The sequence below is a fragment of the Solanum verrucosum genome, unplaced genomic scaffold, assembly GCF_900185275.1.
Source record: "Solanum verrucosum unplaced genomic scaffold, falcon-dt-bn FXZP01000274.1, whole genome shotgun sequence".
In the NCBI taxonomy this organism is placed as follows: domain Eukaryota; kingdom Viridiplantae; phylum Streptophyta; class Magnoliopsida; order Solanales; family Solanaceae; genus Solanum; species Solanum verrucosum.
In genome coordinates, this window is record NW_026020258.1 from 1364677 (window position 1) to 1436765 (window position 72089).

The following is a 72089-nucleotide window of genomic DNA, read 5'->3' on the forward strand; positions in this document are numbered from 1 at the left end:
CATCAACCTCATGCCCTTGTCCATTTACAAGAAGTTGGGTCTAGGGGACCCAAAGCCCACTGCAATGCGGTTACTAATGGCAGATCGAACTGTGAAGAGGCCTATAGGTGTACTCCATGACGTGCTAGTAAAAGTAGAGTCTTTCATCTTTTCGGCGGATTTTGTGATTCTTGACTGTGAGGTTGATTTTCAGGTTCCCATCATGCTTGAGAGACCATTTCTTGCCACAGGGTGTGCGTTGGTTGATATGGAAAAGGGGAAGATAAAGTTCAGACTGTCACGGCTTCATAGACACCTTAGGACACTTAAACTCTGTGCTCTGATACAAAGATTGTGACGACCCGAGCCAACACCCTGGACGTGGCCGGCACTCGAAAACCATTACTGGTCCCGAAGCAAACCCTCATCCTGGCTGACTACAAGCGAAAGACAAACTCAAGCATACAAAAGCTTAAAACTGAAATAAAAGTTCATAAAACTTAAATACAAACTTTAAGTCCAAAGAAAACTCTGTATAATAAAGTATATACAACTCGCCATAAAAATGCAACTTAAGACTTTAAAACATTTAATAAAATAAATGAATAATACAGACTTCTCAACTATATTGACTATCTATGAAGCCTCTAACTGATAACGTTGGAAGTCGGGACAAGACCCACGACATCCTGACTGAACTGAAAAATAATGAAATCCTCCGGAAGCAAGGAGGCTCACCATATCTAACTCGAACTCTTGGATGTATCAATGAAGCTCCCGCTGATGATCCTGAATACATGTGTCTGCATCATGAGAAGATGCAAGTCAAATGGCTCAGTACGTGGAATGTACGAGCATGTAAGAGAAATTCTAAAGCATAACATAAGCTTGAAACTTGAAAAAAAGGAAACATACTTACCTCTTTTCAATCTTACTCAACTCAAGGATAGTCAAAAATACTCAAACTTACTCAACTCAGAAGTATTCAAGGATAAGATACTCAACTCAGAGATATGATACTCGACTTAAAAGGTATGATACTCTACTCAAAGATTACATACTCAACTTCAAAGATATGATACTCGACTTGAAATACTACTCTGGATACTCAACTCATGAATACTTAGCTAAACTCATTTCATTATAAAGCAGTTTAAATCGAGTGCAATATAAAGAAAAAGGAAAACTGTTTAAAACATGATGTCAACTAATAATCATAAATTCATAAAAGACATACCATGCTCCCTCTTAAAGTCTACTTGTGCAATGCATGAATGAAGTCCCATACCCCCATTCATACTACGCAGAACCCCTTGAGGAACCATGCAAATACTGTTGTGGGAGTTTTTCTAACCGACAACCACCACTATGAACCTAAGTGGTGATACAACGTCTTTCCCATGCTGCCAGAACTGTCCTATACTTTGCCGTCATATAGATCGCTTAACTTAGTGGATCCACTAACGTTACCTATGTGATCATCTAAAAAGTATGACCCATTAATAGCCATGATGGCTACATGGTTTATGGAGACTTGAGTTAATATGAACTCGCATCCCCATATCGGTGCTCAATACTACTCCTAAAAATATACTTGGCTCAAATGTTTTAAAACAACTTCTTTCTTTGGTTTGAGATAATTACTCAAAACATAGCTTAAAAGCTCTCTTGGAATCGATGCTCCCTTTCTTGCTCAAAATTCTTTGGGAAATCTCAATTTCTTCTCATCTAAAATGTGAAAACATTTACTCTTGGGAATACTTAGTTCCCATATATCATTTTAAAGAAAATGAACTTTACTCTTACTCTTTACTCAACTTCAAAGCTTAAGTCTTAAAACAAAGTTTAAACATTTGTGAAAGACTTCTTAAAATATGGTTCATGTCGAATTATGGACATGAACGACTCAATGCAAGGTTTTCAATAACCACAGATCGAACTCAATACTTGGAACTCAAGAACTTCAATGATACTACTAATTTTAAGAATGCTCAACTCAGAGTTCATGCGAAATTATGAGCATGAACTACTCAACTTAATGACTCAAAGATACTTCTCATCTCAAGACTGTTCGACTTATAATGTTCATGAGGAATTATGAGCATGAAATATTCAACTCAAGGACTCAAGATACTTCTCAAAAGGGATTAGGAACTCAACACTTGAAAGCTTACAACTTGAAGATACCACTTCTTTGAAAGATGCTCAACTTACGAAGTTCATGCGGAAATGTGGGCCTAAAACAACTCAACTCGAGGGTCTACATCATAATATGGAAATCATGTATACGACTCTTCTCATTCTCTGACATACTACCTCAAAACTTAGTTTCAATCGATAGTTGATCTCAAAAGATTCACAATTTGAACTGAAAGGCTTTCTTTAACTCTACTCTTAACTCTCTCTTGAATGTGAATTATGAATTCAAAAGTTATAGTTCATGATATGAAAGATCTCGTGATGACAAGGTAGACTCATTAAAACATTCTTCTCACTCTCATACTCACTTGCTCGAGCCTTGAAACAAGTTACTAGAAATTGTAGAAGACTCCTCAAAAGACTCAAAGGGACTTTCCCAAAATGTTTGAAATAACTCCTAAGGCTTAACTCTCAACTCTACCTTGAATGTGATTTATGAATTCAAGGTTGTTATTTGTGATGGGAAAGGTCTCATGATGTTTAGGAATGATTTTAGATAGCTAAAATGAGAAAAGACTAAAAAACCAATATTTGAGAGTGGGTCCGCGATGCGTAGAGGCTTTTCAAATTTGGTTACAAAAATGATTTTGAGGCAGAACACTCTGTGTTAGCTCCGCGAGGCAAAAGTGAAATTTCAAATCTGGGCACTAGGCGCGCGACGCTCGACCACCTTCAAATTTCGTTCGATGAAATTTCTTCTTCTATTTCTAACCCCAATTCGCGTAAATTCGATTCTTTTTCTCAATCTCTCTTTAGATTTACATACCCAGCACATGTACACTAGAATCTAACTCTAACCTCTCTATAAATCGACACATTAACCTCAAGAACTCCTCAATCTCATCTCAATTCAAGAACGAAAGCAAATTCTTGCATACATAATAAGAATATCAAAGCTTCAACTTTTAAAACGAATTTAAAGCTGAAATTAACATGATTGGTGTGTGGGTGAAAAAACCCAACACTATGGATGCTTACATACCTGAATGAATCATCTTCTTGAAGAACTTAAAGGAAAATCTGGAAAGAAGAACCTTAGCCTCAGCTTTTCTTGAATTTCTTGAGCGTAGAATCTTTGGAGTGAATGAGAGGGTTTGATTTGTGAAAACTGATTTTCTACATGTTTAGGGAAATTTAGATGACCTTCTAAGGGTTTTTAGGACTAAAATACCCCTAAAGAAATAATTAAAATGAGCTGGAAGTCGGAATTATTTTCCACCAGGCAGTGAGGTCCGTGTTAACTACGCGTCGCGGAGCTGTTGCCAGGTTTGCGAGACGCTGGTAAATAGATCATAACTTTTTTACGCAGAGCTCAAAATGGAGCAAACTCGGTGGAGTTGGAAAGATAACTCAAAGGGATTCAATTTAGTATCTTATGGGTCTCCTAACTCTTTCTGTACTAAAAGTTATGGTCACTTGAAGTTGACCCAAAATTTAAGAAAACTAAGGAATGACTTGAATGCTTTTCTCTTTGATTCTTCTTGGAACTCAAGGTGCTACATCTACTGACCTTAACACTTTGGAAACTTTAAATTCCTTGCAAAAATATCACTCAGTACGAAAAATGGTTCCAGTCTCAGTTCAATTTTTTTTTTCTTGGGTGTTACACTGCTTTAAGATCTATTACCGTTATAGCAGACAACTCTTCATACACTGTTGGGAGTTTCAACGCCTTGTAGACATCAAACACTTCCACTTTTTCATGTGCCCGCATAGTAAGTTGACCGGCTACTACATGTATCATAGCACGCCCTATAGCCAAGAAAGGTCTTCCCAAGATGAATGGTACCTCAGGATCTGGCTCAAAGTTCAGCACCACAAAATCTGTCAAGAAGATCAAAGATCCCACTTGTACCAAGACATCCTCCACAACACCCTCTGGTCTAGCAACGGATCTATCTTCCAACTGCAAGATAATGGTAGTGGGTTTAGGACTACCCAACCCCAACTTTTTGTACAGCGATGTCGGTATCAAGTTTATACTCGCTTCAAGATCACACAAACCTCGCACATGGATGTTATGCCCTATAGTGATTAGAACCGTAAAGCTGCCCGAATCTTTCAGTTTGGTAGGCAACTTATCTTAAATTTGGGAGCTGCACTCTTCAGTAAGTGCTACAGTTTCATATTCAGTCAGCCTCCTCTTATTTGCCACTATTTCGTTCACATAATTTGCATACCTGGGTATACCCTGAAAACATCTACCAATGGCAAATTAATGTGAACTTGCTTTAAAAGAGAGAGAAACTTACCAAAAAATTCATCCTCCTTCTGCTTTTTAAACATCATAGGAAATGGTGGAGGTGGTTTCACTATTGGTTGCACTTTTTCCTCTTGTGCAACAGTCTCACTCTCCTTCGGTTCACTCTTTTTGCTAGCAGATTCAACATTCCGCTTCTTGGGGGCCAACTCCTCCAACTGTAACCCGCTGCATGCACCTACCTCATTCCCTTGCCTGGGATTAGGATTAGTGTTTCCCAGCAAACCTCCCTGGGGTCGTGAATTTTGGGCACTAGCAAATTTCCCAAATTGTTTCTCCAGGTTCTGGGTAGCTAACTGGTTATTTCTCACATCTACAGCTAACTGCACCTAATCAGCCATGATCTTATGCAACATCTCCTCCATGCTCATGTTACTTTGTTGATTATTGGGCTGCTCCTGTTGGGCTGTTGTTGATACCCATGTGCATTCCCCTGGAGTCTATATTAATTCTGGCCATGGGTCTAATTCTAATTTCCTCCCCAGGAAAAATTTGGATGATTCCGCCAATTGGGATTGTAGGAGTTCCCATAATTCTGATGACCCCCTCCACATTGTGCATCACCTAAAAATATTACAAAATCGAGGTTTTCTCCACATACCTCTGCATTGTTGTCTCCTCCTCCACAAATTTCATACCAAGTGGGTGGTTGTTGTACTGTATTTACCTGAGCAGGCTGTTGTCCCACCGATATGTTGCTGAAGTGAGTGTTCATAATGTTTTGCATTGCAGCTATTTGTGTAGTTAATGCAGTCACTGCATCTACCTCCAACATTCCAATAGTCTTCTGTACCACAGGTTTAGCTCCTCCTCCATTCCACTCGAGGTTACCTTGTGAAATCTGGTTTAGAAGGGTGAACAACTCAGCATAAGTCTTCACCAAATCCTATCCACTTGTAGCTGAATCAAGTAAAATCTTGGTGTTAGGTTCCAATCCTTCAATGAAGGCATGGACCAACACCTCGTTAGCCTGATAATGGTGCAGACAGCTCAACAACATCGATTTAAACTTGTCCTAAGCCTGGTACAAGTTCTCTCCTCCTTTTTGTCAGAAACTCAGTATGTTATTCCTTAGTTTAGCTGTTTTTCCAGATGGGAAAACCTAATAAGGAACTTTTGTGCAAGATCGTCCCATAAGGTTATGGAATTAGCGGGCTCAAAATTTAACCATCTTTTTTCTTCCCCAACAAAGAAAAGGGAAATAAAGTGAGCCTCACGTAATCTTTGTTTACTCCAATTGGAGTGTAAGTGTCACTGATTTCGAGGAAATTCTGCATATGAACTTGTGGATCCTCATGCGATAAACCAGTGAATTGTCCATTTGTGTGCAATAGTTGTACCATTCTCTGACTCAGTTCAAATCTTCCACTAGCTTCAAGTTTCTGAATGCATGAAGTCACACTGCTGGTGCATGGGATTGCCACGTCTCTCACTTTCATCTCAGCCATCAGTACAGGTTCTTCCCACTCAACTCTTTCTACAAGAGTTGTTGGTTCACTAGCAACCAGAGGGATGGGTAAGTGAGTCGTCTTTGCCTTCTCGGGTAATGAACAAATCTTTCTGGTTCAACTAGAGGCTCTACCAAGTCCTGATCGTCTTCCAATTTGAAAGTTCCACACAACCTGCAAAATGAGATCAAGTTGTCAACACTTGCTTTTTAACTTCAGAAATTAGACAAATCAAATGCTTTCTAATTCTAAAGTCCCCAGCTGCGGCGCCAAAAACTTGTTGCGTCCAATCGCACACGCAAGTGTACATGCTTATTCAATTATTAAAGTAGCTCTTATTAAGAGTCGGGTATCGTACCCACAAAGAGTTACAATTAGAATAATTTGAGTTTTCCAATACTTTCAATTAAACACAAGTGTTATCAAGATTAAATGAGTGATTGATTTTATAATCTACAATTTAACTAAAAGCTAAACAAAAGTGATTCAATTTCTAAAGGGTTCGAAGAATGATTGGGTAAAGTCTAGGGTTGTAGCTTACATTAGGAATCATGATTATTATATTGCTAAACGGATATTCATCAATTATCGAAACAAGGATCATAGGGTTAAATATATGATTATGGTCTTCCGACCTCTAATCGCCTACGATAAATTGAAACCTAACTACATCGTTGAGTGGGGATAGGTTGGACCAATTACCAAGAATTACGATTTCTTCCTCTCTAATGACCCAACAAGGTCTCTAGGTATATCCCTATCATAGATAGAAATTAACTCTAATTCTTAACAGAAAATGATGCTTCTCATACCCCACGTTCTATCCTCTTATTCCTCTTCCGAGTTCAATTCAGATAAGATGTTTATTTCAGTGGTGATCAAGCAAGAAATACGAAAAATACACTACAACATTTTAGGACTACGGCCACCCTAGAAAAGTGTTGTCTAAACTAGAAAAAAGTGTGCCCTTTGATAAAAGGCTACACTTTTTGAATTTCGACAACACTTTTTAGGGCTAGCCTAGACCCTAGAGAGGTGTAAACTTTGACTTTAGACAACACTTTGCAAATGTTGTCTTATTAGCTACGCTTAAAAGCGTAGCCTAAAAGGCAAAAAGGCCACGCTTTGCTGCTACGCTTAAAAGTGTTGCCTTATTATCTACACATTCAAGCGTAGCCTAAAAGGCCACGCTTTGCAGCTACGCTTAAAAGTGTTGCCTTATCAACTACACTTTCAAGCGTGGTCTTTTCTTCCATATTGCCCACGATTTTAAAGTGTTGCCTTTCCTATCTTTATTTATGACAACACTTTGAAGTGTAGTCCTTGCCCATGTGCATACCACAATTTACAGTCCTATGGCTACACTTTTAAGTGTGGCAATATTATTTTGGCTATAAAAGATTTATATGCCATAATTTCTAATTAAAAAACACCAATACTGTTTTGCAATAAATAAACTCAAGAATCAAATTAGCGAATAAGTAATTCAAATATATAGATTTGCAATAAACATCAAAAGATAGTATGTCTTGTGTACATGCACATACTTATAAAGCAATATTCTAAATATGTGTACACAATAATAGTTCAAAAAGTACTCTTACAATAGTTCAATATATTCTAGCAATGAATATATTTCACAAAATCAAATATAACATATTCAAACTTTTACAATAGTTCAAAAACTCTTCATCATCCACTTCAATGAGATCAAATTGACTTGTGGCGACCCTTCAAATTTGATCACCTCCATTTCCCTACACATTTAAAATAAAATTAAAAATTAAAACAAATTATGTACAAAAAATCAGATTGTAGCATATGAGCATGTGGAGCCTGATCATAGACATATGATTTCAGATGAATCTATAGAATTGGACATCAAAGTGATCCGTGGAGCTGATGAAGATAATCACAAGGATGGCGGCAACAAGTGTTGTGCAGCTGAAAGTTCTGATTCATTTTTGAGTTGTTCTGAAAGAGAGTCAATGACTACAAATCAGGATGCAAATAACCAAGATATTGAAGCGCGTAAGCTTTTAGCAGTTAAGCTAGTACGAGAAGCAATCAAGAGAATTCTTCTTCTAGAAGTTCAAGATCACTCATATAATCAATTAGCAACAAGTAGTGACTGTAAGTCATGAGCACTTCTATTGTTCTACATGTGATTGCTTAGTCTCCTCTCCTTATGTATTAAATTTTCTATGAATTATTGATATAAGTATTCACTATACAACAGTGTGTAACGAAGAGAACTCCAACGAGTCAGACACCAAGAATGAGGAATGTGATAAGGCATATAAGTGAGATGAAGGAAGTATTACCAGAGAAAACATTGACAGCCCTCATGAGAAACAGGAAAACGAAGAACGAGTCATGAAAAAAGCTGAGAAAAAAGGCATCGTCCTCTGACAAAAGCTAGATGAAGTAGCAAGCACTTCAAGTGACAAGGGATCAATTGAAATAGATGAGTCTGGTGATTCAAATGATGATTCTCAAAGAGGAGCATCTTCTACTATCTCAAACTTAGGAAACGATGGTGATGAAACATAGGAAAATAACATGCATCTCTCTGAATGTGAGGCCACAGAGACTATTACTGCATCTAGTGATAAGAACGAAAAGATAACAGAAGCATAAGACGAAGACGGAACATACAGAAAACAGGTGAAACAATAGAAGCACAACAGCATTTGGCATTTGATATCACAATACATTCTTTCAGATGATGTATCAAAAATAGGGAATGAACAACTCGATGAGATAAATAACAACAAAACACTAGCTAAAACAAATACAAACAACTCTCCTTAAGATTTCTTAGAAGAAAAGGTTGATATAAGCCACAATGGGAGAACTTTCAGCATAAATTATGATGTCAATCTCATAAGAGAAGTAATTAGTCAGATCCTAACAACACCGACTCGAGATGATTCATCCAATACACAGAGTGTCACTAATGGCATTCTTCAAGATGAAGAGACACCAAAAACTGATCATACAGATGGCAGAGAGTAAAATAGTACAAATTCACTCTACGAAAGCTTGAGACATCGTGACAATCAATTAGAAACAACGGATTTTGTTGCTAATAATACTATCACCGAGAGTAAATTTGAGCCACCAAAGTTCAAGAACTAGAGCAAGCTGAAGAAATTGATCCTCCTTAAGAGATCAATAAAGGTATTGGAAAGAGCTCGAAAAGTCAATCCATAACCCCTCAACTTTTCCCCTGAACCAGCTCCCTATACTATTATTCAATCGTTTGCTACTCGACTAAGACAAAAATCAGGCTAAAAATGATATACCTATTGGCCTTACGACTCCTATTATCCCTACCAAGCAAGGACTGCCGGATAGAGCCACAACTACACATACAAATCAGCAACCAATGGGAAGAAGAACTACAGGCTGAATCACCACACTATGGGAAGACCTGGTTCACCACAAGAGAAGACATGGAAAGACCAACAATATCAGCCTAAGGCACAGTCAGGTAAGACACTTAACTCTACTATTTCTACTCATAATAACTATAATAATCTTATTGTGCAGGAACAAACCAACATACAAGAAGAACAAGAAAACCATCTTCACAATTTGATACATCAATAAAGGAAATACATCACCAAACAAAACAAGGATGATTTGAATGAAGAACAACTAGACAAAGTTGAGGAAAATACAGTTGAGTGGTTCAGAAGAGAGAAAGATAGAGCAAAGCCTCAAGGAACCAACAACACCACAACCCATGGCAAGTGAAAACCTTCAGAGGTTTCTCAATATAAATTCCAGATTAATCATGCCAAAACTAGAGCTACTTTGAAAGATTCAAACATGAAGTTAGAAAGCTTGCAGATTAACTACATTAAAAAGCGAACTACCACAAGAAACTGAGAGGACTAATTAGCTAACTATCACAAATTTGCAATCACATAGGATATAGTTCTTTAGGATACTAATTTTCTAACTTATTGCTCTAAAAAAAGAACATTTGAAAAAATACAAAATACCTTTTGAAGAACTGGATCATGAGTTGACCCGAAAGAATGTGGAAGATTTTGGCCTTTTACAGCTTGTGCACTACTCGCATCAATAGGTGAAGTAATGTTAGATCGAACACACCTTGGCATATCTCGAACATTCAATCCAGGGATGTTTTGAGTCAATTGACTAACGAAATGTCACATTTCTTCTCTCATTTCATTCATTTCTTTTTTTAGAGAAGTGATTTCATTGGCTTGTTTCTGTTTTAGCTCGTTAGTTTCCCCATCTTTCTTCAAAGAACTTGTTGTCACTGATCTACCATAGCACCTAAGTCAACCAGGCTGCTCCTTTCCAAACACTGTCGTAAAAGCATCATATGATGTTTCCCCGAAATTTTGGTGATTCGAAGTTCAGCCTATTGAATAAAATTGACATCCATATTAAATGTAAGTACTTCTTTCTTTCCAGATTAAATGAGTTTATGATTCATTAAGTTTATTTAATTGACATCCCTTCCAAGCAAACTGTCCAGCGACTCAAGCATACTAAAATAAATTGTTGTTGCCATTTATTTCATACTATGACAATGCTTATAAAGTGTAGCCTATACCATTAAAGAGTACGCTTTACAAGTGTTGCCAATATTATCGATGCCAAAAGTTAATAATTTAGGCTACATTTTGGCGTTCCCAAAAATATTTTAGGCAACACTTTACAAGCGTTGTACAAATTTAGTGTGGCCGTAGGCCTAAAATGTTGTAGTGACAATAACATAAGAGTGATTCATATGATAGTTAATGTCAATCCATAAAACTTCAATAATTTACAATCATCCTATAGCCACAACCCTAGAACTAGGGAAATTAGCTACTCATATCAAGAATTTTGATTAAGCAATGTTCAAATAACATAAAGAGATTGAAATAAAAGAGTTTAGGAATGAACCCTAAAAACAGATGAAATAGGTCTCCAACTCGTCGTTCTTCAAAACCCTGAAAAACAATAATTAATAAAATAAAATATGAGTCTATTTATACTGAACCCAGAACGACCAAATTTGGCACTTTGAGGCACGACAAAGAGCGGTTGTTAAACTCTAGTTTGAGGACTTCTTCTCTTCTCCGCGATGTAGGGCTGTCACAGACCGTTCTGCCTCAAATGATAATTAGTGAGTAAGAATGAAATCCCTCTCCACAACGAGGAGAGGGTACGAACCTTCCTTGATCTTTTATTTTTTCCTTCTTCTTTCTTGCTTATTTTTAACTTGGATCCTCTCGTACTTCCCAATGTCCGTTTTAGTGCTTGTTCCTTCATTTAAACTCACCTACACAACTAATCATGTTGGTTAGTATAGATGCATTCAAAAGACTCGACACGACTATAAATTAACAGAAAATGATTCCGAACTTAGCCAAAATGTGGGTAGTATCTGGTTCCTAGGCATATAAAATATGCCTAAGATGACCCATATATCATTTTAAAGAAAATGAACTCAACTCTGATCTTTCTCAAATTTAAGTGCTCAAGTCTTAAAACAAGTTTAAAGTGATTGTAAAAGACTTCTCAAAATATGGTTCATGCTAAATTATGGGCGTGAACGACTCAATTCAAGGTTTTCAATAACTATACATATAATTCAATACTCAGAATTCAACAATTCCAAAACTCAAGAACTCGATGTTACTACTCATCTCGAGAATGCTCGACTCAGAGGGTTCATGCGGAATTATGGGCATGAAAAACTCAACTCAAGGACTTCATCATACTACTAATTTCAAAAATGCTCAACTCATAGGGTTAATGCGGAATTATTGGCATGAACAACTCAACTCAAGGACCTTCAATAAGTAACATGTAATAGCCCTCTAATTAGGAATATAATTTCAACGGGTTAGGAACTCAATACTCAAGGCTTAGAACTTGAAGATACTACTCCTCTCGAAGATACCCAACTTAGAGAGTTCATGCACAATTTATGTGCATGAATGACTCGACTCAAGGTCTACATAACAATATGGAACTCATGTATACGACTCTTTTCATTCTCACACTTACTTCCTCAAAACTTAGCTCAAATCGATAGTTTATCTCAAAGGGTTCACAATTGAACTCAACGACTTTCTTGAACTCTACTCTTAACTCTTTCTTGAATTTGAATTATGAATTGTTATGAATCATGACATGAAGGATCTCGATGATAATGTAGACTCATGAATACATTTTCCTCATTCTCATACTCACTTACTTGAGTCTGGAAACAAGTTATTAGAAATTGTAGAAGACTCCTCAAAAGGACTCAAGGAACTTTCTCAAAATGTTTGAAAGAACTCTCAAGACTTAACTCTTAACTCTACCTTGAATTTGAATTATGATTTCAAGGTTACGATTCATGTTATGAATGATTTCTAGATGTTTAGAAGTAGTTTAGAGTAGTTAGAATCAATAGTGATTGAAATAATCCTTTTAAAGAACTCAGACAGGCAAAACAATGGAAAAGGGGTGGGGGTGGTGACCCTCGCGCACTAAGTGACACAGGAAGACAGCCCTCTACCTATATACACTCTATGTTGGTGAAATCGTGCGGCGGCGCGCCAGCCCATTCCAAGAAAACCCCGATGAATTTCTTTGCTCGTTTTCTCACCCTAGTTCACCTAGATTCAAATGGTTTCTTCCTCACTCACTTAGATTCGAATACCCAACCTAAGTATACACTAATCTACTCAAAACAACCCTCAAATCACTAACTTTCAACTCAAGAATTCCTCAAAACCTCAACAAAAAAAGATTTAGAAGAACACTCATCAAGAACTTAAATTGCTCAATATTTACGGATAGATTCGCAAAAGAAATTCATGATTCATGTGTGGGTGAACGAACCCAACACTATGGAAGCATACATACCTCAAAGAATAAGGTTCTTGGCGAAATCTTGAATTTATTGAGCGAATGCTTGGAACTTTGAACTTTTTCTCCTCTTTTTCTCTTCTTGAACTTTCTTCTAAAACCCTAAGCGTAATTAGGAATTGTGAAAAATGAACCAAATAAGTTTAGACCCCTAAATATTACAATATTTCATTTTAATCTGATTGGATAAGGAAAAGACCAAAATACCCCTCATATTTTTGGGTAACTTTTCTTAAATGAACAGTCTGTATTCAAAAGGGCATATCTTCCTCATACAAGCTCGTAAATTAGAAAACTCGGTGGCGTTGGAAAGAGGACTTGGACATATTTCATTTGATATCTAATAGGTCTCCTTACTCATCCTGTATTGAAAGTTATGATCGTTTGAAGTTGACCCAAACTTAGAAGAACTTAGGAATGGCTTGAATGAATTATTTTTAATTCTTTATAGAGCTCAAGGTGATATATCTAGTGACCTGACCTTAACACTTAAGAAATTTTAAATTCCCTGGTAAAATCTTACTCACAACGAAAAATGGTTCTAGTCTTAGCTAAAAAAATTCGGGGTGTTACAGAAGAAGAAGCAGAAGTTCAGAATTTTCGTTGTTTTAAAATAAGAGGAAATCCCTCTATTTATAGAAAACAAAGGGTAATGTGCACAAATGTTTATTGTGCCTTATCGAAAAGGTCCCAACTCTTTGAAAAAGTCACAACCCTTCGGAAAGGTCACAATCTTTCATAAACTTCACAACCTTTCATTAAAGTCGCAACCTTTAATTAAAGTCGCAACTCTTCATAAAAGTCACAACTTTTCATAAAAGTCACAACTTTTCACGAAAGGGGAAGGCTAGTTTTGGAAATAAATAAATTAAAAAGGAATCCTTGTTTGAGGTTCTTTTGTCAATGTTCAATGTTCAGAAAATTTAACCGAAGATTTGAATAAATAAGTTTTGCACAAAATAATATTGCAGATTCTTTTGTCAATGTTCAATGTGGATCGTCATATATATCTTTTATTCACGCGAACCTATGAAGATAGTCAATAAAAAAATTTATTAGTTAAAAGCAATAATGTATATATTTATTTCAATTTGATGAGGTTCAATCATGCGATTACTTGTATCTCACTAATATTACCTTATAGACGATATTTGTTGTGTATTTTTCTAGTCATCTAACCAGATGTGTTTTGCATGTGTATTCCACGTTAATCTGTTTAGACATCATATGAACATAAGGAGAACAACTACATTTTATTTATTAGAACTATTTTTGTATATTAATTTTTATTTTATAAGTTATAATACAATAGATGACGTTCTTGTCTTGGCTCTCACATTTGACTTCTCAATTGACTGTGTACATAAATCAAAGATGGTTATTTGACTATCCATAGTTAACTGAGAAAGGTTTCCTTTTTTTTACCGGGAAAACTAAAAATAAAAATTAAAGAATATATTCTATTTGAGAAATCATATATATAATCACATGTTTATCTTACACCCAACAAAGATACAGTTGATACACTTGTAAACAATTTTAAATTTATTCAACCAAGCATGATTCTTTCAAGGAAAAATAACAACACCGCGTTATCACATATATAGGGCAGTATAATAATATGAAAAATTATTGATCAAAAGTTTTTAAGGAAAGATGAAAGATAGAAATAATTAATATAATAACTATGAGAATTCATAATATTATAACTAAATAATGTAAAAGAGAGTGAATAATGTTTATAATAATTAGTAATAACTAAGAGAATTTATAATGTTATAACTAAAGATTTAATGTGCAATAGCTGAATTTCTAATAGATTTTATACTTACATAAATAATAGGTCTTTTAATTAATGTTACTATTTTTTTGTAATTATTAGATTTTAATTTAGTGTAGGGACAAAATGAAAATGTTTATTTCATATTAATGAATATAAAATTATTATTTTAGTGATAAATTTTAAATGATTCATATATATTGACATATTTTCACATTTGTTGTGAGATTTTAAAAAAAAAAAGAACTCAAAACATTTTAAAATAATATATTTGAAGTTAGAAGATCTTGTTAAATTGATAATACATTCGTGACATATATAAATACCTAACCAAATATATTAGGTAGATAGATTTGCATTAATGAAAATATTATCTCAGAAAAATTAGCTATTTTAAATAATAAAAATTAAACTAATACAAACTTCAACTTGCGTTATTACAAATCATATGAACTTTTCTTCGTCGAAAATACTAAAATATTAAGAAATAGTAAATCAGTAAAAACTAAAGGACAATGATTATATAGTAATAACTATTTTGATGCAAACTTCTTGTAATCTAAATCACATAAGAAACATTTATGAATAAAGTCATTCTTTTGTCTTGAGCATAAAAAAGATCTTTACAAGTCTCTAACTCTTGAGAAGTTTAATAAATTTGGAATAAGATATTCAGAAGCATATATCTTCATCACAAGAAAAATTATAAACAAAAACAAATCAATTTAGACTACATCATGTTAACATCATATATTGGAACATTACATACTAATGTATATACTAAGCGAAAAAATAATGATTATATTATCAAAATTATTTTCCTCAAGTACTCGAGGTTAAGAAATATACCATCTTAGGATAGAACGACTAACTTCATCAGAATAGTGGTATCTTATACTATGCTAAACTTCGAACTCACTAAACGACAATAAATCACATGAAATTTTTAAAATGCAAGAAGAAGAGCTGAATATTGAAAAAATTGTGGTTGAAAAATGAGAGAGGTCCCCTCTATTTATAGTCAACAAAGGGTAATATGAACAAGTGTTTTTTGTGTCTTATATAAAAAGTCATGAAATTTTTGAGAAGTCACAACCCTTTGGAAAGGTTACAACTTATTGAAAAAGTCACAACTCCTTGGAAAAGTCACAACTCTTTAGAAAAGTCACAACTCATCGAAAAATCACAACCCTTTGAAAAAAGTCACAACTCATCGAAAAAGTCATAATCTAAGTTAGGGATATTATAGTAATTTAACATTCAAATTAGGAGTTCATGCTTTTAAGGTAACTAGTTTCACGGCACGTGCGTTGCAGGTGTGTATTATATCATAAGTATACGATATTGAAAATTAGAATTAATATTACTAAATTAAAGTTTTTAGTAAATAATTATAATTGAAAGAACATTGGACAAGTGTTTTAAAATGATTAATATAAATTGTCATAGAGTTAATTATTTTTTAGACCAAAATGATCAGATATCATTGAAACATTTCAAAATTCATTCAAAATTTAAATATATGGAGAAATCCATATTTCTTTAGTAGTATCATTTTTTAATTTACTCAATTTTGAAAATAAATTCAACCAACAAAATAGAAAAAAATTAATATATAAAAAATGTCACCAATATCCTTTCCTCTTGAGGTTATGACCATATATTATGAACACCATTTAAGTACAGTTTTTCTCTTGAATATTCATAATTGAAATTAATTATGTGCATGACACTAATAACGATTAACATAAATATTTTAATATTTCATTTCTATACATAATATATCTTTTACAAATTATTATTACTCAATTAATATTTGAGTAAGGTCATCATAGAGATGTAATTTTACGAAAAATGTACTTCTATAGTTTAATTCAACACTATTATAAGTAGAATGATAGAGACAAAACAATATAACATCAAAAATTAGTTCTAAAGAAAATCGGGTTATTACATGAAAATATTGTTATAACAAATGATGGTTAAATAGAGGTTTGAGGGTCAGTCTATTATTAAGGTTGGACGATTCTTTGTGTGTGTGTGTGTGTGTATATATATATATATTAGTAGCATAATTTAATGTTAATATATGAACAACATCACCTATGGTGAAAAATATTTCATTTCTTTAAGTTTCTACCGTATCTTTGCGAATTTGTTGTCTTCCTTTTTTTTGCCGCATACATATCATATAGTTGTTGTCTTATCAAAGTATCTAGTATCTTATAGAAGTTGTATCGTGATATAAAATATTAAACATTTTCAATAAAAAGAAATAGATGATTAAATTTAAAGTATTTTTTAAAAGAATCTTTAATGTGATTGAAGATCATTTTATGATCAATCACTATTTTCTTATATACTTTTATATAGCTAGGAAGGAGTGTATCGTGTGACATAACATTTTCTCATATTAAAATGAACACAAAATAACAGAAAATTCATACTCAATATAAATATAAAAAAGAAATAATATATGGAACAATTCATAGCCAATAAAGAAGGAAGAAAAAAATATATGTTCATGCTATATTCACCGTAGTGCTCCATTTGATTAAAATCACCAATACTTAACTTTCTCCTATCATTTTTACTTACGTATCAATTAAAAATTTTATTATTATCATCATCATTATAATATCATATTACAAGTAAAAGTGATAATTTATTCTTGAAATAGTGGACTTAACATCAAAACTAATAATTCGATGGACTACGCTAATGCCCGTTGTTTTAGCAAAATTAGGTAGAAACTTTTTTGTTTGAGGTAAAAGAATAAAAAATGGAAAAATAAATAAGAAATATCTTACCCCAATCATGTGTCGTTTTTGTATTTGTTTATTATAGTCTCTCCTACAATTTGATCTATTAATTTTACTAGAAAACCTAATTCACAATGTGCATATTCACCATTGTTCACTCATCATATGAATACTAACTATGAAATTCTCTCTCGAATGAAAATACATAAGAAATTAATTAAAGAAATGAAACAAGAAAAGGAAATGAAAATCCTTGTGCGCTATATGTAAAAGTGTTTTGTATGAAGCAAAGTTCATAGCTAATTGAACATTTCTCTGTTATCTTCTAAATTTCAATGCTATGAACTTTGGTGAAACATATCAATGAATTGGGGATGAACCATTTATGAAAATTTTAAAAGATCTAAAATTTTCATAGAAAATAAAATCCAGGAGTGAATGGTTGTGATTTATGACCAAATAAATATGAAGGGATGAAGGGCGAAATTTTTGTGACTGTTCATAGGAAATTAGTCTTTTTGTAATAAATAAAATATGTAGCTTAATTAAAAGGGTATTAATGTTCGTAAATGATATAAATAATATAGAAGTATGTATGTGGTGAAAATCATAAGAGAAAAATATGAGTGTTAATTGAAGAATAATTTTATACAATTTGTTCACCAACTCTTTCTTACGTGGTATCTCAAATTTCGTTGAATTTCGAACTTAATCAACAGTTCCAAATAACAATTGAGATTTTTTAACAAGAAGAAGAAGAGCAGAAAACCTTTAAAATTTGTAGTTTGAATGTGAGAGGAAACCCCTATATTTATAGCTAACAATTAGTAGTATGAATAACTGTCAATTGTGCCTTATAAAAAAAGTCACAACTTTTCGAAAAGTCATTGTTCATTAAAAAAGTCACAACCCTTTGAAAATATCACAACTCATCAAAAATGGCACAACACTTTGGAATGTCACAACCCTTTTAAAAAATCACAAACCTTAAAAAAAGTCACAACTCATCGGAAATGTCACAACCCGTCAAAAAAGTCACAACCCTTTGGAAAAGTCACGAATCATCAGAAAAGTAACAACCCTTTAATGTGAAAAGGTGTCTACTTGTAATATAATTAATTTAAATAAATAAATAAAATAAAATGGATATTTTTAATTGGGGTATTATAGTAATTCAACATTCAAGTTTGGCAGTTCATGCTTTTAAGGTAGTATAGAAGATATAGATATAGGTAGATAGATGATATGAATTGCTTTTATTTTTCTAATTGAAGAATGCAAGTTCTAGTAAATCTAGGTCAGAAAAGAGGAGCCAGTCATCTTACATTTAACCGAATTAAAAAAATTATTGCTATGGTGGAATGTCTACTTTTAATAATTTCATTAGATAAAGAAGCTTTTAAAATTTATACTCCCCAAAAGTATTACTTGTTTAGAAAGAAATTTAGATTTAGGATAAAACTTTATATCACACATACATTGAATTTAGTTAATCTGTAACACCTCACTTTTTGAAAGAACTAGAAAGACTTAGAATTGGAAAGAAACTGTTTTTGGAAATAATCAAATTTGGAAAGTTTGACAAAGTTAAGCTAAGTATGAGTTTTTGGTCGACTTCAAATGACCATAACTCCTAGCTCAGGATATGTTAGGTGTACTACTGGATACTGTAGTAACGATCGTTGAATTATCTTTCCAACGCCACCGAGTTTTCTCAATTTCGAGTTCGTATGAGGGAGATATGTCCATTCAAAGTTGGGTTGTCTAGACAAGGAAAGTCAAAACCGAATTTTAGAAGGGTATTATGGTCTTTTCACTACCCAATTAATTAAATTCGTTATTGGTAATTAAGTTGGGGACAAAACTGATTGGATTCAGTTTACGCTTCATAAAACTAAGTTAGGGTTTTCAGAGAAGAGAAAAGAAGAGGAGAAAAAAGGAGAAAAGAGGAGAGGATCAAGGCGTTCGTCGAGGTTCTTGAGTTTTGTCGTGGATTTTCACCATGGGTTTGATCCCTAAGAGGTATGTATGCTTCCATAGTATTGGGTTTGTTCACCCACATGCCAACATGTTATTTTCAGCTTAATTTCATTCTCAAAAGTTGAAGGATTTAAGTTCTTGGTAGGTTTTCTTGAAGCTCTTTCTAAATCTTATTTTGTTGGGTTTTTGATGATTTCTTGAGATGAAAGTGATTGTTTTGAGTGGATTAGTGTGTACTTAGGTTGGGTAATTTAATATAAGGAAAACTAGAGAAAAGAAATCGGTTAAAAGCGTTTAAGGTCAGAAAATGAGAGGAGAAGTTGGTCAGTTTTGCCAAGGGCAATGCTGGGGCGACGTGCCACCATTGCACCAGGAAGGCTAGGGAGTGCCCCCATTGCGCTAGGAAGGCTGGGGCGACGCACCAACAGTGCACCAGAAATGAACCCCAGTAACTTAGGGGTTGGCGCGGCGTGCCAGGAACGTGTCAGGGTCGCCTACCCCTACCCTTTTTCGAAACTGGAGCATGTATATTTGTTTAACTGACCTAACATGTTTAATTTATGAACTAAAAGAACTACACAACTATTGTTCTGAATCATTGAAAGGATCTACGCAAAACAATGCTAAAATCTTGATAATCTGATTAGGAACATTAATGTAACTAATTCATAATAATCTACTGAAATTCTAGAAACCCTAGGTCTAGATAATCTGAAGGGAATCAAGAATCTGATTAGATTCTAGGGACCTAATGGGTGAAAGGAACCCAGTAGTGAAATCCCACATACCTAGTGATGAATTCCACGGAGAAATCTTTCGATTTCTAGAAGGAAACTGATGAAAACCTATTGCGTTCTTAGACTAGGGCTTGGTCGACTCTTTCTCCTTTTTTCCATTCAACTTGATGAATATTTGGAGAATGAGTTGACTAGGGTAAGTTCTAATTATGTTGCTAGGTTTAAACTGACCAAAACTATGTAGTTTAGGGGTTACACAACGTAGTTTAGGGGTCCAATGCATAAGGAAAAGGACCAAAATGACACCTAACTTAAATCTGGCGAATCCCATCCACGGAAGGAACAACAGTCCGTCGTTGGACCTACCTACCGTCGTTTGGGTCCGTCGGTCAAGTCTGCCCGCAGGGCTTCACTAAAATGAGCATAACTTTTTACTCGGAGATGAGATTTTAGCAAACTCGGTGACGTTGGAAAGGGGATTCAATTATCTATCATTAGGTGGGTCATGGGCCACATAATTCCTTTTGTGCTAAGAGTGATGATCATCTGAAGTTGATCCATCAATAATTTCCCTCTAGCTGGCTGCTGATCCTCACCTACGGTCTGTAGGTCCAACCACGAACCATACTGGTCGACCGTGGGTGGAATTAGAGACTATTAAGACTTGGGCCTTAACGATGGAACCCCACCTACGATCCGTGGTCCCACCTACTATCCGTGGGTGGTTCCATTTGTAATAGCACCAGATTTTCTGAAAACTAGGATTTCTTCATTTTAAGATCCGAGGTGTTACAATATCTCCCCCTTGGGAGCATTCGTCCTCGAATGAAGTCTAAACTAGCTGGGTATGGAATCGCTACCACTATGTACTAAAAACTGATATCTGAATAAACTGAGTTCCAAGAATATGCAAATATGCTGAAAGTGCAAGAACAACTGAAGGAACATGATACTAAGACTGAATTTACGCAAGAGTAAACTGGGAGACTGGAGGGGAAACTATTATCTCAAGTTGAAACGGAATCAAAAGGAAATAGATGGGATAGTTGGCCTTCATGGCTGCTTCTGCTTCCCAAGTAGCTCCCACTACGGACTAACTCCTCTAAGTTTTTCAAATCTAATCACCCCCTTCATAGGTGATACCTTCAAGAAAGCCCAATCATCTATCCCAAACTCTAAGTTCTTTCTCCTTACATTTGCATAGGACTTCTGTCTTAAGTCTATTTCTGACGAGCTAAACCTTTTTTCCCTAGATTCATAAACTGAATCTGGCCCAATCAAGGTTGTTTCACCTACTCATCCACCTTAGAAACACATAAGAGACGATCTCCCCCTTGGGAGAAAACCTCTACTTTCTATTGATGAACTGCACCTTCCAACTGAAGTAGTATAGGATCACTATATATTTTTCCTTATCCTCCGCTACCAATGGAGATTCTGATCTATTCTGAACTGGTACACCACCCTCTGATGTGCTCATAAGGCGAGCTCCCAAGTGAGACAACACGTGAACATCCTTTGCTAGCTCTTTTCATTCTTCATCAACATGTGCTACACTACCCATAGATAGTCTACTAAGAGAATCTTTTACTACGTTGGCCTTACCAGGATGGTAATGCACATTCATAGCATAATCCTTGAGGAACTCAAGACATATCCTCTGGCGAAGATTCAACTCTCTCTGGGTGAACACATACTGGAGGATCTTATGGTCTGTGAACACATCTATGTGAACACCATACAAGTAATGTCTCAAAATCTTAAGTGCAAACACCACTGCTGCAACCTCAAGGTCATGAGTTGGATACTTCTTCTCATGCACCTTCAGCTGTGTAGAAGCATAATCTATAACTTTACCTCGCTGCATCAACACACAACCTAGGCCGACTCTAGATGCATCACAATAGATAACATAACCATCTGAACACTTTGGTAGAGTCAAAACGGGAGTTGTAGTCAACCTAGTTTTCAGTTCTGCGAAGCTCTTCTCATAATCATCTGACCACTGAAACTTAACCTTTTTCTGAGTAAACTTAGTCAATGGAGAGGCTATGGATGAAAATCCCTCCACGAACCTTCTGTAATAACTGGCCAAACCCAATAAACTTCTGATATCTATAGAAAAGGTAGGTTTGGGCCATTGTTTCACTGCTTCTATTTTCTCAGAATCCACTCGGATCCCTTCGCTGGACACAATATGACCAAGGAAAGAAATAGATTGCAACCAAAACTCACATTTACCAAACTTAGCAAATAACTGGCGATCTTTGAGGGTTTGCAGGACAACCCTCAAATGATTCACATGTTTTTCCTCATTCCTAGAGTAAATGAGGATATCATCAATAAAGATGATAATGAACAAGTCCAAATACTGCTTAAACACTTTGTTCATCAAATCCATGAAAGCTGCATGAGCATTGGTTAGTCCAAATGACATAACTACAAATTCATAATGATCATACCGAGTTCTGAAGGCTGTTTTCGGGATGTCACTATCTTTGACTCTAAGTTGATGATAATCGGATCTGAGGTCTATCTTCGAGAAATGACTAGCACCTTGAAGTTAGTCAAACAAGTCATCAATCCTGGGGATAGGGTACTTATTCTTGATTGTGACTTTGTTTAACTACCTATTGTCAATGCACATTCTGAGAAAACTATCTTTCTTTTTCACGGACAACACTGGTGCACCCCATGGGGAAATACTAGGTCTGATGAAGCCCTTATCTAGAAGGTCATTCAACTGCTCTTTCAATTTCTTAAGCTCGGCTGGGGCCATTCTGTAAGGAGGAATAGAAATATGTCGGGTATCTAAAAGGAGATCAATTCCAAATTCGATTTCCCTTTCAGGAGGAACTCCAAAAAGATCTTCTGGAAACACTTCTGGGAACTCATTAACTACAGGAACTGATTTAAGAGTTGGGGTTTTGGAGCTTGAATCCTTAACCTGAACTAGATGGTGGTGATAACCCTTAGAAATCATATTTATGGCCTTAAGGTAAGAAATGAATCGACTCATAGGCGCTAAGCTACTACCCTTCCATTCTAAGATTGGTTCGTCTAGAAACTGAAAACAAACAATCCTAGTTCTACAATCGATTGAGGCATAATAGGAATGTAAACAATCCATGCCTAGAATGATATTGAAATCTACCATTTCTAACTCTACAAGATTTGCTGAGGTGACTTTCTGAGAGATTGACAGGGCAATTTTTGTATACCTGTCTAGCTGTAACTGGGTCACTAACTGGAGTAGAGACTGAGAAGAGTTTTGAAAGAGTTTCTAGACTAACATTGAAGTTGATTGCTATAGAGGGAGTTACAAAATACAAAGTAGCCCCTGCTGTCTTTCCACTTTGTGTACCATATATGAGCCACATCCTTAAGCAGGTAGGATGCCAACTCAACCCTACCATTACCAGCCACTGGCATCACTCCAAAGATTTTCTTAACCTTATCAATGAAGTTCTGTGGGTCCTCACCAACTTGTGACCCTAAAAACTCAGTCGGATTCATCCCAACAAAATCTCGAACTCTAACTGCCACTGATCCACTATTTCTATTAGTAGGAACTGGAATCAGCTGATTGTTCTAGTTGGTCATACTCTGAACCAAAAGGTGAATCGCATTCCAAAACTCTGTGTTCGAAACCTCATGGTCTGGGACTAGAGGAACTATGTTAGCATTGCGTGCATTAGCATTCCTTGTGTAAGCTCTACAAGGAGGCAAGATCTTAAGCGCATAACGACGGATTAGAACGAGGAAATTGGATCATACCTCACGCACAATAAGAGTAACAAAGAAAGTGAAGTTTTCTTAAAACACTTCGTAGCCTCCCTCTCATTAGATGTGGTGCACTTCACACCCATTAAAAGGACTCTACTTAGTGCGGTTTTTTAGACATCCAATGACTCTTAAACCTAGTGCTCTGATACCAAGTTTGTCACGCCTCGAAGCTACCCCCAGGACGCGGACGCGGGACCTAGGATCACGAGTGACCCCAAGCTAACCTTGTTGGCATATTATAAGCATACTAAAGATAAACTGAATTAAAGAAATACTGTGTGGAAGCTAATCATAAGATAATCTGAAATGATGGGGAATACCCATACTAAATCTGAATGGATAAATACTGAGAGTTTAAAAACAACTGAAAAATCAAACCCAAATGCTAAAGTTGAATCTAACTATGTCTGACATAAGCCTCTAACTAACTAGAAGTGTTGGGGCATGCCCTAACTAAATCTAGCAAAAACATAAACTAGGACTAAAAGAAAAGGAAGATAATTATGTCAATTATCCTCGAATAATGAGGACTCACCACTTATGTTGTTGAACTTAAGATCGGGAACCGATCTATGCGTGATCTGGAAGCTGAGAACCTGATCACGATAAGATATAGCGCAGAGTATGTGTTAGTACTTGAAAGTTACTGAGCATGCAAGATAGAATAAATCTGAACAAACATATAATCATAATTGAACCAAAGCATATATTTGAGCAATTATAAGAGATAAGCACAATACTATACTGAGAATATTGAACATGAACTAACTGAATGCAATGACCAAGTTATAACATGCTGAGGCTGAAATCTGACTGTGACTGATAACATGGTCAATGCAATAAAACCTAATTGAACTGTGGGAGCTACTAATAATCGACATAAAACCATATAAGCTAAATGTAGAGTCCTATGTATACGCCCCTTCGAGAGGACCCAATATACCCTGCCAGAGGTATAGAGGCATGACTGGCATGATCACTAAAATGATGCCCACAAAGGGGACTTACAACCTACAGGGCACGTAGTTCTGGGACTTGAGGGTGACTTACCCTAATCCACTTGGTATTAAGCTTCTCCCAATTGATTATGTAATTAACATTTTATGACTGAATTCTTGTAATACTGGATAGCTCATGATCTGACATACTATCTGAAAATGCCACATTAAGTACTGATAATGAAACATTCTTAACTGAGGCATGTATATGATACATTATGACTGAAAATACTGAATAACTCAAAATACTGACATGCAGATACTCATATTTGAAAACTCTTTCTAAAAAATAATTCAAAATCATAGTATACTATGATCATTGATGACTCGGGAGGTCATACTGCATAAACATTGATGGTATATCTACATACCATATTGTTCATTCATTGATGGCCTACTCGATTGTCTTACAAATCATGTTTTAGAAGCTCTTTCTCAAAACTCATCTTACCTTTTTCAAAAACTCATTTTAAAATTCTAGTGTTGGCTTTAAAAAACTTCTCAAGATTTATAACTCAAAATAGGGTTCATGTTGAAATATATTGATAATGTGACGTTTGAAACTAGAGCATGTATATCTGTTTAATTGACCTAGCGTGTGTATTTCATTAACTAAAAGTACTACACAGCTAGGGTTCTGAATCTTTGAAAGGATCTACGCAAAACAATGCTAAAATCATGATAATGTGATTAGGAACATTATTGTAACTAATTCATTATAATCTACTGAAATTCTAGAAACCCTAGGTCTAGATAATCTGAAGGGAATCAAGAATCTAATTGAATTCTAGGGACCTGATGGGTGAAAGGAACCCACTAGTGAAATCCCACATACCTGGTGATGAATTCCATGGAGAATCTTTCAATTTCGGGGCTGAAACTGATGAAAACCTTCTTTGATAGATGAAGGAGGCAAACAAAAACCTGAACATCTTTTTTCTTTCGCATAGTTCCAAGACAACTACATAGGGCAATGCTTGATATAAGGACTTCAAATATACATTTGCAGGGTGTTTATCATATGATCAAGGAAATCAATATCTTCCCTACCAGTAGCATGAAGATTAAGGTTTTTTCTCTACCAGAGAGAAAGTACAATGTCTAGATTGGAGGATCCATGCTTGCATCACTTAGCACATTCCAGCAGGCAAGCCTTTATTTTTTAAAATCTTCTCTTGCATATACTTTTGCAATTTTAAATTGCATTCTGAATTGTGTTGTTGCTAACTTAAATATGTTCTATACTTAATCAGATGTGGATTTCGAAGGGCGACTATGACAAATCTGGTCCATCCATTGTTCACAGGAAATGCTTCTAAGGTGCTGTTGCTATTTTTACATCTATTCGTGAGTTTTTTTTTTGTTATTTTTTCTTCCCGCTAAAACTATTATGTCGTCCACAATGAATCAGGTATGTTGTTATAGGCAAGTCTTTGAGATGGGGCTATGAAAGAAGGGCAATTAATAACATTGTACCGCTAATACTATTTCATGTTTCCAGTGTAAGCCTCTTTTGTCTATAGATATTCCTTCTTGAACTTGAACTCTTAGGCTATTTTTAGTTGAGGAAAGTGATTGTGGTGTTGTTTAGTTTTTATTATTTTGTTAGGATCATTTTTTTCATTTTCTTTGTTTTGTTATTCTATTGGGAACAAATAAGTCAATAGATTGAATGAGAATTTTTATACTCCATCTGTCTCAATTTATGTGAGACTTTTTGAATTTCGAGATTCAAACAAATCTATCTTTGATCGTAAATTTATCATATATCTTTTAATTAGTTTGAATTGTCAATTATTGTGACTTATAGTATATTTTACATAGTTTACAAATATATAAATTTCATTTCAAAAAAATTAAACATTCTACACGCGAATTTTCGATCAAACTTAAACTGTTTGACTCTAGAAAAAGAAAAGTGATACATAAATTGGGACAGAGGAAGTAGTATTTTCAGACTTTGGAAATCGGTTATGTAGTTTTTGTGGATTGAAATTTTTGTGGTGAAGTGTTATTTCATATTTGTTCTTTTATGATATGCAATGGTTGTCTCCCCTATAGTTCAAAGTGTTTTCAGCAAAATATAACGAAATTTGAAAAATAAGATTTGCTACAGTGTTATGTTGTCCCCGTGCATAGCACAGGCTTCACTTCTAGTTGTACGACAAGAAGAAATTGTAAAAAAAAAATGGAGAAAAGAGGAAAATCATAGAAAAAGCAATTATGTTTAAAGTTACATCTACTTTAAATGCCAATTAGTTATTTTATTTTATTTTGAAAAAATGGCTACAAATTAAATGGGGTAACCAAATATGGAATTGCATTAAAATTTACTTTGCTCTTGAATACTGATGGCTAAGCATGAATAAAAAAGAGTAAAAGGAAACAACAAAATAAGAAGAGATACATGAAAGGAAAATGGTCAAATATACCCTTAAATTATGTGAAATTTGAGCAAATATGGCAATTGTTGATACTTTAATACAAATATGCATTTACCATTAAATACTTGATCTGAATTTATTCTTATTTTAATGACGCCCATCAATTAATCTATGGATTAATAAGCAAATACTAGTCAAATGTATGCTTAAAGTATGCAAAATTCAACAAATTTGTTAATAGGATAATATTTCTTAAGCATGTATAAATTTAATATTTTATTTTCTACTCATTTTTATATATTGATCAAGGCCAAACACAAACTTTTATGTTAGAATGTAAATAGTTTAGATTAAGTTGATGTAGTTGTTTTACATACTAAATAATATATTGATAAAATAATATATCTTCGATGACAAAAAATTATAATTTATTTTAATATATTTTTATTTTCAATTTCATAGATTTTCATTCTTGGCACTATACTTTGTGCTCTAAATTAAAGACGGAATAATTATCATCATCATATTATTAAAAAATAAGTAGAATTTGCATCAAGAATTTAATCATAATGTCTAAATTGAATAATTATTCAAAATAATAACAATTCTTAAAAGTTATTTTCTTAGCTGAGAACAATGATATAAAATATAATGAGCAAAAGTTTTTTTAAAATTATATCATACATAAGTATTATTAAGAAAGAACATATTACCAACAAAGGTTTTGGTAGAGTGGTAACTGGTAAGTATTCTTTCATTCTTAACCAAGAAGTTTGTGCTAGGGTTTTACCTGATTTTCTTACCTTATTTGAAGTTTATTTTTTTCTTGAAGGAAAGTCAAAGTATTACCATAAATGCTTTAACTTTTCTCGAAAGAAAAGTATAATTTCTTCCATATTTGGTTTATTCTTTTCTTAAAGGAAAAGTCTGGAATCCTGTAATTTTAATACCCATTTTCTCATACCAAAAAACACAATAACATCCACAATATAGCCATTTAGAGAGACTTTTGTTTACGAGGAGATTTTCTCTCTACATTTTTTATGCTTTTAATTAGTTTTAAATTATGTAGGCCAATTGGTCAGATCAATTAATAATATTATGGCTTTTAATATAGTTTTATGTGTCATCTAATCTATCGGCATATGATTTGTATTTGTAAGTTTCCGCATCACACCTTAATTACTTTCAAACCCAATAAGTGGTATCAGAACACATGGTTCAATGATCCAATGGAACAAACTTGAAGACATGTTCAAGGCAGTTTCAGATCAATTTGCAATCAACGTGATAATAATGAAGATTTTTGTGCTACTACATGTGGAGAAAAAATTCAGATATATTTTCAACAATCCTGCTGCTACATCCTTTAAAACAAAATCAATGTTCCACTCATGATTACTTTAACACATGGACTCCAACTTTTAACCCTGTAATCTTTTAATGCTCAAGTTACTCTTTTAACTCATGTATCTTCCTTTTAACGCATGAACTCCACTTTAAACTCATGCATATCACTTTTAATGCATGAGCTCCACTTTCAACTCATGCATATTACTTTTAACGCACGAACTTCACTTTCAACCTTGTTCATAACTTTTAACACAACTTTTAATGCACGAACTTCACTTTCAACCTTGTTCATAACTTTTAACACATACTCCAATGTTTAACTCATATCAATTCTTAAATCATGGTAAACAACAGTGATACAAGAAGATTGTGTAAAGGAAGAGGATCGAAATTATTTTGCCAGAAAATTCAAGCCAAAATGGGAGATTTGTTGGGATTTTGCCTTGATTTTTCTACCTTATTTGAAGTTTATTTTTCTCTTGAAGGAAAGTCAAAGTATTATCATAAATGCTTTAACTTTTCTTGAAAGAAATATATAATTTTTTTCCATATTTGATTTATTCTTTCCTTAGAGGAAAAGTCTGGAATCTTATAAATTGAATACCCATTTTTCATACAAAAATAAAATAAAATAACATCCATAATGTAGTTATTTAGAGAGACTTTTATTTATAGGGAGATTTTCTCTCTACAATTTTTATGTTTTTAATTAGTTTTTAATTAAATAGGTCAATTGGTCATATCAAATAACAATATTATGACTTTTAGTATAATTTTATGTGTCGTCTAATTTATCTACATATGATTTGCAATTGTAAGCTTTCGCATGACACACAAATCAATTTCGAACCCAACAATTTTGGGTTCGAGTAAAAAATTAATTTGAATATTTTTTTTTAAGAAAATGTAACCCATATGGGGTATATCTGATCCTCCTTACATATATTTTGTTTGACTTTTTTGTTTCAATGACTAATTTAAATTTATTATTTTGATGGTCAAATTTATTTATGTTTCACTAATTTTCTTGTAACATTTATTATAGATGCCCCAATTTTTCTTCTAAATACAAAAACCAAATTACAATATAGTTGAAAAAAATAGTTTCAAATTATAATATAGTCACACAAAAATAGTTTTAATTTTTTTTCTTAACACTAAAGAATGAAAGAAAAAAATGAAATAAAATAAGAAACTCAAATAATGATAATCAAATAAATAAATAAAAAATTTATGTATGAAAAAGATTAAAGTATATCTTGAACTTTGCTAGAAGTATATATATATATTTAAAAAAAATTAAAAGTCAAAAATATAAATCTAAAATTAATTTTTTATTTCCGTTACATAAAATGTATATGTGAACCATTTGTATAACGATAAAAATATATATGAACCACTATAAGAATATATAGTTTCAAATGGTAAAATTGAAGGTATATTATACCCTTTCTCTTTATTCTATTTGGCATTGTTAAAGGAGATTTGACCTTTTTTTTTTATAATAAATAAATAAAAATGAGAAAGGGTAGGAGCTATGTTCCAATACGGCCTTATTGTCTTAATTATAAATCTGAAGCTACCAAATCAAGAGGAAGTGAGATCTATTGGGAATTGACAAAACTCGAAACAAAAAGAGCAAGCAGGAGAGGGAAATCGCGGGGCTGAGATGTGGGAATCGATTTTCCTGACCGTCGCCGCCACCGCCGGTAACAATATCGGCAAAGTTCTGCAGAAGAAAGGGACCCTCATTCTGCCTCCTTTATCTTTCAAGCTCAAGGTATATGGTATACTTGCCCCTTTCAATTCTCTATTTTGGTCATTCCATTCAATTTTTTTATTTTTTTTTAACAAAATTGATTTTCATGAATGTACATTTTCTTTTGGTTATGTTATCCTATATTGTGTATGGATATGTGTTTCAAATGTCTGGTGATGTTTCTGTTTCTTGGGTTGTAATGTGAATCTGTTAGTGCACTTATATTAGTTGGTTTTTGCAGGGAGTCCTTTTTTTCTTTCTGGTGGGGAGTCCTTTTTTTTCTTTCTGGTGAGGGGTTAGAGATTTGTCTATTAAAACTCGACTTGTTTAGGATTGAAGTATAGTTGTTGGTGTTGTGATGCTGGAATATCATTTGTGTGACCACCATTTATCATGTAATTCTGATTTGAGAGATTGCTTATCCCTTACAGAAAGTGGATTTGCCACATGGATTTTATGTGTACATATATAAAGTGTTTTGTATAGGATATGTAGAACACATTAACAAGCAATGAAGTTAATTATCTAGCTTTCTTTTAATATGAAAAAGATTTTGCTCTTTCAATTTGAATTATTTTTAACTAACTGGTATTTCATATTGCTGGTATAAACATATGTGTGTAACAAGTTTTTCAGTAGTCTTTTTAAGTTGCTAAAGCTTTTGCCTAGTTTGTAGTCAGAAGGTAACACAGATTTAGGAAGAGCTCCCAAAATTTCTTAGGCACTTTTGCAATGAATAAAAAGGTGATTGATTGATTCCATATCCTCTTCACAGAGATGACATTTATTAGTTAACATCTCTCTTCACAGGGTTAAACATGCTTCTCTAATGACAACCCACCCAAAATACTCTGACGGCTTTCCTTTCACTGTTTTGAAAGATAAAAAATTAATTTGAGTAAACTAGCCACTACTTGGGTATTTGATGATGGGAATTGAAACTGAGGAACTTCCTGACATAAGTTGATCAAGGAAAAGTCTCTACATTTCAAATCACTAAAAAAAATAAGATACGAATAAATTAGTTAGCAAAAAAATAAATTGATATAGTTAGCAAAATGTTGTTAAGGAAACTTTATTAATAAATTAATTAGTGATCATGAATGGGACATCAGAAATTTAGTGTAAGAAAACTAGTTACTAAACCTAACAAAATAGAAAAATAAATAAAAATTAAATATACAATGATAAATGCACTTGCTCATTTCTACTTTTGATTTATCAAATAAACCGTAAGTAAAAATAAAATTACAAATTAAGAGAGCTTATTGTTGATAGCACTTTAAGAGAGAAATGAGAGAATTGAGATGGATGTTGGAAAGTAAGAGAGCTGCGTGGGAAGAAAGAAATGAAGAAAGAGGGGGTGGGGCATGGGTTGGCGGCTGTTTATAGATTTTCTAAAGGTAAATGTGTAATTAGGGGAGGGGTTAGTTTTTAAATAAAAAAATAAAAGGAAAAAGGGGCTAATTTTGCAATTCTGTCTGTTTGGCAACAGTGCTATTCAATTTGGACCGTTTGCCAATGGTCAGATTTTTTTGTAAAGCTGAAAAACATTATCATTATCGAGTGTGAATGCCGATTATTGTATATGTAATAGCTGTAAATGTTCCTGTTGTTGGCTATCTCTAGTATTATGCAGACATCATCTCTTTCTTGCCCTTATGTTCTTTGTTAAATCATGTTGGCCTCCATGAAGCTATCCTGCTTACCTTTAATTTTATGAACTCGTCACATTTCTTCTATGAAACACGTCACTTGGAAAGCTTCATGATCTCTGTCTACAGGTGATTAAAGCTTATGCTTTCAACAAGGCATGGATTTTTGGTTTACTTATGGATTTGTTTGGAGCAGTCTTGATGTTGCGAGCACTATCTCTAGCTCCAGTAAGTGCATTTCCAGCAAGCTCTCTTTTATGCATATTTGGGAATTGAACTTGATAGTTTGAAAGTAGATCAATTATAGAGAAAACTCCACACATAATGTTTCTTTCTTGTATTGATAGCTAGACGAATCCTTCACACTCACCATTTCAATGATATACTCCAGGTATCGGTCATTCAACCAGTTTCTGGCTGTGGACTAGCTATACTTTCAGTCTTTTCCCATTTTTATCTAAAGGAGATCATGAATGCTATTGATTGGATAGGAATTACCTTGGCGGGCATTGGCACCATAGGTAATGTAAGTTCCTTAATTCTTTGCATTTCGTTAAAAGAACTAACAAGCTATGGAAGACAAAGAAATAGTTCATTTTCCTCTGTATTGCTAGGCATGGTGTTACTGGATAGATGGCCTTATGCTTATAGGGGGGAATTCATCTATTTAGAGTAACTACTTGAACTAGTCATTGTTCCATTGGAGGAAGTAGTTGACAAGACGATTGTGCGGCCTCACACCAGGTTTAGAATATCTGGTTTGTCAGGTTATCCTGGTAGGAGTTGGAGTGTTGTTTTGTTGGAGGATTACTATTACTCGGTCTTTGCTTCTCTTGATATTTGGCATATAAGCAATCTGTCCTTTTAAATCTGCTTTGATGTGCGTTACTTGAGCCGAGAGTTTTTCGGAAATACGGTATTAAAAATTTTGCTTGGTCCAAAATTGATGTGTATTATTGTTCTGGAAGGTCTTCACGTCTTATTGGTTGTAAAAAGATCATCAGTTTGTTACTCTTTCAACTCCTTATAATGCTTTGGCTAACGTGTTTATATCATCTTCTTAGTTGAATGAGTGGCTATATAGACTCAGGTTTACTCCTGTTTCCAGGAATAGAATTATCAATATAATACTGCTTTTGTGGGATGTGGAAAGAGCTCTGGCTCTCTATATGAAGCTAGAAGAAAGAAAGAAAAGTGAGGAGCAACTAGTGGAAAGTAATGAAGAGGTGGAAGTAGTAAGAAGAAGGGGGGAAAATCCACTGTCAACTTATCAATGAAGGTCAAATTAATATCATGGAATGTCAAGGGACTTAACATGATTTCTAAAAGGAATCTCGTTAAGAGTCTAATTGAGAAATGGAGAGCAGACCTGTATTGTTGTCGGGAAACAAAATTAGAAAAGGATGTGGATATTATGGCAACTATGGGCATGTAGATGATGAGATGTGGATATCTTGAAGCTGAAGGTAGCAGTAGTAGAATTCTAATGCTATGGGACAGAAAAATGTGGAAGAGGAACTGATTGCAATAGGCTGTTATTGAATTGCCTATAGTTTTGAATCAGTGTAACAATCTTTTAAGTGGTCTCTAACAGAAGTGTATGCACCATACACCAGAAGGGCAAGGAAATTAATCTAGGAGAAGATTTCATCATTCAGGGGTTTATGTGAGGGTCCATGAATATTCTGTGGTGATTTCAACACTAACAGGTTTCTGTATGAAAGAAGGAAATGTATCACTAATTCAATGACTGAGTTCTCAGACTGGATAGAAGACATGGAGCTATTCGATCCACCATTGTATAGGGGCAGATTTACCTGGTTGTGAGAGCTCAATCACTACAGTGCAGCTAGGCTTGACAGATTCTTATTTTCAGTTGAATGAGGAAACTTCTAGGAGCACATAACAAAGGATATTGCCTAGGGTGAATTTCAGATCACAACCCACTACTTTTTTTAGGTGTGGAAACTGGGAACAATAGAGCTTCTTTTATATTTGAAATTTGGTGGTTAGGGGTCGAGGGATTTAATGATCAGCTAGTCTCTGGATGGATAAGATAATCAAAGAATTCACGTTTGATGGAAGAAAAAATTGTTTCAAATCCCATATATTTTCTATAGAGGACTTAAATGTAATAAAGAGCATACTAAAATAATTAAAAAGTAAGCAACAACATCATTCGCAGTGTGGTCACAAGTGGGGTCTGAGGAGGGTGAGGTGTACGCAGGCCTAACCAGTGGGGTAAAGAGGTTGTTTCCGATATATCCTTGGCTCAAACAAATCGTTTTACAGAACATGTTTGAAAAAAGGGAGGATGAAAAAAGCTTTAATGAAAACATTAAAGAAATTAAAGTCTTCATAAATAAACATTGAAGAAATAGAAGTATGGAGAGCAGAAATAGTAAAGATAACTAAAGTAAACAAAACAACAAAAGTAGTAAATTTGAAGAATGATTAATGCTATTATAATAATAAAATACTGGTAAGGAAGCTGGAAGGTTCTCCAAACAAGAACCATGTACTACCACTAGGACGAGAGGAATCTCGACTACCTACTAACTGCCTACCCTAATCCTCGGCCTCCATGCTCTTCTATCTAGGGTCATGTCCTTGGTGAGCTGAAGATGTGCCATTTCCTGTCTAATCACCTCTCCCCTCCATAGTCTCCCTCTCCCTCTCCTTAGACCGAATACTGCCAACCTCTCACACCTCCTCACTGGTTATGCTCCTCCTCTTCACATCCCAAACTATCTCAACCTCGCTTCCCGCATCTCGTCCACCATGAATGCCACTCCCACCCTGCCCCGTATATCTTCGTTGAAAAAACAAAAATAAACACAAATATGATCGTAGAAGCTTCATTTTTTCTTTGGTGAAAATAGAATTAAAAAAATAAAAGCAAGCAAAATAAAAGAAGAATTGTGTTTCAGCCTTGTCTAGTACAAAGCAAATATAGATTTTCTCACCATAACATGGAATTGATTCTCTTCCACTACTTTTCATGAACAGAGATATAATTGTTTGTGTTGATTATTTGATGCACTTTTTATTTTTGAGTAATAAGGATATCTTTATTAATACTTGGGAAAAGGGCCTGATATACCCTTCAACTTTGCCATTTGGAGCTGATATACCCCTTGTTATCAAAGTGGCTCATATATACCCTTACCGTTATACAAACGGCTCACATATACTCCTACCGTTACAAAATGAGCTCACATATACCCTTCATTTAACGGAAGTGAAAAAATTAGTTTTAAATTTATATAAATTATTTTTAAAATTTATAACAGTAAAAAATTAGTTTTAAATTTATATTATTTTTAATTTTCTGAAAATTATTGAGGGTTTATATGATTCTTCTAGCAAAGTTCAAGGTATATTTTAATCTTTTTCATACATAAATTATTTTTTGACTTCTTTGATTATAATTATTTGAGTTTCTTATTTTTATTTTATTTTAAAAAAAAAATTTAAAACTATTTTTTTGTCTATATTGTAATTTAATTTTTGTATTTGAAGAAAAAAATTTGGTCATCTATAATAAGCTTTACAAGTGAAACATAAATAAATTTGACCATCAAAATAATAAATCTAAATTAGTGATTGAAACAAAAAAAAGTCAAAAAAATTATGTTTGAGGAGGATTAAATATACTCATATGGGATTATATTTATTTTTAAAAAAAATAATAAAAAATTAAACTAAAATTAATTTTTCTCATTTCCGTTAGAGGAAAAGGGTATATGTGAACCATTTGTATATAAGTAGGGGTATATATGAGCCACTTTCATAACGAGGGGTATATCAGCTCTAAATGACAAAGTTGAGGGGTATATTAGACCCTTTTCCCTTAATACTTAATCATGCAAAATATTATAGTTTGTCGTTCAACAGTACTAAAACCCTATATAATCATTCTGTAGATGTCTCTTAGGACATTAAGATTGTCATAGTTGGCTTGGATACTAGTATTTACATTAACATATTAAACAAAACGGTTTCCTCCTCTGCGGTCAACTTCTAGTTTTTCTTCAGCAAAATATGGAGGTCGCGCATAATACATAACTTTATTTATAGTGGACTGGGTGAGATCTTCCTTTGCAAGCTCATGGGCTACTTCATTTCCTTGAAGAAAGTTATGCCTGATCCCTGGGATCATTAACTGCAGCATTAACAACCTGCGTTCATGGATAATAGGCAGTGTTGTTTTGGTCAATATATTTAATTACCTCTGTGGAATCAGTTTCAATTTTCAAATGGTGTGAGGTTATATAATTTTGCCATCACCAAACCTTCTTTTAGTGCCAGCAATTCAGCTTGTAGGGGGTGAATATGCATTCCCACCCTTTGGAATCCAATAATCCCTGTTTCACTGCAATTTGTAAATAAGTCCTCCATTACAAATAAGCATCTTTGACTGATTGAAGCTTAGCATCCACATTTAGCTTATACCAGCCTGGGACTGGTTTATGCCAGGATACTTGGACAGCAAACTTAGCATTCTTTTTAGCCTCTTTTGCCGTTAAACCTTATATTTTGCATCATTCAGCACAGTAGTTAAAGGCAAGGTTTGGCTAGCATTAATATGATTGTTATGGTTCCGATTCTGACAAAGATTCCATATCACATATGGTAGTAATTCCTCTAATTAAGGCTCTGGGAAGGAATTTTAGGTTATTTGATTAGCTTGATTATAGGGGATTTTATCTGTTAGCTTAATTATGAGAGTTCTTCATCTGTTTTATTTTTGTTAATTGTAATTAGCATCGACTGTCTTTCCTAAATTAGAGATAGGACTTGTTGTAATACTCTAGCTCATCGTTCGTACGGATATACTGAATACGAGAGGACTTTCTTCTCAAAATTCTTCACTTTGAATTTGAATGAATGGTTTTGGTGCCAAAAGCCAAGAGTTGGAGCATTTTTATTTTCACATCTGAATAGAGATTTAGGGAAGTAAGTGTGCCCTTTTCCTTCTTTCTATTACTGTTGTTTCCAGCCATTAGATAAAATTCTTGTTTGTTAGTTTTCAAGGGTTTTGTTTAGCGAAGGATCAAACTTGTCCACTTATATAAACTTAAAGGATGTTATATATATATATAGATAGATAGATAGAGAGAGAGAGAGAGAGAGAGAGAGAGAGAGAGAGAACCAAAATACTTCTACAGCTAACTTAAGGAACTATTTGTATATTTTTTCTCTATAGTGATTGTACAAGATCAGTTTCCTGACTGCCAAAAGAAATTAGTTGCCTATGGAATCAATTGTTCTGTAACTTACCACTTCTCTTTTCTTATGGAACCTTATACCCTATTTCCTGACATATTTCATTGGGATGTGAATATCTGACAAACTTTAACTTACCACTTCTCTTTTATCTGTTCAGCTGTTGGTGCTGGAGGGGAGGAGCAGCAGGCTTCTGCTATCTCAATTTTTCACCTACCATGGCTGGCATGTGCTGTTGCAATCTTGTTTGTAGGTATCTTATTCTATGCGCAATACAAGCACACTCTAAGTTAGTTGCTTCAGAAGGTTTTCCCTGGTGCTATATCATTTATGTTTGGAGTGATTAGGTGCTGAGTTCCTTTTGTATATCGGTTCCTATATTGTTAATTTATGAAAAGACCTCTGTCCTACTTATAGAATCAGTCCTTTAAACACGTGTTTTCCTTAACCAAGAACACTTATAGTAAGTAGGCACCTAAAAAAGGGTCTAATAAATGGGACAGGGAGAACACTTCGAGTCCTAGATTTTTATTGTAGCCCTATATTTATGAAGAGAGTAACATCTCATCACTAATAACTTTGGTGGCTAATCAGGTTAAGGTGTATTTCGACGTCTATAATTGGCATCTGCTTGCTTTTTTCTTAATTTCCATCTTCCCTTCTTCTTTCTTATCTTTCTTTTTCATGTACTGTTTTTTACCCTTCAACCAGAAGTGGTCGCTTAGATCTCATAATCATTTACTTGAAACCTGAAGAATGTCAGAAAGTCATCCAAGTCCTTATGTAACTCTCTGCAGAACTCAATCCCAAACATAACTTTAGTTTGTGCAAGTTTAGTGACGGTCCTTTTTCTTTACAAACGTCCTAGACATTGGTAAAGTTGATCCAAGAAGTCATGCTCTCTAGAGTTTTATGCCACTGATATAGATTGTCATAACAAATTTAGGACCAGTCGTGTCCTCTTAAACATTCTGATAGTTTTTCCAGCATATGCCTATTTTAGGGACACAGGTTACCAACATTTGTATACAATACAAAACATATTTTGCTGTCAGTTTCCTGGATAACTTGTCCTACATGAGCATGTATTTGGTGAAGGGACTGCTTGGTGCTGTCTGTTAGTGCTCTTGTTGGGGACCACTGTTGCTGACCAACTGTTACAGGCTCATTTGTCTAATACCTTTAGAAGAGAACATTTAACTAGATTTGCCCACTGGCCACTGGCCACTGGCCACTGGCCACTGCACTGCGTAATAACTTTCTTCATTTAAGTAAATATTCACTGTACTGCAAGGTTCTTACTTCTTGGGTTGTGTGCAATACTTTTGGATTGATTTGTACTTGTACTGTTCTTTTTATGAAATATCCACATATAATTTTGAGCCATTAGGACTGAAGGGGTATTTAAATGTTTTTGTACCTTTTGAATTCCGAGATCTAATACTGTTCAATGGATATAGGTACTCCTTAATGGATGGCTTCGAATTTATAGACGCCAGCGAAGAGAACAAGAGCTGGTATGAGTTTTCCACTGAGTTCTTACATACGATGCTCTTGAACATGCCTGATGCCATATGCAAATTTTCCCCCAATGCAGATGCAATATGAAGTTATCGAGGAAATTATTTATGGACTGGAATCTGGAATTTTGTTTGGGTATACTTCTTCTCTTAGACTTATCTTTTGCTTGTTATGATAACAGGAGCAGCTTATTTCTTGTATATTGACCTAAGATGCAGCAGAGCCTAAAATGCACAAACCTCATACACTAAATTACCCTCTAATGACAGTCGCATCTATAGATGAAACTTTGTATTGATGCATGCTAAGTGAGTGGAATAGTACCAGACCCCTTATATCACTGTAAAGTCCAATAATCAGAACGAGTAGGCTTGTATTAGATAATATTTACAACAACTATGCCTCAGTCCCAAACAAGTTGGGATTGGCTATACGATTCCCTACTTCTTTAAGCTCATTTCATATCATCATATTAAATTAAAATAAAAGTAAAAAAATTAAGTTAAATAATATAACAATATTAATATTAGAAGTTCCCTAATAAGTCTAAAACTTATCCTCAACTAGTATATATTGCATATATCTTTTTTTTTCTTCCATTGTATCGTATGTTTAGCTAAGTCTGCATTGATACCAAGGATTTATAGATCCTTCAAGACAAATTCATTCCATGTGATTTTAGGTCTACCCGGTCCCTTTTTAACACCTTCAATTACAACAGTTTTGTAAAGATAAGGCACCTAGGCCTAACTCAACCCCAAAAACTAGCTCATGAGGGGAGCATTGCTCAAGTCCATATAAGGAGACCACCAGTCCATTTCCCAACCAATGTGGGACTTTTACCCACTCTAACACCCCCTTCAAGCCTAGGCCCAATTGGAGTGTGGACCGGGAGCCCAAATGGGGATGGACCTGACTCTCATACCATGTAAAGATATGACATTAGGCCTAATTCAACTCAAAAGCTAGCTCATGAGGGGAGGATTGTCCAAGTCCATATAAGGAGACCACCAGTCCATTCCCCAACCAATGTGAGACTTTTACCCACTCTAACAAGTTTCACACATACAGGCTGGTGCATCTGAATGTCGACACAAGACATATCCAAAACCATCTCAAGCAATCTACTTGCATCTTATCCTCAATGCATGCTACTTACACTTTTTGGCGAATGTGGCCATTTTTAATATTATGTAATTTGGTATGACAACGCATCATCTTAGCATCTGCAACACTCATCTTGGACTTTTAGTAGCCCAACTTTGGCTTCCATATAACATTGTCAGTCTTATAGTTCTGTAAAACTTACCTTTTGGTAGGCATTGGCGAATGTGGCCATTTTTAATGTTATGTAATTTGGTATGACAGCGATCATCTTAGCATCTGCAACACTCATCTTGGACTTTTAGTAGCCCAACTTTCGCTTCCATATAACATTGTCAGTCTTGTAGTTCTGTAAAACTTTCCTTTTGGTAGGCATCTTTCTACCACATAACACCTTGATAGCACTTCTCCACTTCAACCAACGGATTTAATACTATTGTATACCATCTGGATCTATCATTCTGTTCTTTACATTCTCTTGAAACGCCTAGATATTATTTATTATTTAAAATCTCATAATGCAGAATTAACAACTGTCAACAGTTCTTTTTGTTGCTTGATTATTTTTCTTATAGCTGGGTTGTTAATAACAACTACTGCAATCATATTAATGAACATGTATGTTTGATTGCATTGAGTAAATTTCATTTGGTCTTGATATAGTAAATGCTTGCAAAGGTCATAAAGTTCCTATGTCATGTGTTGGTTGTTTATTTTCAATCTCAATGTGTTGGTGGTTTATTTAGATGTAGATACCCTCCCGTCATAAAACAGATAATGACTCTATAATATGGTTATTACAGGATTTCATCTGTGATATCAAAGATGGGATTTTTATTCTTGGAGCAGGGATTTTCCAAGTTGTTGGTGCCGATTTGTATTTCAATAAGCATTTGTTGTAGTGCTTCTGGTTTTATATGTCAGGTACTCCTTGTAATCAACATTGTTTATATCTGCTATAACCACTTACCGGTGTATATCAACATTATGATATTGTGACTCCAAACATAGCATAATCATGATCAAATACGTTCTTCCCTTGTCTGATTTTGGTCGACATCATGTTGACTAGCAAACATAGATGAGGTCATGAAACCACTATAATCTAACTTAAAATTCGTTTTCCCTTCAAAGAGAGAACTATCATCCTGTCTATGTTATGAATGGTTTTCACTAAGTACTTCTATTCTTCCAAACAGACACGTGGCTTGAAGCATGGAAGGGCAATTGTAATATCCACATGTGCGGCTGTTGCATCTATCGTAACTGGTGTCTTTGCTGGTATGATTGCTTTGGGTGAACGCTTGCCTTCAGCACCAACATCTCGTCTCTGGCTCTTGCTTGGATGGTATGCATGACATGTTCATTTTCTTTGCCTTTTTACCATTTACCTTTGGACTTATTACCATCTATTTTGCTCGTCAAGCTTCTTTGTTACAATAGAGGCAAGGCCCTCTCTGTCTTTTGTCTCCTGATCCCATGAAAAATGGTTTTTCAAAACTGAATTACTTACTCGGGATATATAGGAAGATTCATTAGTTCTTGCTGAACTTCCTTATGCATCTTTATGAGAGCCTTTTTTCCCCTCTCTACTTGGATGACAAGTGGGTTTCAAAACTTTACTGATCTTATCTTTATGATGACACATACTAGTCCCTCCAGTTGAATGTCTTGTTGCATTTAAAGGATGTGGCCTAGTGGTTAACAAAGTAGGTTGAGAATCGTGAGGTCTAGGATTCAAATTTGAGTGCAGGCAAAAACACTAGGTGATTTTTTCTCCATTTGTTCAAGCCTTGTTGGATGTGCCTAGTGGCATAGCTACATTATCCCAAGGGTGGTTAAGCGAACACCCTTACTAGAAAAATTATATCGTGTATATATAGGTCAAATGTCACCTTAGGCAAGTGTATAGGTCAAATATCACCTATCAAGTATCTAGTACTTCCTCCGTTTCAATTTGTTTGTCTTAAATTTCATTAGTCTATTTAAAAAAGAATGTTACTATATTTAGTAACTCCTTACACGAAACATCCTACATGACATATTTAACACCACAAAATTCAAAGGGTATTTTGTTACATTACGTAGATCTTTAATTTAAGATCACATAATTCGAAGTCTTCTTTATTTTTTTAAATTCCGTGTCGAGTCAAACTAAGACAAACAAATTGAAATAGTGGGATATCACATTTTGAATTACCTTGACCTAAGTTACTTGGACTCGCCAAAATCGGTGCCACACCCGTGTCGACGCGACACTGACACGAGTAAGGGTGTGAGATCTGTGTCGGATCTGGTCAAACAAGATTGCGTGTGTTGACCAACAATTTAGAGAAGGAAATTAAAATTTTGATATCTCAAAGTAAATATTTGAATAGATCGGAAACAAATACCTTTAATTTTTTGACAATCGAACAAATACCTTCAATTTTTCTGGTATATAGTGATTTATACTAGTCCTTTGTATACTTCGAAAGTTTTTTCTTGATAAATTAGAGTAATATACCATCGAGGAGTTTCTAGAATCTTCGTGTGGTACCAAAGCTCTCGTGCTAAGCACACATTGGTGTATGAATTTGTGAGAGAGAATAGTTGTGGTGCCGTTTTGGAACTGAACTAGGGTTCATCTTTTTGTTTCTCTGGCTACTTTGTTCTATGCGTGAATGGAGAAGAGCGGAACGTGGGGGTTTGGAGAAATAGGGTGTGGGCCGAGTCAGTCATGGTTTTGGGTTAGATTTGGTTTTGAACGTTGGGCTAAATTTGGCTGAATATTTGGACATGGATAATGGTCCATAACATGCGTGAGACTAGTTCCCTTGGTGTCTTCTTGTCAAAAATAAAATCAAAATTAGAGTATTATTTAAATGAAATTTTTTTTTGATTTAAATTAGGTATTATTTAATCAAAATTAGACCAGGTCCCTTCGACGGTACATTATAAGTTTTCCACAATGTCTCATATTTATGTATATTTTTAGATTTTTAATTTGTATTTTTGCCGAGTCCCCGGACCCGTGTCTGTATCTAGATCCATATCCCCGAATCTTAGATCATGAAGGATTCGACATGCGGAACCGCACCCGTGTCGGACACCTGCACCCGAGTCGGAGCAACCCTTGACATAACTCATAGATGCGAAATTTTTTATGGTGGGTGAGGGACACATATGACTTGGCATGTGAGGGAGACCTTTCTTTTTGAAAAATGTAGTGCATCGTCTCACTTCTATTACACTTCACCTACTTACCCTCATGTCTACGTCTTTCACTCTTTTACCTTCTACGTGCAAAATTATGCATTAAAGGATAATGTATATATATAGTATAAGCGTTAATTTATTCTTCAAACGACAATCCGCAATGGAGATATTATATAAACTCTAACTATGGTGGTTTTTTAGATTAGTTTTTTTTTTTGTTTTGAATTTTGTTTTTCGCACCCTTTTCTTCTTATATTCATGCATGCATTTATCTTCTTCATTTAATGCTTGGTAGTTGGTTCAATGGTACTTAGTGTACTGTGCTGCGGGAATAACTGAAAAGTTGATTTACTGGATGGTTTATTCTTGTAAAGGGTAATTTCATAAATGTTTATATGATTATGAATTTCTTTTCACCAAATCACATAATTATGTTTTCAAATAGCTAATCACAAAATATTCAGTTTACAAACATAAAAGTTACAATTGCCGGAAAAGATAAAAAGAAATAAGGTACTCTATTTTATTACATACATGGATCGAATTGAAAAATCATTCAATCTTCCGATGGATGATAGTTTTTCACTCTGCACTGTAGCTCCCTTTTATTTTTAATCTAATCAATACAAATTTTAATTAAATAAGGACCAGGTTGAAAATAACTGTGCAAATTCTTTTCCAATAATCATATCATTTTAGAGATTTTTGTCCAAACTGATAGTGATTATCATCTAGCGTTTTCTTCTCATTATCTCATGCAAAAGACTTCAAAAAATCAGTTCTAATTAATCAATCAGCTATAACAGTCAATGAATTCACAAGATTATTACTTCTGATGCACTAGTAACTGGTGGTAATAACTATTACTCCATAAAATTCAATTTTTACCATTCAAAATATAAAGTTCTTTTTTTTTTGATAACCAAGAAATCCGTATGTGACACACCCTTTGGACCAATAGAACCTTCTAAACTTGGTAGATAATGGGTTCGCCCCTCTACCCTTCTCCATTTAAATACTAGGCTTCACTTTGCGTAGTGTGGGGCTTGAACCTGCGACCTAAGCTTTGCCACTCGAGCTAAGGCCTTGGGGGACAAAATATAAAGTTCTTCAATATATATTAACTACATTTTTCAATTATTCTTACAAAATACCTCTAAAACTTGTGTAAAAAGTAAACATGCAATGTTAGAAGTAGTTTTTAATTGAAAATTGTTTACTAAACAATTCTGAAAATTTAAAAGTCAAACTCTACAAAAGAAAATGTAACAGTAAACCTGCAGAATCAAATGGATGATGAAGTTTAAGATGGGGCAGTGCCTTGTGTAGAAAGAAAATTATTTCGTGTTATTTTTAGTGAGTATTATAAAAATATTTTAAGAGATGAAACCTCATCAAGAGAAACGAATATACTTTGTCTTTTACTAATAGGATTTCTTTTGTTGACTTCTTTATGTTAGTCTTGATTTTATAAAATTGTGTTTCTGTTACAATTCTTATTATGGTTTAGTTAAATATTGTGCTGTTTGATTTACAACTTTTGGTGCACGTGCATCAAAAACTTTAATTGACATCTTTCAAAAGTTTGAACGTCCTTGATGAAATTCCTTGCTACGCCACTGCCTTTGTCAGTGGGAGTTAGCATGTACTTTGTGGAATTTTTTAAGTGCACTAGTTGGCCTCAACACCAGTGTTATCAAAAAAGAAAAATGGGATGACTTGTTTTCACCTTACATGTTTATTAAGAAGATAGTTTTAAGAGAAATGTTGAAAACATGTATCTTTTAGTGTCCTGGTGGGATATGTAAACCTAATATTACCTTTAAATTCTAAAATTTTAATGAGAAAAACGTTTGCATTTGAAAGAATCAATGCGGGTCATCTGTAACTTTTAATCACAGAAAGTTTGTTTGTAAGTTGTTTCTTTAGAAACTTGATATTGTTCTATTGTTCGGAATGTCCATAAGTGCCATCATATTACTAGTGCATTAAAAGATGTTTTGAACTAAAGAGCTGATTTTTTTTTTCCTTCTTTGGAAATAAGTGCACATCAGTTCACCATGTTAAATTAGAGTGTTCCGTCTTTTGTATTCATGGTTTATATGGCTGTTATTTAAATGCCTTGGTCGTCTTCCTGGGATTCCTACATTTATAAGGGAATTGGAGATCTTTTGCTGTACCAAAAGAAATGCTGTTGATGTTGAGATGTTTGTGTACAGGATGTGCATCATTGTTGGTGTGATTCTGCTGGTAGCTTCAACACGGTTGGTGAGAAGCCTTCCACGGTCTTGGATACATGTTGTAAGAAGTGGGATTGACAAAAACATAGGTGTTAGGCAATCTGTGCCAACACGGAGTAGAGATACTAGTCCTAGCACTGTTATCCAGGCGTCAACTTTGCATCATTTGATAGCAACTCCCTCTAAAGCTAAAGCTTGAACTGTGTCATTACTCAAAAGTTGGACTTGTATATGTACCTTGAGGGCTGTTGTTAGTAATCACATTGTATTTGGTATGTACAGTAGAGTGCAGGTTGTTTGAGGCTGAGGATTCATATACATGAGAATTGAAAGGTCACTTAATATTCTTACACTTCTTCTGTCTGTCTCTTCAGTGTTATTTACTTATTTTGTAAACATGATGGGCAGAGAATCAATGAAAATCCAATTTAATTGTTCTTTTTGTTTTGCTTGGTTTGCTTTTGGTTTTTGGTTTTTGGTTTTAAGCAAAATATAATCGATTTTTTTTTTAACCAAACCAATTGTTTAAATTTGCACTTCATTAAAATATTTGATCATAGATAAGTTGTTCCTTTTGTTTTGTTTGATTTGATTTGATTTTCGTTTTAAGCAAAATATAATTGAATTTTTTTTTAACCAAACCAATTATTTAAATTTGCACTTCATTTTAAAATATTCTACCATAAATTGTCATTTATCAAATTATTGTTTAATATTTTCATGACAGTCTAAATTAAGAAATTTTAAAATATATGGTTAGAGAAAATCTTATTTAAAGATTTAGGAATCCTAAGATATATGATAGGGGAGATAAATGATATCTTATTGAATGATCAGGTGGTGGATATTTTGTCCTATAAGAAAAGTCTGGCAAAAATAGTGTTCATTCATTTAAATAAAATTCTTTAGACATAATTATTCTCCAAACCTAACAAAATAAAGGAAATAGTTGTATTTTGATAACTAACGGAACAAAAAGATATACTCCTTCCGTTTAAAAAATAATGATCTCATTTCCTTTTTAGTTTGTTTTAAAAAGAATGACCTCTTTATTTTTTTGGTAACATTTTAATTTCAGCTTTTCACGTGACATATTTAATGTCACAAGGTTAAATGACAATTTTATACATTTGACATAATTTTAATTTAGGACCACAAGATTTAAAAGTCTTCTTTATTTTCTTAAACTCCGTGTCAAGTCAAACTAGGTCATTTTTTGTGAAAGGAGGGAATATTTTTTTTTGTCGATTTTGTCTTTTTTCTTTTTTTTTTTTTAAATATTTTTCTTTTCCTTCTTTTTTATCTTTCTTTTTTCTTACGTTTTTTTTTTCTTTTCCTTCTTATTCTTTTTTTTTTTTCTCTTTTTTCCTTTTTTTTTTCTTTTCCTTCTATTTTTTTGTTTTAGGAATGGCGGCAGCGGCGCGAGGAGTTAACGACCGGACGTGCTGCAACCTAGGGATCACCAGGCAGCTCTGCTAAAGAAGATCAATGCAAAGGTTAGATTTCACCACCTCTATCTACCTAACTAGTACTATTTGATCTACAAAAATCCAACCTGGAAACTTTCTCTCCCGCTGTGAAAGAAAGGTTGCAAAAGATGTTAAGAATGGAATGGCATTCCCCCTTTTTCTCATTTATGGTTCTGTTCCCAATCCACTATCCGGCCTCATATGAGAATGGAAAACTGGAGCATTTTATCCATTAGTGGATGAAGAATCGCAAACATAATAATTTCTGATTGACCATCTATTTTTTTCCTTTCTAGTCGTGTTTTCTTTCTTTTTATTTTTTTAAGTATGGAAATAAAAAATTATTTATTTATACATTTTGTACTTCTTTTAAATACAATTTATCTCTAGTCTCAAGGAATATATAATATGGTTTGAAATTTCATAAGATACTCTATAACTCTTGCCGTAGAGGCATTACTTAGCCCAAAGACTTTCAAAGAACAAGTTACATCCTACGTGCAACATTTGTTAATGTCTTATTGTGTCTTGATTTATGAGATGCTCTATAAGTCTTGTCTTAGAGGAAAGACTTAGACCAAGAACTTCACAAGTTATACCCCACGAGTAAGACTTGATACTACTTCATTGTGTCTTGATTCATCATATGCTCTATAACTCTTGCCTCTTAGCCCAAGGACATTCAACCAACAAGTTAAACCCCAAGGGCAAAACTTGGGAATATCACATTGTGTCTTAATTTATAAGATACTCTATAACTATTGCCCTAGAGGTAAGACTTGTTAGCCCAAGAACTTCCAAACAAGTTAAGCCCCATGGACAAGACTTGACACTACCATATTATGTCTTGATTTATTAGATGTTCTATTACTCTTGCCTTAGGGACAAGGCTGTCACGACCCGATTTCTCGAGTCATGATGGCACCTACTATAACCCACCAGTAGGTAAGCCAACCCGTAACCCGGAACAACAAGTAATGGGTCTGTGGGCAGAAACTAAACAAGAGTAGGCAAAATTTAAGATAACAATATAAACAGGTGGAAGCAAACCAAAACATATATATACAAACAAAGATCCCTCCCAGAACCTGGAAGTCACTAGTACAGAGCTACTAACAAAACGAGTACAAGTCCCAAAAGTGGACCACATAAAAGTGGACTGTCTCGAAAGGTACAAGACAAGTCTATATATACAGATGGAGACTGAAATAGTACAAAACGCCGTGTGCTCACCCCCGTCTCCAGATCAGACTGCTTCAAGAATGATGTCAATGCTAGCCACTGGTGCTCGAACCTGTATCACGAAAACAGATGCAGAGCGTAGCATGAGTACCAATACAACAGGTACCCAGTAGGCATCATAGGTCGACTGAGCTTGAAGAGTAAAGGCAATATGAAAAGAAGGAATAACACAAATAGAGGTCAAGAGCAGAAGTCCAAGTAAACAATGGAATGCACACGAGTGTAGAAAAAACTAACTAAAGTAATCTATAAGCTAACTACACCTAGCTGGACCCATATAAGCCCAGAAGGTTCACTCGTGCGCAAGTTTAAATAAAAACCCGAACGGACCCCCCATATTCCCGATGAGTACACAAAATAACTATAACTAAAGAGAACAGAACCCAAGACCAGAGAACATCAAACCAGAACATCAAACCCAATTAGTAGAATCTGACAGTACGGAGGCCAGACCTTGAATCGGATGCTCACCAGAAGTACCCAAGTAACCAATCACAAGTTTCAAGTAATTGAGGCAGGACCTCTAAGCGAATGCTCTATATAAGTATCCGGGTGATCGAGGCCGGACCTTGAACCGGATGCTCTTTGAAAATATCAATGAAGTCGAGGCCGGAGTTCGAATTCGGATGCCCGACAAAGGTGCCAATGTAGCTGCTGAAAGAGTCTCAATCGATCCATGATCATAAATGTCCGTAGAACGCCTTTCACACTTAGCCAATCAATGTAAGTCCTTGGAACCGAATTGAAAACCAACTTCAAATCACGAAGCGGAACCCAGAGTCGTCGACGTAACTCGTGAAGCCATAGCATCGGAGCAATAAGGATAACTATCGTCGGAGCAAGCATATCGCCTAGCTAAGGCCCAAACTATCAGACTCAAGTCTGCTACACCAGTCTACAGGGATCTAAGTTGACCGAGTGACGTCGAGGTAAAACTAAGGCCTATCAGTTTTGAATCACGCATTTCTAAGACAAGACCTAGTCAAACCTAAACTAAGGCCCAACATGCTTCAATAAATAGAAATCAAGCATACATGTACTCCACATAGCAAAGAGGGTCAATTAATAACACATAGCATGCTCACAGTTACCCAATAATTCCTGAAATTGGCCGAAAACATGATTTCTAAACACCTATGCATGATTCAATAACTACCTAACCCAAATCCCAACTAATCAACATGCATTCACATGCTCGAGCTCAACTAAGAGAGGAAAGTTGTAGCCTACTTGTAGGCCGATCATGCGTGCTTCAAATAGAGTCACAATGTTATTACGATCGTTTATACACTAAAATCGCAAGAAACGGAGACAGACCAATTTCGGGGTCAAAACGAGGAAAGTGGGACCCGCGCTAGAAATTTCAAAATTAACCCCAAATATAGGTCCTAATCAGTTCCCCGAGCTCATGTCCCAAAATGGGATACAATTTGGGGCTCTGAAACATCACAATATCAACATGTAACCAAAACCCAGATTTTCTCAAGAACTAGAAATGGGACAGCAACTCAAATCAGTAAATTTACCAGAAACTGAAGGTCTACATTGAATTCCAACAATACCACAATGTTCTCCTCGAAAAACTACTCGATGTAGCCACTGGAATCATCAAATTTGGACTTAGAATGAGGGAGAAATCAAGTCCCAAACACTACTAAAAAAACAATGAATACCGACCTAAAAATTACCGACCTCAAATGGAGGTCGGTATTGTTAAAAAGAATAAAAAATAAAAAAACTTTAGAAATTTATGCAAAATAAAGCGGGAAAACAAAATTCCGACCTCTGGAGGTCGGAGTTTTTCCCAAAAAAAAAGAATTACAATAAAAACCGACCTCTTGATGTCGGTATTAAATAAAATATATAAATAACAATATTTTATTTTTTCTCAATTAAATATAAAAAACAAAATTGAGAAATATTTTAATTTAATTTTATTTAAATCGTCTTCCGGAGGACGGTTTTGTGTAAAATAGAAAACAAAAAATATTATAATACCGACTTCCGAAAGTTGGTAAAATTAAATAGTATGTTATTAAATTAATTTTCATTAAAATATTTATATAGTGACTTCCATAAAATTAATAAATTAATATTTTTCAATTAACTTTAAATAAATCGTCTTCCGGATGACGATTTTTATATAAATTTAAAAAAAAATTAATATAAAATACCGACCTCATGAGGTCGGTATTTTTATTTCATTCAAATACTTTTAATAAAAGCGACATCCGGAGGTCGGTTTGTTTAAAATGTTCCTATTAATCATAATTTTGCTAGCATAATACTAAATTTTCATTTTACACCTACAATTAATTGTTTTAAAAAGTTTAACAATTTTGTATACTTTTATAAATAAAAAGTTAGAATACGTGGAATAAACCAAAAACATCAATAATTCATATTTAGAATATGAAACTACGTTGATATGTAGTCAGTTTTTATGCAAATAAAGCGGAAAAATCAAATACCGACCTCTGGAGGTCAGAATTTTCCCCAGAAAAAATGAATTACAATAAAAATTGACCTCTTGATGTCGGTATTAAATAAAATAAATAAATAACAATATTTTATTTTTTCTCAATTAAATCATTTATAAATTCACAAATACTTACTCACCTCTAAACTCAACGTAATTGGCGATTTATGAAAATACACTTTAACTCTAATTGGCAGATTTTCTAACCGACAACCATCACTATGAGCTACATGATGATACAACGTCTCGATCACGCTTTCAGAGTTATCATATACCTTGTCGGGGTGTAGAATCTCTCAAATAAGGAATTATCTAAAAGGTATGACCCTTTTACCCATGTTGGCGATATGGTTTATGAGGATGTTGAGTTGTCTGAATCCGTCCTTATATCGGTGCTCAATACTACTCCCAATAATATATATTCATGCTCAAATGTATAAAACACACTCTTTCTCTGGTTTTGAGGTAATTTCTCAATATATCCTTTTAAAAGAGGTAATGCTCTGAAGTATCTCTGAACTCATTACTCATTTAGAAAACAAGGTTTCTCTTTTATCAATGTAAAAGGTGTTACGATTGGGAATACTTAGTTCCCTTATACTCTTACTCAAATCATGTTAAAAGTTCTTTCTCAAAACTCCTCTTTGCTCTCTCAAAAAATCAATTTAAATCGATTATGTTTGTTTGAAAGATCCTCAATAAGAACTCAACAAATACTCATGGATAAGGTTCATGCTGAAAAATAGACATGAACAATCAACTCAACAATATCAATGTACACTATACAACACCTCAATAATTAGGAATAGAAACTCAAAACCAGAAATTTAAAAACTTAGAACTCAACCTCAAACTCATCTCAAGAATACTCAAAACTAGGGATAGAACCCTAGATTACTCTTTTACTGATAGAAAGTAGATGTAGGGTGTGAGGAAGAACTATTACAACACTATGATAGTCTTACATACTTGGAAGAACAAAGTTCTTGGCAAAATCGACGACGTTCAAAGAACGCTTTGTCACGCCCCAAGTATACGCCTTGGACGTGACTAGCACTCAAGAACCATTGTTTGCCCCAAGCGAACCCTTGGCCTGACTCAACTCTCAGCAGAAGACTTACTCAACAATAAATAAACCTCAAAAGTAAAGATTTAACTCAATGTCTCAAAATAGATAACTCAGAATATTTTAAAGAAAACATTCAACTGGCCAAAAGAGGCAACTCAAGTCTTAAACATTTAACAATGGAAATGAAAAGACTCTTCAACTACTACTGTCTATGAATCCTCTAATGACTATGATAGATGTCGGGACAAGACCCACAACATCTTAATAAGATTGAAAATAATAGTTGAATCCTCCAGAAGCAGAGAGGCTCACCAAAGCAACTCTGGAACTGTAAATGGTATCAACGGGGCGCATGTTGATGATCCTGATTACCTATATTTGTATCATTAAAGATGCAGGCCAAATGGCGTCAGTACATGGAATGTACGAGCATGCAAGGGGAACTCTAAAGCACAGACATAAGCTTGAACTGATAAAAAGGAATAACATACTCACATCATCTCAACTCAACTCAACTCAAACTCAAGGATACTCAAACATACTCAAAGATACTTAAACTCAGAAGTAGTACTCAACTTAGTTCAATAGAAAAGCAACAATAAAGATGCATTACAAAGAAAGCTTTTAAAATAGTAGGTAATAACTCAGATGTATTTTAAAATATAATAATTAACTATTTTACTCTTATTTGGGAGATTCTCTAACCGACAATCATCACTATGACCTATGTGATACAACGTCTCGCCCACGCTGCCAGAACTGTCTTATACCTTGCCGGATTATAAGACATCCTTAACTAAGTGGATCCACTAAGCTATACTTAAAAAAATAAGGAATCATCTAATATATGCATCAGATTGTCATTTGATTGGATAACTTCTTATTGGATTTGTATTTATTAAGTTAATAGCAACATTTTTTAATTTTGATTTGTATATTTTGGGTCTTTTATGTATTTTTGTGTTTCAATTTAAAAATCGTTTATTTAGTAAATTTTCTTTTGGGTCTCTATTTTTATTAACTTCACTACTATTTAATTTGTGTTCATATTAGTATTGTCAGTTGTATTTTTCATATGTCAATTGCATTTTTAGAACATTGCATTTATTTGAATGAAATTATAAGCGAATTAAGTGATATATATTCTTACTTAAATTTGTATTCATACTAATATGTATGTTGTATTCTTTATATTTTAATTGTATTTTTTCGTAATATTATATTTATTTAAGCATATTGTATCCATGTCCATTCAAATCATTCATTTTGTATGTAATGTTCAAGTTCAGTTATCAACTATATTTGTATTCAAAATAAATGTACTTTGTATATTGTATATCAATTATTTATACTCATGTAGTTTCATTTTCAACTTTTGATTAAACAAAAAAAATTGTATTCTAAACTCGATTTTTTATTTCAAAAATTGTATTCTAAAGTCATTTTTTAATTGTTCATCAAATTCAATATTATTCACTTTTATTTTTAACTTTTGATTTAAACAAAAATTGTATTCTAAACTGATTTGTATTGCAAATTTGTATTCTAAACTGATTTGCATTCCAAATTTGTATTCTAAACTGATTTGTATCTCAAAATCTTCTTCGAAAATAGAAAAATGGAATTTAATCGAATTCACTTCAATAGAACGTTAGTATTATTAATGGAAATTTAAAAATTGATATTGGAGAATTTGATGAAGAAGGGGGATGGGTGGTCTGTCGTTTATTTTTGAATTTGTAACTGATGAGAATTTTAAGTGATATATATATATATATATATATATATATTTAAATATTTTCTCCCCTTAATTTCTCATTTATGTTATTAAATAATTGTATTCTTTCAATTAAACCAGATAAAAAATAAATAAAAATTAGATACATAACAAACTAAAATATTGATATTTTTAATAAATATCCTATTAAATGCTAAAATATTGACAGTTTAAAAATTTTTCCATTTATTTAATACCCTTTTCCACTTGGCTCATGTATTAAAATAGGCTAGAGGGGTTAAAATTTGTTATATCATAACTTGAGAAAAAGAAAGAGGAATAGTTGATCAAACACCTCGGCGTCCAAGAAGAAACCGCGAGCTGCTCAGGTAAAAAAATCCATTTTGAATTCCACACACTAAATACGTTGACAACCTTAAGTAGTGTTAGGGGTGACAAATGATTGGATTTGGAAGGGTTTAAAATGGTTTGAACAAAAATCAGTAATTATCCAATCCGCCCTTATTCTATATGGGTAAATATAGTTTGGGTAATTAATGGACGGATTGGATATGAATTACCCATATTTCATCCACATTGATTGAAGAATTAAAAAATGAATTTATATGTCTTGAGTTTCTAAAGTAATTTTTTATCTACTCACTCCCACCCCTAATTTTATTTTATTTTATTTTTTCTAACCCTCTACCCTACTTTTATCCCCCCTTCCACCTCACCCCGCCTTCATCTTCCCTACTCCTCCTACACCCACCCACCTCCATCTTTTATGGTTTTTTATAAACAAATTCTACGCCCCCCCCCCCCTACACACACACACCTTCCACCCAACCTACCCCTAATTTTTCTTTATTTCAAAAAAAAAAAATTCCCCTCCGCCCCCAATCCCCCCCCCCCCCCAGCAAATTTTGTATGTTTTTCTAAAAAGAAAAATCATGTCTTTTTTAAAAAATAAAATAAAATCCTACCACCCCTTCTCAGTCCCACCCACCGTCCAATTGTTTTTAAAAATAAATTAATATTTTTGAATATTAAAAATTAATTTTTATTTTTTTATTTTTTTAGCACAATTAAGAATTTTGAGTAGAAGTGAGAAGTGAGTGATCTATTATGGGTCTATATGGATACCCATATTTTTACCCTTTTTGATCATACTTGTAAGGGCTCTTAAACTAGGTTGAAGCTCATATTACCGAATTAAAATATGAGTGATCTAAATCATTAAATCTGGGTTAAATGGACTCATTTCATTAATATGGCTGAAATTGCCATCCCCAAGTAGCCAAATCATGCCAATGGTAGGCATTTGAGCTTTTAGAAATTCGAGATAGTGGGTTGATTTTAATTTATTTGATGATGAAATTAAGATTCAATTATTATATGTGCTATGTGACCACAAATTTCCAACCTTGTCTTTTCCTTGTGAAGAGAAGGCATCGATCAATTCATAAAAAACATGTAAGGAAAGATGAAGATGATGTGATTCAGTTTTTGAAAGAGCAAATTAAAGGATTAACTTAATTTAAAAAAGAGAACATTGAAACACAAAACTCTTTAGCCTCTTTTAGTTATGAAAGAAGAGACATGGATATGCACAATTCGTATTTGGGCATCTACTGCTTCAGATTTGAAGCATGGTGCTATTCCATTACTTGTGTTGTCGTCTTCTGCTCTAACAGAAGGTTGTTTGTATATGAATTAACCAACATTGCTACAAGCTATTTACAAGTGTGTGAATTCACAATGCTAAATAATATACGTAGTATGTAAACAAATAATGTAGCCACAACTACAAACAAACGATTGCCAACCATTTATATAATATTTATCTTTCAACATTGGACCCGTGTAATAACATATGTAGACTATTTATTTTGTGAAACTCTGTTGTATTTGTCATTTCTAAAGAAAATGTAATAAGTTTCTAATAGGGAAAAAAGTCTGAAATATATCCGAACTTTGACTGAAATTGTTATAACAATATCAAACTTTGGAAATGACCTTTTACCTATGCACTATTTAATAATGTATTTTAAAGGTATATATGTGTCCACGTGGACATCATAAATATTGCATCATTATAAATAGTAACGTGTCCACGTGGACACATATATACCTTTAAAATACATTATTAAATAGTGCAGGGGTAAAAGGTCATCCATAAAATTTGGTATCGTAACAACAATTTCGGCCAAAGTTAGAGTATTTTTCAAACCCTTTATGAGTTGCAGGTTCCTTGCTCAAATAAATAACACGCCACCAAATATCATCTTCAATTAATTTTATAAACAAATTAATCAAGTTTTTGATTTAGACACCAATAAATTGATCTATCTTAAAATCATGTCAATATTTCACAATATTCAAGCTCAAAAGTTGTACTATTAACTTTACATATGAATAAGCTGCAATTGATTTGTTTGCAATTTGTGAATCAATCTGCAATCCGAAAAACATTCCAACGTCAAGTCAAAAAATGCATGTATGGTAAACTTAAGAGTCAAAGGCTTGACAATAATAGCCTTGACTATATTTTTCCGGTGATAAGAGGAAGCAAGGAAACCAAAGACCATTCAACACTTGCACATCCTTAAATCGAAGAAGATGCATTGAGTTAAGAAAAAGGCAAAGGGTAAAATAGCTTTCTATAACTTGTACACAGCAAAGTTGGTCATAGTACAGCTTCAACAAAGTATATATTGACTATTGATATGAAGGAAGAGAAATGTGATGTTAAATTAGATTTTAGGGTTAACTTGTACTCCAAAAACTTATATAAGGAGTCACTCATCTCATTAACCAACCAACCAATGTGAGACTTTTTTTTTTATCGTTCTTTTTAACACAGGTATACATATATCAATTTAGAATTAAGAGAGTCATTGGTTTTACAACAAGGAAGGAGTTTGACATTGAAATAACCAACCAACATAATCCTCCTCCTACTTGTTATAGAGTTTGCCATTGAAATAACCAACCAACATAATCCTCCTCCTACTTGTTATAGAGTTAGACATAACAAGTAGCATATCATGCAACTCAACCTTTCTTTCGGAACACTTATGATGTTGTATTTTTCTTTCTCCAGCACAAGGACGTTGGTGAAACATGTATGAATGGACAATATATAGTGTTAATATCAATAAGTCAGACAATAGCAAAATTAAGTATGAAAATCAAAGTAAATAAGCTTAGATCAGATTTCCACTATTGAATGGGAATTTTGTTAGCACAAAAGTTGATATAACCAAGCAAGCAGAGCAGTGTAATGACACTTTTGCTTCATAATATAAAATCATCAAAGAGATATGTCAATGGATCTAAGCCACTGAAACTAGACCTATTTGTTAACCGATTAAAAGTGAAAGACCCAAACGAGACTATACACTATAATTCAACCCAAAACAACAACAGCTTAGATCTACTTTATTGCTGCAGGTAAAATAAAGTATTGACAGCCAAAAGCTTTGTCGTCCTTCAGCCGGGACCAAAACACAAACTTGTTAATCAATTATCATCATCATTGAAACAGTGAGCAGACGCCTCAAGTCACTTGTAGCGTCAAGGTTATCAGAAAGCAAAGAGCTTGGTGGTGGTGAGGAGGAGAAATCAGATCCAGCATAGAAATCAGCAATCATTATCATACCCAGCCCATTTGTAGTGGACAACACCACTTGACCACGCTTCACAATTTTCACCTCTCCCATCACCAGATGGGGATTTTTACTGGAAAACTTAGCAGATCCATTTTTTTGTGGACTTGGCTTTCTTCCGTTATTCTTCGGATTAGGGTTAGAAGTGGAATTCTGTCATAGATTATTTACCGGCCATCGGAATAGATCGGAAAAGTAGGGTGGAATCAAAAAATTAATTGAGATAAAATGGAACAAAATCTGTGAGAAAAATTTCTATATATGTTGAAAATGGTGTTTCTCACCTAAAAAGTGAAGGAGATGACAGAAACAATTCAAAATGGCACAAATAATTTGACTCCAAAACCAAATTATTTAGACACGTGTGAATTGAGTAGGAAACAAAGAGAATAATGTGCTGCCAATGTCTTGGCCATCTGATTAAATTCCCTTACAACTATATATATAGGATTATTAGAAATTGTAATATAGACCAGTTCCCTAGAGACAGTAAAGTGTGTTTGAACAGGATGATGAAACCTAGAGACTGTAAATAGTACTCCATATAGACCAGTTCCCAATAAATGAATGGTAATCGTAAACACAAAACATGAACAATATAGGAAGAAATTAACTAGGAAAAAAGAAGATGTAGGGAACGAAGGGTGAAGAGTTTTATTTAATAGGTGGATAATTATAATTTGGGGTGGGTTCATCAATTGGGTTGGATTTGGGGTGAGTTTAATTAGTAATTGGTGGGTTTATAAATTATATTAATTAATTAAATTATAATCAATGGTTGACTGCTACGTATTTAAATAATTCAAATGAAAATTTGTTTAAAAAGTGGTTAAATTTGGACTTAAAGGTGGATGACAAGAGTATTTTGGACCCAAAAGGTGGATAAAAGATGGTTTTGTACCATTTCAAATACTTCAAAAGTATTTTAGGCCGTTTATATATATATTTTATACTACCTTAAAAACATAAACTCCCAAACATACCCCCAATTAAAAATACTCAATTTATTTTATTTATTAATTTTATTATATTGAAAGTAGATACCCTTTCAAATTAAAGGATTGTGACTTTTTCAAAGGATTGTGACTTTTTTGACGGGTTGTAACTTTTTTAATGAGTTGTGACTTTTCCGAAGTGTTGTGCCTTTTCTAAAGGGTTGTGCCTTTTCTGATGAGTTGTGCCTTTTTAAGGGTTGTGACTTTTCCAATAAGCAGTGACTTTTTCGAAAGGTTGTGACTTTTCAGATAAGACATAATTAACACTTATTCATACTATTATTTGGTAGCTATAAATAGAGGGGTTTCCGCACACTTTTAAACTACAATATCTTTAAGTTCTCTACTCTTCTTCTTCTTAAAAAATCTCAAGTGTTATTTGCAAAAAATTATTAAGTTCGAAATTCAACAAATTTCGAGGTACCTCATAAGAAAGAGTTGCTGAAAAAATTGTAGCAAATCATTCATCAATTCACACTCGTATTTTTTCTTATCATTTACATGAGTTAACAATGACGAAAAGTTATGGAAGAGACAATAATATTAAACATATATGAAAAAAAGCATATGATTTGGGTAAAATATTTCTTCTTTATTTTTTTATTTTTTATTCTTTTCCCTCAAATGAAGGAGTTTCTTCCTAATTTTGCTAAAACAGTGGGTATCAAAGTAGTCCATTGAATTATTAGTTTTGATGTTAAATCCACTTTTTCAAAAATAGATTTTTACTTTTACTTATAATATGATAACATAGCCATGATAATAATTATTTTTAATGGATATGTATGTAAAAGTGAATGGAGAAAGTAAAGTGTTGGTGGCAAGAAATTTAAATCAAATGGAACACTAGAGTGAATATAGCATGGACATATATTTTTGTCTTCCTTCTTTATTGGTTATGTATTGTTAATTTTTCTTTATGTCACAAGATACACTCCTTACTAGCTATATAAAAATAAATAAGAAAATTGTGATTGATCATAAGATGATCTTAAATCAAATTCATGATTGTATAAATAATACTTTAAATTTTATCCATCTATTAATTTTTATCATTGAAATATTTAAATATTTCATATCATGATACAACTTCTATAAGATACTAGATACTTTCATTAGACAACAACTAGATTATATGTATGAGGTAGAAAAAAGGAGAAGACTATAATTCCACAAAGATAAGGTAGAAACTTAATGAAATGAAATATTTTTCACCATAGGTGATGTTATTTATATATTAAAATTAAATTATTCTACTGAAGTATATATAACATCATTCATGATAACAACAAAGTACATTTTTTTTGGTAAAATTACCTCTCTATGATAGACTTACTTAAATATTAATTGAGTAATAATATTTTGTAAATGATATGTTACATATAAAGATAAAATATTGAAATACTTATGGTAATTCTTATTAGTGTCATGCACATACTAAATTTCAAGTATGAATATTTAAGATAAAATTTCTACTTAAATGGTTTACATCATTTATGTTCATAACCTCAAGAGGAAAGGATATTGGTGACATTTTTTGAATGGATATTTTTTTTTCCTATTTTGTTGGTTAGATTTGTTTACAAAATTGAGTGAAGTAATAAATAATATTATTAAATAAATTTCACTTTCTCCCATATTTAAACTTTGAATGTATTTTGAAATGTTTTAATGATATCTGGTCATTGTGATCTCAAAATACAAGTAACTCTATGACAATATGTATTAATAGTTTAAAAACCCTTGTCCTATATATGTTTGTTCAATTATAATTATTTACTAAAAATCTTTAATTTAGTAATATTAATTTTGTTTTACAACATCATATTCTATATATACGATACACATGTGCAACGCACATGCCGTAAAACTAGTATATATATATATATATCACGTTCAACATTATTAGTATTCCCTTTTCAATTGTAACAAGTAATAGTTAACAAAAAAAGTATATATATATATATATATATATATATATATATATATATATATATATATATATATATATATCACGTTCAACATTATTAGTATTCCCTTTTCAATTGTAACAAGTAATAGTTAACGAAAAAAGTATATATTTTAGTATGAAATAATTTTCAACAGAAAATATATGTTATTGTTATTTGTTTTTAAAATTTTTGTTTCTCGATATAGATATACGTAATCAATTTCAATATATATTTTAGTTATATATGATTATACATAGGCATACAGAAAAATAATAAATGAAAAAAGATGTTTAAATAAATTTGTTATATAAATTGATGCTTAAAATTTGTTCTTTATGATATGTAAAATTTATATTTCAAATTTAAGCTTATTTGTAGTAAATTTTGGTGTTGAAGAACAAAATTATTAACTTTTGATAAAGAAAATAAAAAATTCAAACGAACACGACTAGTATGTTAGCTAATGTTAACATGTGGTTCCATTCATGTGTGACTGAAACTCATGTATATACGCTAAAAGGCATTATACACAAACATATCATTTAACTTGACCTCAACTAATATTTATGCCCTCCAACTTTAGGTATGCACAAGTGCACACCTAAATTTGCATACTGTTGAACAAGTAGATACACACAACATATATGACATAATATAAGTCAATTGTCATGTACACTACTAAAAAAACAGAGAATACCGACCTAAAAATTTCCGAACCTCAAATGGAGGTCGGTATTTACAAGTAGTTGTTTTTTATGCAAAATAAAGCGGGAAAATCAAATTCCGACCTCTGGAGGTCGGAATTTTTCCCGGAAAAAATGAATTACAATAAAAACCGACCTCTTGATGTCGGTATTAAACAAATAAATAAATAAAAATATTTTATTTTTTCTCAATTAAATATAAAAAATAAAATTGAGAAATATTTTAGGTAATACCGACTTCCGTATGTCAGTAAAATTAAATAGTGTGAAAAATAAATTAATATAAAATACCGACCTCATGAGGTCGGTATTTAATACTGATATCAAGAGGTCGGTTTTTATTGTAATTCTTTTTTCTCAATTAAATATTTTAGGTTTTGTGTAAAATAAAAACAAAAAAAAATTATAATACCGACTTCCGAATGTCGGTAAAATTAAATAGTATGAAATAAAAATACCGACCTCATGAGGTCGATATTTTTATTTCATCTAATTACTTAAAGCGACATCTGGAGGTCGATATTTTTATTTCATCTAATTACTTTTAAAAGCGACATCCGGAGGTCGGTTTGTTTAAATGTTCCTACTAAATTTTCATTTTATACCTATAATTAATTGTTTACAATTTTGTATACTTTTATAAATAAAATTACGTTGATATGAAATTTTTATGCAAAATAAAGCGGGAAAATCAAATTCCGACCTCAGGAGGTCGGAATTTTTCCCAAAAAATGAATTATAATAAAAACCGACCTCTTGATGTCGGTATTATTTTCTATTTTGATTTAAATTTATTTAAATCGTCTTCCGGAGGACGATTTTGTGTAAAATAAAAAACAAAAAAATTATAATACCGACTTCCGGAAGTCGGTAAAATTAAATAGTATGTAATAAATTAATATTTTAAATAAATCGTCCTCCGAATGACGGTTTTATACAAGTTAAAAAATAATTTAATATAAAATACCAACCTCCCGATGTCAATATTATTTAATTAACATGATTACTTTTATTTATCTTAAAATTTAATGTGATACCGACCTCACGATGTCGGTATTTTTTATTAAATCTAATTACTTTTAATAAAAGCGACATCCGGAGGTCGGTTTGTTTAAAATATTCCTATTAATAATCATAATTTTGCTATTGTGCATAATACTAAAGTTTCATTTTACACCTACAATTAATTGTTCAAAAAGTGTAACAATTTTGTATACTTTTATAAATAAAAAGTTAGAATTCGTGGAATAAAAAAATAAATAATAATAATCCATATTTAGAGTATGAAACTACGTTGATATGAATTAGGAGATAATTATACTTATATTTCTAGAGTAATGTACAAATTATATCAGTCCGTTGTCTAATGATGAACTTAATATCTCATGTCATGATGTAGAGATGAAGAGCTAACATATAATCCATTCGAGTATGAAATGCGAGATAGTATTATTATACACGTTCGATCTAATTGAATGGATGCCAAGTGTAGTTATCACCTCCTAATTATGATGACATGTAAAGGATACTTCATCGGAGTTTGAAATACGTTGATTAATTATATACTCCTTGAGTAGTTTAACAAATCAAGTCTTATATACTAGTGGTTTAGATATAAAATACATTATCAATTAAAGAAATACCGATGATCAATTCAAGGAGATTTATATATTAAATTTGATATTGATAAACTTTTGTCGATCAATAAAATTAAATTTATATAATTAGGAGTTATATAATTTAAATTTATAAAATTAACTTGATCGATAAATTAAATTTATTAAATTAAACTTCTATTGATGTGTAGTTAAATATATATATATATATATATATATATATATATATATATATATATATATATATCAACTTCAAGAGGTGAGTTTATATTAAAATAAATTAAAAAATTAACTTGATCGATAAATTTAATTATGTTATATATATATATATATGTTTAATTAATAAAATCAACCTCAAGAGGTGAGTTTATATTAAAATAAATTAAAAAATTAACTTGATCGATAAATTAAATTTATTAAATTAAACTTCTGTTGATGTGTAGTTAAAATAATTAAACATCAACAGAAGTTTAATTTAATAAATTTAATTTATCGATCAAGTTAATTTTTTAATTTGTTTTAATATAAACTCAACTCTTGAGGTTGATTTTATTAATTAAACACACACACACATATAAATATATATATACCGACATTGTGAAGTCGATATTATTTAAATAAATTAATAATTTAAATATACCGACCTAAAGAGCTCGGTATATTTAAATTATTATTTTATTTAAAATAATATCAACTTCACGATGTCAATATTTATTAAATATTTTTAAATATAGATAATTATTTTAAAAGATATCGACATCCTGTGGTCGATTTTTGTTACAAATTCTTTCAATTATAGATAGTTTTGTTCAAATTCACCTCAATTCCTAAGACCCCATCTTTTAATCCTAACCATCAATCTCACCCTTTAAATATCAGCTTCCCATCTCAATTTTAATCAACGACTCGGATTAGATATCTCATACCTTTCTATTCTAAACAAAAGAACCCAAAACCCTAAGACAATTCATTCTTCTTCTTCCCAAAGAAAAGAGCAACGCCGCTCTTTCTCTTCTCCTCCCTTCCAGCGAAGCCGCTCCGGCGAGGCCGCCAGAGGCGGCGACATACCTCTTCCTCTCCCCTCTCTCCTCTTCTCCTTCCCTCCTATCTTCCGTCGCTCTTCCCCTTCCCTCCTATCTTCCGTCGCTCTTCCCCTTCCCCTCTCTCGCTTCTCGCAGTAGCCGCTCCACCGACGAAGACCACCAGGAAGCAGCTCTAGCTGATGTACAGTAGCAACCCACAAAGCCACTGTGAAGAAGCAGCAACAACCAGGCATCACCCCTCTTGTCCAACGCTGCTGCTCCAGCAGCTGCCTTCGCTCTCCTCTCCGGTGAAGAAATTGACAACGCCAACAACAACTAACATCTCTGGTCAACGACAATAGGCAGCAAAATTATGGTGTCATTCTTTCTTCTTCTTTGTGAATGCTCATGCGTTAATGTCTTCCCTTTTGATTTGCATGTTTGTTAATATGATTATACAGATTTAAGCTCTTTACTTGTCTGATTTTATTATGTAATTTTTGTCCTTAGATTCTGAATTTTAGTAATTTACTGCACACATAGAAATTTGAATAGATCATTATGTTTTTGGTGTTTCTATTTCTTCATTGTCGTATATTTTATTTTATTTGATAATAAGAGTGTTTTTCTAACTATGATGATTTCAACGATATCTTTATCCTTGGGTATTTTGTAAATATTGAATTCGGGTCATTTATGAATCAGACAATTCCTTTTAAATTTTTTGGTAAACATGAGAAAGATATGGGTGCTCTTTACAAGAAGCCAAAGGTAGATAGAACTCCCATCATTTGAAAGGGGTTTAAAGTCCAATTGTGAAACTCTTAGAATCTGTATAATCATGTTAAGCATAATTACCAACACTAATTGATCCTATTGATGACAAAATTGATTTTCTTGTAAGATTAATTTGTGTTCATCTAGTATTGATATTAAGCTTTAATTTAGGAATAATGTGTTTGTTAAGCATAAGTATCAACACTAGTTGATCCTATTGATGACACAATTGATTTTCTTGCAAGATCGATTTGCGTCCATCTATTGTTGATATTAAGCTTTAATTTAGGAATAATGTGTTTGTTAAGCATAAGCACCAACACTAGTTGATCCTATTGATGACAAAATTGATTTTTTTACAAGATCAATTTATGTCCATCTAGTGTTGACACTTAACTTTAAATTTAAGAATTATGTGTTTGTTAGAAATAAGTTCAAATAAAGTTTAATTAACCCCTAGCTAGTTTGACTCATTATTTAAAATAATGTGATTTAGTTGGTGGATTTAATTAAGGTCAAAATTAGTTAGAGTTAAAAGTTTCTTAGTTGTTGAAATAAGTTCAAATAAATAATGTGGTTTAGTTGGTGGATTTAGTTGTTGGAATTAAGTCAAAACTAGTTAGAGTTAAAGTTGTTTAAATAAGTTCAAATAAATAATATGGTTTAGTTGATGAATCTAGTTGTTGGAAGTCAAAACATGATACAGTTAAAGTTGTTTCGTTGTTTAAATAAGTTCAAATAAATAATGTGGTTTTGTTAGTGGATTTAGTTGTTGGAATTAAGTCAAAACTAGTTAAAGTTAAAGTTGTTTTAAAAAGTTCAAATAAATAATGTGATTTAGTTGTTGGAACTACGTCAAAACTAGTTAGTTTAAGTTGTTTGAATAAGTTCAAATAAATAATGTGGTTTAGTTGGTGGATTTAGTTGTTGGAATTAAGTCAAAACTAGTTAGAGTTAAAAAGTTTTTTAGGTGTTGAAATAAGTTCAAATAAATAATGTGGTTTAGTTGGTGGATTTAGTTGTTGGAATTAAGTCAAAATCAGTATTGATACTTAGCTTTAATTTTGTGATAACTTGTTTGTGTCCATCGAGTGTTTGTTTTGCACAAGTACCAACACTAATTGATTCTATTGATGACAAAATTGATTTTCTTGCAAGATCGATTTGTGTCCATCTAGTTTTGACACTTAGCTTTAAATTTAGAAATAATATATTTGTTAAGCACAAGTACCAACACTAGTTGATCCTATTGATGACAAAATTGATTTTCTTGCAAGAACGATTTGTGTCCATCTAGTGTTCACACTTAACTTTAATTTAGGAATAATGTGTTTGTTAAGCATAAGTACCAACACTAGTTGATCCTATTGATGACAAAATTGATTTTCTTGCAAGATCGATTTGTGTCCATCTAGTGTTGACACTTAGCTTTAAATTTAGAAGTAATATATTTGTTAAGCATAAGTACCAACACTAGTTGATCCTATTGATGACAAAATTGATTTTCTTGCAAGATCGATTTGTGTCCATCTAGTGTTGACACGTAGCTTTAATTTAGGAATAATGTGTTTGTTAAGCATAAGTACCAACACTAGTTGATCCTATTGATGACAAAATTGATTTTCTTGCAAGATCGATTTGTGTCCATCTAGTGTTGACACTTGGCTTTAAATTTAGAAATAATATATTTGTTAAGCATATGTACCAACACTAGTTGATCCTATTGATGACAAAATTGATTTTCTTGCAAGATCGATTTGTGTCCATCTAGTGTTGACACTTGGCTTTAAATTTAGAAATAATATATTTGTTAAGCATATGTACCAACACTAGTTGATCCTATTGATGACAAAATTGATTTTCTTGCAAGATCGATTTGTGTTCATCTACTGTTGACACTTAACTCAATTAATGACAAGTAGCTCATGAGTCATGGTAAAGAATCCTTAGAATTGCAGAGTTTGATACATAGAGAAGAGTTCAATCTCACAAGTTACAGTTCAATGTAAGCCTCTTACATCGATTTTTAAGTAATGTAGGTAGATATTCTGAAATATGTGGTTTAGTTGGTGGATTTAGATGTTGGAATTAAGTCAAAACTAATGTAGTTAAAGTTAAAAAGTTGTTAAGTTGTTTAAATAAGTTAAAATAAATAACATGGTTTAGTTGGTGGATGTAGTTATTGAAATTAAGTCAAAACTAAACTAGTGAAAGTTGTTAAGTTGTTTAAATAAGTTAAGATAAATAATGTGGTTTAATTGGTGGACTTAGTTGTTGGAATTAAGTCAAAATTAAACTAGTTAAAGTTAAAAAGTTGTTAAGTTATTTAAATAAGTTAAAATAAATAATGTGGTTTAGTTAGTGAATTTAGTTGTTGGAATTAAGTCAAAACTAAACTAGTGAAAGTTGTTAAGTTGTTTAAACAAGTTAAGATAAATAATGTGGTTTTGTTGGTGGATTTAATTGTTGGAATTAAGTCAAAACTAAATTAGTTAAAGTTAAAAAGTTGTTAAGTTGTTTGGTTAAGTTAAAATAAATAATGTGGTTTAGTTGGTGGATTTAGTTGTTGGAATTAAGTTAAAACTAAACTAGTTAAAGTTGTTAAGTTGTTTAAATAAGTTAAAATAAATAATGTGGTTTAGTTAGTGAATTTAGTTGTTGGAATTAAGTCAAAACTAAACTAGTTAAAGTTGTTAAGTTGTTTAAATAAGTTAAAATAAATAATATTGTTTAGTTGGTGGATTTAGGTGTTGGAATTAAGTCAAAACTAAACTAGTTAAAGTTAAAAAGTTGTTTAAATAAGTTAAAATAAATAATGTCGTTTAGTTGGTGGATTTAGTTGTTGGAATTAAGTCAAAACTAAACTAGTTAAAGTTAAAAAGTTGTTAAGTTGTTTAAATAAGTTAAAATAAATATGTCAAAACTAGTTAGACTTAGAAAGTTGTTAAGTTGTTTAAATAAGTTCAAATGTTATTTAGCTGTTGGTGTTGTAATATATACACCTATTAAGAGATTAGTGTACTCTTCTTTCTACTTACATTGCTTTTAATTTACTAACCATATATAGGTCTACAATTCAGAAAATGCCGCTACATTTGATCAATTTTTCAAGGATATTTCTTGGGGACCAATTACAGTTCACACAATGTCCCAATATAACGTAAGTGGTTTTAAATTTGCCACATAGAAATACTCAAAGAATAAGAAAACTAATTGTAGTGGTGTTTGGGTTAAAGGTGATGATGGAAATCAAAATGAGAATGTTGATTATTTTGGTGTCATACAGGAGATTCTAGAGTTGGAGTATTCGGGTTGGCCAATCAAAAGAATAGTACTTTTCCAATGCAAGTGGTTTGATCCAACTTCAAGAGGTACGAGGGAGCTTAAGCAGCATAATATCATTGAAGTCAAGCACACTAGGAAGTATGAGGCTTATGATCCTTTTATTATTGCACAAAATGCTAAGCAAGTGTACTATGCTCCTTATCCGTTGCGTGGGGATAAGTCTGATTGGTGGGTTGTAATCAAAACAAAACCGATGGGGCGAGTGGACGTTGAAAATGAATTGGACGTTGCATATCAAAATGAAATATCAAGTGTTCATCAAGTAGTGGATGTTGAGTTAGAAATATCAAGTGTTCATCAAGTAGTGGATGCTGAGTTGACATTTTAGACTTCTATATTTTTGGAATTGTTTGATCATATTTTAGTTTATTTTGAAGTTGGATGAAGTTTATTTTGATATAGTTTAATGTATATGTTGAAAATATTGTGTTGTTTTGGTTGGATGAAGTTTATTTTGAAATAATTTAATGTATATGTTGAAAATATTGTGTTGTTTTGGTTGGATGAAGTTTATTTTGAAATAGTTTAATGTATATGTTGAAAATATTGTGTTGTTTTGGTTGGATGAAGTTTATTTGGAATTATTTGGGTTGTTTCGGTATAAATATGTAGGCGGGCAACTAAAATTGCAGCAATTTGCTGCCAGTTTTGTAGCAGAAAACCGACCTCTGGAGGTCAGAATTTCAAAAATAAAAAAATAAAAATACCGACCTCAGGAGGTCAGAATTTCAAAAATAAAAAATAAAAATACCGACCTCCGGAGGTCAGAATTTCAAAACTAAAAAATAAAAATACTGACCTTCGGAGGTCAGAATTTTAAAAAGACAAAAATATAAATACCGACCTCCGGAGGTCAGAATTTCAAAAATGCAAAAATAAAAATACCGACCTCCGGAGGTCATAATTTTAAAAATACAAAAATAAAAATACCGACCACCAGAGGTCAAAATCTCAAAACTGAAAAATAAAAATACCGACCTCCAGAGGTCGGAATTCAAAAATTAAAAAATTAACAAAAACCGACATCTGGATGTCGGCATTCCAAAATATGAGAAATAAATATTCTGACCTCAGGAAGTCGGAAATAATAATAAAAAAAATAAACAAATATATAAAACTGACCTTAGGAAGTCGGAAAATAAAATAATGAATTTTTCGACTTAAAATAAAAACTGACCTCGAGAGGTCAGTAAATACCGACCTCCAGGTCGGTATTGAATAGCAACCAAGCTTTTTCCAACCTAACCTGGGATGTCGGTTTTAGGTTGGTATTTTAGGAAATACCGACCTCCGGAGGTCAGTATTTGTTGGTCGGTATTCGCTATTTTTTTTAGTAGTGGTAGGATGAATGTATCTCACGTGAATTGACATTTAGAACGTGTTTGTTTACTTGTTCACATCCAAAGTTGGAGGCGTATGCTAGCCACTTACAAGTTAAAAGTCACAAAAAAATAAAATTTTGTTAAATAAATTTGTAAGTTTTGTTGTTGTTTTGACAAATTAATGGTTGGAGATTTTATATATAACATATGGAACTTATATTTTAGATTTAAGCTTGTTTGAAGAAGATTTGAGTGTTGAATTGTTAAAAAAATTGAATAACGCAAAAAAATAAACAAATAAGAAATATAAATTCAAACACATTTGATCGAGATTACATATTTTTTATGCACATCAAACGTGATTTTCAATCTTAGTCGTGTACGCCTGAATTATTCTCAAAGTGAGTAAACTTATAAAGATTATATATTATAAAGTGCGTACAAATTAATGGTGATTCTAAAGGTGGATACTTATGCACTTCCCCTCCAAAAGAGATTTTTTTCTAGAAAAAATTTGAATATATCCGAACTATTATAAATGATATGCATATGTCATTCGTTATACTTTAACGTTGTATATACTCTTATCATCTTAATTTTTGGTCATATATATCCTTATGTCAAACGGAACCAAACGAACAAACATGTGTCGTTATCTGAACAATTTATATAATTACTCGATTTTATTTATTCAGTTATCCAAAAAAAAATAATTAAAAAAGGGCTCATCCATCCTCCCCAATTTACCCACCCGGCCTAGATTAAAACACCCCATCTTCAACCCATCTTCCACAAACTTTTGTGCCTCATCTCTTTATGTGTCCGATTAATTACCCGTTCTTGAATTCTCCTTCCAATCAAGTAATCTCATGTCTCAAATCAAATAAATTATTGAGATGTCACCACGTATCTACCAGTTTGGCTAAAGGACATATATGATACCAAAATGAAGGTATCAAGGGAGTGAAATGCATATAAGAAGAAGAAAGAAGAAGAATTAATAGAAGGTTGAAGAACATAGGAGAAATTGAGGGAGAATGAGAAGGGAAATGAAAATTGTATTGAGCTATCACATTCAAAATCACGCCTTACAAGTATTATCCACTCCGATTAATACTACTTAATTAGAATTAAAGAAAAATACAATGAACACTAGAAATGTACATAGGAACTGATTCTAACTACTTTTCCCGCCAAAATAGTAATCATGCTAATGGTGTTTGACCTTCTAGCTCACCAATGATGTGGTATCTGCCATGTGACTGAAATATTACGTGGCTGTTGAACCCAAATTGGTATCAATACCCCCAGTGAAACAACACCTTTGTCCACAAGGGTGATAGAAGGAAACCGAGTCTGTAATGTAGAGGCCAGTTCCCAAGTTAAGATTGATCAAGGCCAGACCATTGAATAAGCCACTGAGCAAACCGCGTTATTACCATGCTTCACCATTCGAGGCTCAGGGCAATGAGGACTAGATAAGTAAAGATGGGAGGATGTACTATAGTACTGGGAAGTTCATGACAAAATTTAAGCTTAGAAATATGAAAGGTAGGATGGATTTTCACTTCATGAGGGAGGAGGAGTTTGTAAGCCACAACACCTATCTTCTCCACAATGGGAAATGGACCAAAAAATCTAGAAGTGAGCTTGTGGTATGGAAAAATAGACATGGAAGATTGTCTATAAGGTTGAAGTTTAATATAAACCCAATCACCAACCCTTGAAATGCCTATCAGACCTATGAGTGTTGGTCTGTGCACACATCCTTTGTTGGGCTCGATGCAAATGAAACTTAGCCAACTCGAGTTTAAACTGTCTGTTTAGTATAAAATCCTCAACAACATCAAAATCAGTAGGGGTGTGTATCGGTCGATTCGGTTTATCGGTTTTCGGTTTTTAAATATGCTAAACCGATAACCAAACCAATAAGATATTTGTTATCGGTTTTCGGTTTATCGGTTTTAGGTCTTTAACGGTTCGGTTTTCGGTTTAACCAATAAGAAAATGCTTTCAAAACAAATATATGACTTATCCAATAATTTGACGCGATACGCATACATCGAAATAATCATTCCAAACGGGACAACAAGGACCCACTTGTTGTATTTTGGTCATCACAACAAAGACTTGGTTAATTTTCGATTACCATAATATATATAAAACGAGGTCCCCTTTATGCAATAAAGAGAATCAAATAAAACCAAATCATAGACAAAAGTCAAAACAGTAGCAAATGAGGCCATGCTTATGGTAACTATATGAAGTTCTTACGTTATTTAAAAAAAACACACACACACAATTTGAATTCCTAACGTTAATCAAATTGCAGATATTTACAATCGTGCAAAAGCTAATATTAGTCAATTATAAACTAACTAAAGTAAATAAGTAATACTAAAAAGTAAAACCTAAAGGTTAAATAACTAAAAGTAGAGAGGAGAGTTAATTGTTAAGTAGTGTTAATTATTGCGTAGAGTTTTATATATTTAGTCTAATATACTACTAATTATATTAATATTTTTTAAATATATTATATATATGTATAACTAAAAATTAAAATAGTAAATTATTATATTCTTAATGGGTTATCGGTTAACCCAATAACCCAATATTAAAAACCAATAACGAACTGATAACCCAATAATTTTTTTGTAAAACCATTAAATAACCGTTATCCAATAACCCAATAACAATAAACCAATAACACTTTTTTCGGTTCGATTTATCGGTCGATTCGATTTTTGCACACCCCTAAAAATCAGAGTCACCAGGCAAGTATGGAAGATGTAAGGAAGCAGGAAACCATGCAACTTGAAAATGTTATCCAAGAAGATAGGAATAAGAGATTACGCACTATAGGGATGTGATAAGGCAATGAAATGACCATTTTTTATTAATCTATCAACTATTACCCAAATAACAGTTTTGCCTTTAGATCTAGGGAGTCTTTCAATAAAGTCCATACATATATCCGTCCATGGCAAAGGCTGGAGTAGACCAGGATAAGCTGATGTATCATTCTTGTTCCTTTGGCACACCTCACACTTGTGCACAAAATAGCTATATTTGATCGAATACCCTTCCAATAGAAGTAGACCATGACCTTCCTAGTAGTGGCATCAATGCCTGAATGCCCACCAGTAGGAGTAGAATGCCATAGTGATAAAATTTTGGTTCTAAGGGAAGCATCATCACCAACAACTAATTTCCCTTTTCTTCTCAGTTGTGTATTAAGCCAAGTGAAATGCTTACGAGGTTGCACCTGCAAGGATTGAATAAAGACTTGTAATGCAGGATCCATAGTCCAACTAGCTTTGATCTCATCCCATAAATCAGCTTGGACTGAAGATATCATCATGGACATAAGTTCTGCACCTTGGATCCTAGACAAAGCATCCGCAACTAGGTTTTCCTTACCATTTTTATACTGAATTTCAAAGTCA

At 33.0% G+C, this 72089-nt stretch overlaps 1 protein-coding gene and 1 pseudogene across 2 annotated transcripts; both read left to right on the forward strand.

Annotated features, from left to right (window-relative positions):
* Positions 1–7713: 7713 nt before the first annotated feature.
* LOC125833321 (uncharacterized) lies at positions 7714–9102 on the forward strand (annotated as a pseudogene).
* Positions 9103–30125: 21023 nt separating this feature from the next.
* On the forward strand, positions 30126–45564 carry LOC125833317 (probable magnesium transporter NIPA9). 2 transcript variants are annotated; one of them, XM_049512461.1, is made up of 9 exons: positions 30126–30337; positions 32101–32199; positions 32363–32492; positions 37361–37449; positions 38661–38717; positions 38798–38856; positions 40629–40749; positions 41025–41173; positions 45243–45564. In XM_049512461.1, the coding sequence occupies exons 1-9, from the start codon at positions 30227–30229 to the stop codon at positions 45460–45462; spliced, it is 1035 nt and encodes a 344-aa protein (XP_049368418.1). In that variant the 5' UTR covers positions 30126–30226; the 3' UTR covers positions 45463–45564. The 2 variants fall into 2 exon arrangements, with proteins under 2 accessions (XP_049368418.1, XP_049368419.1); XM_049512462.1 differs by having other exon boundaries at positions 32101–32194; positions 32358–32492.
* The last annotated feature ends 26525 nt before the right edge of the window (positions 45565–72089 follow it).

Bases quoted from the DNA above. Each gene is read 5' to 3' on its own strand.
- LOC125833317 (XM_049512461.1), top strand. From the start codon at position 30,227: ATGTGGGAATCGATTTTCCTGACCGTCGCCGCCACCGCCGGTAACAAT. The intron at 30,338-32,100 runs GTATATGGTATA...CTCTGTCTACAG, and splicing joins CTTTATCTTTCAAGCTCAAG to GTGATTAAAGCTTATGCTTT. The intron at 37,450-38,660 runs GTAGGTATCTTA...CAATGGATATAG, and splicing joins GTGCTGTTGCAATCTTGTTT to GTACTCCTTAATGGATGGCT.